Source organism: Callorhinus ursinus, unplaced genomic scaffold (assembly GCF_003265705.2).
Source record: "Callorhinus ursinus isolate GAN/ISIS: 27379988/994484 unplaced genomic scaffold, GSC_fseal_2.0 scaffold9, whole genome shotgun sequence".
NCBI classification, from domain to species: Eukaryota; Metazoa; Chordata; class Mammalia; order Carnivora; family Otariidae; genus Callorhinus; species Callorhinus ursinus.
The window spans coordinates 45,398,504-45,470,592 of record NW_027397071.1 but is presented as its reverse complement, the minus strand read 5'-3'; positions in this window follow the sequence as shown (position 1 = coordinate 45,470,592).

Below are 72,089 nucleotides of genomic sequence, written 5' to 3'. Positions count from 1 at the left end.
TGTGTACATTTTTCAGGCTTTGATATTTATAGTCCAATTTTCTTATAAATATTTAAGTAATTTATTGCTCCATGCACTGTGTCTAACTGAGCTTGTTTCTCTATACATTATCAGTGCAGCTAGTCTATCCCTCTTCCTCCATTATGTATCAGCTGCATGACTTGAAGAGAATTTTCCTCACCTTGAATACCAAGAACGGACCGTGAATGCTTTAAGTTAATTATCAAATTGTTGTTTCTCTTGCCACAGTGATTGGTTCAGGCATGGACATTTAACACAGGCCTCATCGAATTAGAATTTCCCTGACCATGATGATTGGTCAAGGATTGAAAACATGACCTAAACTTATCCAATCAGAATGCATGTCAGGACTGAGGTGACTGATAGAAGAGATACTCTCTCTATTTTTTGAATGATGTGGTACAAAGCCAACTCCTGGAATTACTGTAGCTGTTTTGCCTTCATGAGGGTAGCCAGCTTTAGCACAATGCTGATAAATAGACCAGATCCAAAATATTTCAGAGAATTGAAGCTTGATTACTGATTAAACCATGCCTAATGGCAAACCTATCTCTGGAGTTAGAAAATTTCGAGGGTCCACTAATTTTTCACTGTCTAAATTACTTTGAATTTGTTTTCTGTTATTCATAACCAAAAACATTTGAACTAATATATCTGTGTACTATCTTTTAAATAAAAATTTTTGCTTTTATACAGGCACAAAATAAGGTAGTTTTTATATTTTGACTGAATTTTTTCATATATTTTTTCACATATTTATTGGTCATTTTTATTCCTTCTTTATGCATATCCTCATACTCTGTGCTCATTTTTTAAAATCATGTTTTCATGTGTTTCTTCTTGTAGAAAAAAGAATGAAACTTCTAGTCATAGCCCTTAAAACATTTTCCTTGTTGGTTTTTAAATTTTGAATCTTCTGTTTTAAATATATCTAGAAGTCTTAAGTTTTTATATATTGAAATCTATCAGTTTGTCTTTCAGATTCTGCTTTTACTCTTATTTTTAAAGAATCTTTCTCCATTGTAAAATCAGAAATGTTTACTTATATTTTCCTCTACTTCTATATTTTTATGCTTGTCTTCACACTTAAATATTATTAATTTGAAAAATATTTGGTGTATGATGTATGGTAGACTACACTTTACTTTCTTCTAAGTAATGACAGCAACTAAATATTTGAGGTAAATAATCTTCAAATATAAAAGTACCGATATATCATTTGTAGTTTCACTTTTCTTAAATTTATCCCATGGAAAGTAGGAAAAGTTTTCCTGATTGATTTGTTATTCAAGGTGTGATGTTTAAAAATCCATTTTTATAAGCAACTTTTAATCTAAATTATGTTTTTTTTTGCCCATCTGGGGGTGTTGGTGCTATGACTAGGATTAGATGTTTCTATGGCTGCAGATTGCCTTTTTTTTTTTTTTAGGAAAGGAGCCTACCTTTATCTTTTAAGTCCTGATACAAAAGACCTAGCAACTGGCTCACTGTGTCCTATAAATGCATTTCACTGACACTTTGTAGTGTATATTCAAACAGGAAGTGGAGAACCAGGAACTAAAAAAAAAAAGTCACCCTAAATCTACTTTTCAGAGATTAATACCAACAAAAAGGACTATGACAGTTCTTTACTTTTTCTTTGAAATGCAATCTTTTATGTTCCAAACACATAGAGAAGGGAAAAGAAATTTCAGGCCTTATGGGGACTTTTCAGATGAAAAGTTTTTAGAGGACTCTGGTGCAGAGCAGCTTAATTAGGTGAAAAGCATTTAGGCCATCTCTGAAGACCAGAATGTGGCAATGATTTAGAGGTTGGGAGTCTTTTAGAAGATTTACATAAGAGACCTCGGGACTGATACTGTCCCATTACTGCAGCACTAGCTTAGTCTAAGTGGACCAAACAGGTTGATGCTTCTGTTTTGGATCTGTAGGCCTGATGGTAAATGGACTACCCTATGTGTTCTTCAGAGTGTAAGGAACTTTATGGAAATGATAGTTCAATTTAAATTTGACAAATAGGAATTGTCAAAAGATGTGTTGGTACACTTGCAAGCTTTTTATACATATTTATAATGTGAGTGTCTAATGTGTACATAATATCAAGAAATAGAACTAGGAGCAATGAGTCGTGGCTACTCCAATTGATTTTTTTTCTCCTAAATATCATTTCCATCCATCCCACCTATTCATTTATATAACTACTGTTTCAGTTTAGTCCAGAGGTCAGCAAACCTTTTCTGTAAAGGGCTAGATACTATTTTAGGTGTGTAGGCCCATCCCTCATCTGGGTTGTTGTAATGATTTCTCTCCCTTATGATCACTTCCTTTCAGTTCCATAAACATTTATTGTTTTAGGCACTTAGGTTTCTGTCCTTGAAGAGCTGATAGTCCAGAGGAAACAGATGAGAAAGCTCATAAAGTTAATATAATGAGGTAGGATTGCTCTCTGCATTGCTGCCAGGATGGGTTTTACACAGGAGATGATCATTTCCCTTTTCTGCAAAAATATATTTAGTGGTATCTTATATCATAAGTCCTTGATGAGGCATGTAGGTCTTTCATTATCTGGCTATCTGGCCTATAACCATCTTCCTAGTCCATCTTTTTCGCTTTATACTTTCACATCTTAAGTTTAACTACAATAAATCTTACTAATAGGTATGGCAACAATACACACCATTATGCTCTTTTATACTCTGGCCCTTCGCATATTCTGTCCTGGAATGACCTCCCTTTATTCCCCCACATCCAACAAGAGGAAGACTTTTCTATCCAAGCTATCCAAGGATTGTAATGGGCTGCCTTGTTAGGTGGAGAAGGGGGTATGATGAGTTCTTTCTTACTGTAAGTATCCAAGCATGAGTTGGCTAAACACTTGAAGGATATATCAGATGTTATTGGAGCTTTGCCCAGATTCCCTTTAGCAGGCTTTGTATTCATATGCTGGCTACTATAGGTCTTGGCTGTTAACAGCATATATCTGGATCCTTTTTCTGAGGATTTTGAGGGAGAGCCACCTTGCCTGGAGATGCCAGAAAATACCCTTCCTTTCTTCCCTTTTTCCCCTCATCCTCAGCTTACGGCCAGTGACTAAACTGATGTGGGGGTGTAATAGCCCAGTCCCCTTGCCTCTGGGTGGAACAAACTCTGTGGTGTGATTCCTGTACCAGGGATCCCCAGGGGATCAGGCTGAGACTAGAATTCTGAAACCACATCTATATTAATTGAGAATCTCTTCAATAAGTTACTTGCAAAAGAATACTTAGAAGGATAGTGAGATTGAATAATTTTTAAGATCTCTTATTAGTCTGCATGATTTTGAATATGAAAGAAAATCATACCCCAATTCTCTATCACTGATTGTGTTACCTTAGGCAACTTTTGTGTTTCTCAATTTCCTCATCATAAATTTGGGATAATAATAGTATCTACCTTAAAGAGTTACAAAAATTAAAAGAGATAATGAATATAAATTTTTAGTACAATGTCTGGTGCATAAAATATACTCAGTAACATTAGATAGTTTTATTATCTTTACCATCATTATTATATTTCCCCAAAAGAGAAAATATGAAGGCAGTGTTTTTATGTATTTTAATGCAATAAAAAATTTTCCCTAATAAAATAATGGGAACCATGAAAAATCCATATACTTGATGAACATATTTGATTTCTCCATTGAGAATGGCTTTGTCTGTGTATTTTTAGCCTAGCACATAGCTGATGTCTATTAAATATTTGTTGATGAATATAAAGACATTGTATTAAAAAGAGATTTGAATTTTCAGTGGTTAATAAGTCTTAAATAAAAGATTAAACAAAAAGTAATTGAATTTAAGAAGTTAGAAAGAGTTTCCATTATTTGTATAAAGAAGAGTCCATTCTAATATTTCTATTCTAGTTATGTTACACATATGACCTATAAGTTATAGATTTTGCCATTGTCTAAATCACATTTCCCTTGAATGCCCAAATGACAACAGTCTGATGCTCAAACCCACTTGAAATCAGAAGTCCTGTCATTTTACCAGATTCCCAACCATAGTTATTTGTTGGAATCTTTGAAGAACTTGCTCACGTGTTACACAAAGCTGTTCTGGATATTGTTTGTGATTTCATCTAGTTACTTGTGAGCCTTTGCTCCAGTTTTTTTGCAAATTACTTACTGGGATCTTGAGAATGGTTCTTCCAATGCCACTATTCTCCTCTCACCTGCTGTGTTCAGCTCAGGTTTTTGAAGGTTTAGGGATGAGAAAAGAATGAACAATTGTGGTAGATTGTATTTTCCTAAGAAGGCACACTATCCCCACAGATGGCCAAATCATCCCACATGCTCTTCTTACAAAGTGATTGTATTGGTTTTCTGTTTCTGTGTAATAATTTCCCGGGAATTTAGTGGTTTAAACAACACTAATGTATTCTCTCCATTTCTGTTGGTCAAAAAGCCCAGGCTCAGGCATAGCTTAGCTGGGTTTTCTGAGGGTCTCAGTAAGTTACAATCACGGTGTTGACTGGGCTGCATGCTCATCTGGAGGTTTTTCCACAAGTGGAAAGGATCCACTTCCAAACTTGTTCAGGTTTTTTCACACTGCCTAACAACTGAGGCCTTCAGCCCCTACCAGGTGACTGCAGTTACTTGCCATGTAGACCTACCCATAGGCAGTTTACATCATAGCAGTTTGTTTCTTCAAGGCCAGCAGGATAATCTCTTTCCAGCTTGCCAAGATCAACTCTCATGTAGCATAACATAATCCTGGGAATTAGATCCAATCACCTTTGCTATGAAACATATTAGTCTGCTCAAGCTGTCATAACAAAATATCATAGACTGGGTAGCTTAGATAATAGAAACTTATTTTCTCACAGTTCTGGAGTCTGGGAGTCCAAGATCAGGGTGCCTGCATGGTCATGTCTGGTAAGGATTCTCTTCCTGGCTGTGTCCTCACATGGCTGAGAAGGAAAGAGCAAGTTCCCTGGTGTTTCTTCTTATGAGGGTACTAATCCCATCATGAGGGCCCCACCCTAGTGCCTACTTACTTCCCAAATGCCCATCTCCAAATACTATCACATTGCAGATTAGGGCTTCAACATATGAATTTGCGGGAGCAGGGCACAAACAATTGCCCATAACATATTTAAGCAGTACTTTCTGTGGAGCAACATAACACTGCCTTTGCCCTATACAATAATCTAATCAAAGGAGTGACATTCTGCCACCTTTGCCATATCCTGTTGGTTAGAAGCAAGTCACAAGGTTTGCACTCAAGGGGAGGGAATCATACAAGCACATGTCTCATTGGGGCCACGTTATCCACTATGGTGATATTGACACATTCTTACCTCAAGAGGCAAGGTCCATTATGTATGTTCCCCTTGAATATGAGTCCTCTTCTTTTTGACTTGCTTTTATCACATTAGAACATAGTAAAACTGATGCTATGTGACTTCTGAAGTTAAGTCATAGAGGATGACTAGCCTCTCTCTTTCTCTCTCTCTGTCCCACCCCATCTTTATCTCTCAGGACATGTGCTTTTGGAGGGACTTAATGAAGAGAACTATTTGGAGACGAGAGGCTACCAGCCAATAGTAGTCATCAAATGCCTGACATGTAAGTGCACCAGCCTTTAGATGATTCTAGTTTCCTGGCCTTGAGTCTTCCATCTGAGACCAAAGACATCATAAAGCATAGACAAGTCATCTCTACTGTGGTCTATTTGACTTCCTGATGTATAAAAGCATGAACAAAATAAATGGCTGTTTCTTGCCACTAAGCATGGAATAATTTGTGGTAATAGTAACTGGAATAACAATGAAGAAAATAATTAAAAACTAGCTAATCTATAATAATATATGTGATATATCAGACTCATATAGCAAGACTTTCCATGAGAAGACTCATGGCTGGCTATTTGTCTCCTTAGTTTCTGGCTTTCTACCATGTTGTAGAGACAGTTGGAATCCCTTGAGGAGGACCTTGCACTTCCTCCTTGAAGTTCGGGCCCAACTTTTCAGGCTTTCAAAAGGCAAAACAACATTCTGAAGAAGATACATATTCTGGATATTTGTAGTGTCACCAGCAATGAATACATAGGCTACAGACATTTCATGAGGAGCACTCAAGCACCTTAATATCTCACACTTTTCCATGCCTTTATGGGTTCTTTTCTTATTTTTGCCTAGCCAAATTATGTGTTAAGTTGTTTTATCCTAAAACAAAGACCCAATCTTCTCTTAGAGATAAATCAAATCCTTACTATCTAGGGAATGGGAAAAACTACTGCTTTAAAAATGGCATTTTTTCTCATGTCTCAAGATTTGAAGGTCAAAGCCCCAACTAAAGAACTGATAATTTAATTTCTATTGTATCCAAGAGGATGGATTTGGAAGATATCAATAAATCATTTCCCTTTCATATAAAGAAACTAAACTTTCTTTTTTTGCTATCAATTCCTGGTAACAGGGAGAAGTAGGATATGTTCAGAAAGCTTATCTTAGTCTATATTAAGAAAATAAATTCCTTGAAACTTCTGAAGGTAATACTACTCCCAAATTAAGAGGAAGTTATATCCCTTGTAATAAGAATAATGAAATTCAGCAAACATTCCATATTTCTCTATTAAATTACTCCTGAAAAGCATTTGCTATTGGCAAAGCCTTAAATATAAAATGTAGTTTCCTGGGAATTTTTCTTTATTTTTTTAGTAGTGGCTTGTCACCTCATCATGTGTCTCTCAGACCATATTTCTTGAGTAGTTTCTGAAACCACAGAAAGTATTGTTTAAATTGTGTGCCCTTGTTTATTGTACTCTCAAAAACAGGAACTCAGGGGCAGCTGGAGGGAAAGAAAAGAGAAAACAGCCCATGTATCTTCTATTCTGTTAAAGCCCTGGGTCATCTCTTTTTGGCAACAATAATGCTATCTGGTCAGTGAGAAAGATGAGGTGGTACACACACACACACACACACGCACACACACACACACACACACACACACAGTGGAATATTATTCAGTCGTCAAAAAGAATGAAATCTTGCCATTTGCAATGATGTGAATGAAACTAGTGTATTATGCTAAGTGAAATGAGTCATAGAAAGAAAAATACCATATGATATCACTCATATGTGGAATTTAAGAAAGAAAACAGATAGACATTGCGGAGGGTATGTGCTATGGTGAGCGCTGTGAATTGTATAAGACTGTTGAGTCACAGACCTGTACCTCTGAAACAAATAATACATTATATGTTAAAAAAAAAAGAAGAAGATAGTAGGAAGGAGAAAATGAAGGGGGGGAATCGGAGGGGGGAGACGAGCCATGAGAGACTATGGACTCTGAGAAACAAACTGAGGGTTCTAGAGGGGAGGTGGGTGGGGGGATAAGTTCGCCTGGTGATGGGTATTAAAGAGGGCATGTAGAGCACTGGGTGTTATACGCAAACAATGAATCATGGAACACTACATCAAAAACTAATGGTGTAGGGGCGCCTGGGTGGCTCAGTTGGTTAAGCGACTGCCTTCAGCTCAGGTCATGATCCTGGAGTCCCGGGATCGAGTCCCGCATTGGGCTCCCTGCTCGGCAGGGAGTCTGTTTCTCCCTCTGACCCTCTTCCCTCTCATGCTCTCTATCTCTCATTCTCTCTCTCAAAAAAAAAAAAAAAAAAAAAAAACTAATGGTGTAGTGTATGGTGATTAACATAACATAATAAAAAAGTAAAAAGAAAAAAAAGAAAACAGATGAACATATGGGAAGGGGGAAAAGAAAAAAAAGAAAGAGGGAAACAAGCCATAAGTGACTCTTCACAATAGAGAATAAACTGAGGGTTGATGGAGGGAGGTGGGGGATTGATGGGCTAGATGATGGCACTTGTTCTGATAAGCACTGGGTGTTGTATGTAAGTGATGAATCACTGAATTGTATTCCAGAAACCAATATTGCACTGTATGTTAACTAACAAAATTTAAATTAAAAAAAAAGAAAAAAATAAATGGGTTTAATAAATATCCTATGTGACACTAGTGCCTAGCCAGATTTTCTCAAGGGACTAATGCTCAGAGCTTGAGAACCTTTGCAGGACTCATTAATACACATTTGATGGAGGGATGCCCGGTGACTTCATGATGCACATAGGGAATTTGCATATTATGGAGTTAAAATGCTGTCCTCAAGGAATTACAGCTTTGTCCTGTTCTTCAATATTGGCTTCCCCAGAGCGTCACTGCTGAAGAGGACTTTCTAGGCTTGCCATCCTCTTTTGCTTTTGTGGAGTGTGAGCCATTTTGATTAAGTATGCAGCAATCTTGTTTCCAAGAGACTTCTGCATTTGCTTATTAGGAAAACTACAATCCTTTTCTGAGTATTAGCCCTATCATTTATCCAAAAAAAAAAAAAAAAAAAGAGATTCTGACCAGTCCAAACACAGTAGTCCTTACATAGGGTGGAATTGTGACGTGCATCACAATAAAGAATAGCATTGAGTATGCTTGCTGCAGATGATGTCTCACAAAGAATCTGTACTTTTAAATCTTAAATTTCCATTTTATCAATCTATCTGTAAATTTTACCTATAGAGCCTTTTTACCAGTGGAGTACGGTGGTGGCAGTGGTGGTCAGGAGGATAGCATCCTTTCCATTTTTTAATGCATTTGATTTTTAACTAATCTGAAGATTGTTGAGAGACAGGTTTTAAGATTTTTGCAAATGCAGAGCTATTTTAACAGATTAGCCAAAATTAGTCTTCTACAGAAAATTTTTGTTATTAGGAAGAAAATCTCACTCATTTTCATCACTTGGAAATAAACTTTGTCCTTTGTAGGAGAAAAGGCTGTGTAATTCCAGGATTTTATTTTTCCTGCTTTCCTCCTTCCCATGTAGTCATTTTTTACTCAAGCTTCAATATGCCATGTATAGTCAACCCTTCATTTATACTTTCTCTCATTTCTCTAGAGGGTTAATTGCTTCTTCTTAAATTCTTACATATTCTGTTTGGAGGGACCAATCTCCATTATAGTGCTTATAATGTTTTTCTCAATAAATTTGAACCTAAATATCAAAGACTATGTCTTTTTTCCACATTTTTATAGCTAGCACCTAGCATAATGGTAAGTGCTTTTTAAAAGTTTCTTATATAAAAAAAGTCCTTCAGTGTAAAAGACTGACAGATTATTACCCCCCTGACACAGAAGTTTCTCCTATAACATCTACCCTTTTATAGTGGATTTCCATGCCCAAGTATGATTCATTTCAATTTTTTCTCAGTATGGTTAGAATTTTTTTTCTGTGTACATTGTTGTTTTCTTATCTATGTATAATTTACTGGGAGCACAATTAATATCAAAATGAGTAATTAGGATGATGTTCACTAATGATGTTCAATGATCCCATTTCCACCCCGCCTTTATTTTTGTTCTGAATGGACCTTGTCTTTATCACGTAAATACTGTAAAATCCCTCTAGAAGAGGATATTGGAAGAGAAGGCAGGTATTCCTATATTTCTTGACCTAGAAGGGAAGGAATAGGCTAAAGTTGAATGTTTTCTTTGGACATTGCATAGTGTACTGTATTATCATCAATATTGCAGACATAAAGTGATCATCTCTTCAAGAAATAATGCAGCATATTGTGTTATCTAGCAACTAAGCATTTCATTAAACTTTGTAGACAACTCTTTAGTAATCAGATGTTTAAAAGAATTTAGGTCCATGTAAAAGATGTCAGACATTTATCATCTCTTACTCTCTCTGTTGCTCCAAATATTGATCTAAAATACAAAGTAATATAATTTTTAAAAAAGGATTGAGGTTTAGGGTAAATCTATTGCTAAATTTTGTATTTCTCTATGAAAAGAATGCTATTTTCATAAGAATCCACCTTAATTTTTGTTTTGGTTTAAGCTGTAGTAAGACTTCCCTGTTCATGATTTATTTTGCTTAGGTTTTACATTCCATGTCTTAGTGGTTTTCTATAGCATTTATTATCTGTATTACACACTTGGTATTTATATTGTATCTAAATCAATAAACAATGATTGTCCCATTTTATTGAAGTTTACTTTACATATGTAGTCCTCCCCAACTAGACTGTAAACTCCTTTTTTTAAAATATTTTTTTATTATGTTATGTTAATCACCATACATTACATCATTTGTTTTTGATGTAGTGTTCCATGATTCATTGTTTGCGTATAACACCCAGTGCTCCATGCAGAACGTGCCCTCTTTAATATCCATCACCAGGCTAACCCATCCCCCCACCTCCCTCCCTTCTAGAACCCTCAGTTTGTTTCTCAGAGTCCATAGTCTCTCATGGTTCATCTCCCCCTCCGATTTCCCCCCCTTCATTCTTCCCCTCCTGCTATCCTCTCAAAAAAAAAAAAAAAAAGAAGATAGTAGACCATAAACTCCTTTTGAGAACAGGGATACAGATTCCATTTGTTTATATTCTCAGCAGTGCTTAATATAATGTCTGTGCAAAGCAAAAATTCAATAAATATTTATTGATTTATTCACCTCACCTTCTAAACAGTGTTTTAAGTCAGACATGCTATCTTAAATGTTATTCTTTATTTCTTTTTAAAAAGAATCATTTAGGATTTAGTTTTTTTTTTTTTCTGCTAGAACATATAATGTAATGGTATATGGGAATGGGGCCACATGATGGTTAAAGCTGTCTTTGGAGTTCAGCTACTTGGGTTTGCATCCTAGCTCTACCATTTGCCAGCTGTGCAAATATTTTGCTGAACAAATTATTTACTTCTTGTTTCCTTAGTTTTCTCACCTATAAATTGGGTTAGTAATAGTACCTATCCATGGAATTGTGAGGATTAAATGAGTTAAAATATATATGACATACTCAGAAAAAGCCTTGATAATAGAAATAAGTGCTATGTAAGCTATGTCTATATTTATATAAGAAAAGAGTTTTGCAGTTTCATAGGATTATAGAACATTGGGATTCAAAGGACCTTTTGAAACCAGAGTGGAAAGAATGAGAACATGGTTCAGAAGACCTGGCTTGAGTTCTAGTTCTGAAACTTCTGAAGTTCATTTGTGAAACAGGCTAATAACTTCATTATTGATCTTAAGAGTTTTTTTGAGGATTAGAGAGAAAAATATACTCAGGTTGACATTGTAAATGGTAAAAAACAAACAAACCCTGTTATTAGTATGTTTGTTATTATTACTACTTACAAATGAGGAAACTGACGTTCACTCTATAGCCTTGGTCAAGTTACTTATTCTTGCAACAGTTGTTTCATATCTGTAAAGTGTGGATAATAATGGAACCCAGCTCATATGATTTTAAGAATTAAATGAGTTAATGCATATGAAATGAGGAGCAAAGTGACCCTAGATAATATGTTGGTAATAACAGTTAGCTATTTATTATCTTTATACTTATCCAATAAGTATCTGTGATCCAGTTCTAGTTTGTGTTTGTCTATAATAATATGTGGGGGTATTGTTAAAAATACTGACTCCTCTGCTAAAGTTTTTGATTGAGAGGGTGGATAAGAAAAATGTCTGCAGGGGGTGCTTGAGCGGCTCAGTCGGTTAATCATACTCTTGATTTCTGCTCAGGCCCTGATCTCAGGTTGTGATATTGAGCCCCGCTTAGAGCTTTGTGCTCAGCAGAGAGTCTCCTTGAGATTCTTTCCCTCTGCCCACCCCCTGCCACCCCCTACCCTGCCACCCCTGCTTGTGCGCTCTCTGTTTCTCAAATAAATCAGTCTTGGAAAAAAAAAAAAGAAGAAGAAAACTGTCTGTCAGAAAATTCTCAGCTCAGTTTTCCTGTATTGACATACTTCTTTGAATTCCTTATCTCTGCCCTGAGACCTATTATGTGTTATGTTAGTTTTCTCATCTTATATGAGCTTTTCTAGTGATTCTATGTAAATGAAAACAAACAACAACAACAAAATTCCCTATATAGACAAAAGCATATAAAATATAGGGTTATCATATATCATACTCAGGTTTTATTTTATTTTATTCCACTAAAGAGAGTATCTTTCAGTTTTGCATGTTTTAATTTGCTTCTACAGGGAAGAACTGTATAGCATGTAAGCACTTAAGGCAATTGTTTTTCTGATTCAAGATGATTTTCTGTTTTATGATCAAATATATCTTTATAGGGACTAGACTTGCTTGAATAATCTAAAATTTTATTTATTGTTTTGGATTTTTAAAAATTTTAGTTAATTAACATATAATGTATTATTTGTTTCAGTGGTACAAGTCTGTGATTCATCAGTCTTATATAATACCCAGTGCTCATTACAACACATAACCTCTCCAATGTCCATCACCCAATTACCACATTCTTCTACCCCCCTCCCCTCCAGCAACCTTCAGTTTGTTTCCTATGATTAGGAGTCTCTTATGGTTTGTCTCCCTCTCTGGTTTCATCTTGTTTCATTTTTTCCTTTCTTCCCCTATGATCCTCTGCCTTGTTTCTTAAATTCCACATATGGGTGAGATCATATGATAATTGTCTTTCTTTAATAATCTCAATTTTAAACTAATAATTTTGAGGTGCTAGGAGGTACTGGTTTTGAGAGATTTCTTTATGACTAGCATAAGAGTTTGCTTTATATTTTTAATAAGAACAATGGGGCAATTCTTCTCCTTGAAAAGGTCTAATTTAAGGATGTTCTTTCACTTGTCCTCTCACCATTGAATCATTCTTATTCTTAACAATTTCAAATTCTCAAGAATTTGGCAGAATTTATGATTTGCTTACGAGTCATAGAAACCTGAATACAGAAGTTATCTGCTTTAAACATTTCCTAGATAGAATTATTTACAGGTAATTTAGCAGTCCAGTGTTCTTTGATTCATCTTTGTATCCTTGGTATAATGTGAGTGTCTGGTACCTATGAAATCCCCCAATAAATATTTGATGAAGAATAATAGTGACTAACATTGTGCCACATATCATGCTAAGTATTTTATATGCATTATCTTTTAATCTTCACTTGATGTAGTAGACATTGTTATCAACTGTATTTTACAAAGGAGGAAACTAAGGTACAGAGAACTTGTGGAACTTGCTCAACTTCTAAAAGCAAGTGAATGACAGAGACCCTGGGTCTTTTTTTATTCTAGAGATTAGCCCTAAAAATCTACCTTTCATTAACCTATAAATGAAAGATGAATGGATAAATGTTACCAAGTCAAGTTTTTTTTTTTAAGATTTTATTTATTTATTTGACAGAGAGAGACACAGTGAGAGAGGGAACACAAGCAGGGGGAGTGGGAGAGGGAGAAGCAGGCTTCCCGCAGAGCAGAGAGCCCAATGTGGGGCTCGATGCCAGGACCCTGGGATCATGACCCCAGCGGAAGGCAGACGCCTAATGACTGAGCCACCGGGGTGCCCCCAAATCAAGTTTTGATGGTTTGGTGATATTGTTCCACTTGAATCTGCTGAATCTATAATTTGAATATGTCTGGTCTAATTGTTGATTCTATTTACTTTGTTTATTCTCTCTCCTTCACTAAATTATAAATGATTCTAGTGCAGGTACAATGACTTTATTTTATACCCTTACTGCTCCTAATGTGGTGGATTCACCATAGGTGTTTGCTAAAAATTATTGACTACACAGCTAAGTGACTAGAACATACTAAAAATAAGCAGCAGATAAACAGCAGGTAACAGGCCTCAGTGTTCTCAGTTTAAAAGATTATAGGGATGACTAATCATTCCTTAACTTCTTTGGTAAAACCTAATACAATTTAAAATTTTCTTTCCAGTTTTAGTTGTAATGGACAAATAAAACTGTATACATTTAAAGTGTACAATGTGATGATTTGATATACTTCGTGAAATGATTACCACAACATGGTTAATTAACCCATGCAGCACCACACCGTTACCTTTTGTATGTGTGTGGTGAGAACTCTTAAGATCTATCTACTCACTTATCATGATAATTTCAAATATACATTATTATCAGCCATAGTCATTATGCAGTACATTAGATCCCCAACTTATTCATCTTATAACTAAAAGCTTGTATCCTTTGACCAGCATTTTTCCCATCTCCCCCATGCCTCAGCCCCTGGTAACAACCATTCTACACTCTACTCTGTTTCTATGAGTTAGGCTTTTTTTTTTTTTTTTAATTTCACATGTAAGTGAGGTCATATAGTATCTGTCTTTTTCTGTTTCTCTCATTTCATCCATGTTTTTGCAAATGTCAGAATTTCTTTCATTTTCATGGCTAAATAATAGTCATATAGTATTCTGTATCACATCTTTCTCCATTCCTCAGATGATGGACACCTATCTCATTTCAGTATCTTGGCTATTGTGACTAATGCTGCAATGACAATGGGTGTGCAGGTATCTTCTCCAGATATTGATTTCATTTTCTTTGGATATATATCCAGAAGTGGGATTATTGGATTGTATCGTATTTCTATTTTTAATTTTTTGAGGAAACTCCATACTGTTTTCCATAGTGGCTGTACCAGTTTGCATTCCCACCAACAGTGCACAAGGGTTCCCTTTACTTCATTTTTGTCAACACTTGTTATTTCTCATCTTTTTGGTAATAGCCATTCTAACAGGTATGAGGTGATGTCTTATTGTGATTTTGATTTGCATTTTTCTGATGATTAGTGATGTCCAGTACCTTTTCATATACTTATTGGCCATCTGTATATCTTCTTCGGAAAAAATTTTAATCAATTCTTTTGCCCATTTTTTAATTGGACTATTTTTTTTTTTTTTTTTTACTATTGAATTGTATGAGAGGCTCAGTGACTGGTGTTGCAAGGATTAAATGGGAAAGTGCACTGTAAGTGATAAAGATCTAAGCAAATCCTGGTTGTCATTAGGGCACAACATAGACCAACTACTCTAGGACTCTTTCATTCTATATGCTTCACTGCTGTTCTGCATGGCTCCAAGCCTGTTTGTGGGGTTAGAGCATGGACTTTGGAGGTGAACTGCTCTGGAATTATCACATATTAGATACACTTGGACAAGTTACTTGTCACTTCACATCCATCTGTCTTTCCTCTCACATTATATTATTTCCTTTACCTGAAAAACTGTTTACATCTAGGGCAAGTTGTACCTCAACCTTAACTCCTGTGAACCTGTCATGACTTGTCCTTTGCCCTCAAGCAGTTTATCATTTTCTCTTCTGGGCCACTACTGTGCACTCCTCTCTCATGGCTCTGCCCTTAAATTCCACACTCCTGTGAAAATGTTTCATGTAATTCCTTAAATCTGAGATTTCCTCTCTTGTCCATGGGCCCTCTTACATGCTGCTTCTCTGAATAGAACATTATTTTCTGCCTCTTATTGTTTCTTCATTTTTTAGTCTCTTAGTTATAATGTTTCTTCCTTGCCTTAACCCTATCATACACGTGATTACTTGTTTAATTTTCTGATTTTCTTTTATAGACTGTAAGCTCCATAAAGGAAAGTATACATTTTTCTAGTTTATGTTATATCCTCTGTGCCTGGCAAAGTGTTTGGCACATTATGATCACTTAAATATTTGTTTGAGGAATTACTGTATTTGACTTAATATGGAGTCTTTAGAAAAATTATGAGTTTTATGTTTTTGGGGCTATAAGAAAGTAATAAGGTTTATTTCATATATATAGACCTCATATATAAATATATTTTATATGTTATATAAAAGTATATATATTCATAAATCCCATATCTATAAACATACATGTTTATATATGTATGGTGTGTGTGTGTGTGTGTGTGTGCACATATCTGTCTGTTAATGATTGCACAAGGATGGATCTTAGCTAAACACAAAATGCTTTTGGTTTGGAATCTCTCTGTTAACCCATGAATAGCTAGTGTGAAGCTAGGGAGACATTCCTGAAATGTGCTCCATAGAACATGTAGGAAAGGTTTTGGAGTGGACAACTACTACGTGCTAAAGAAAGTTTTTTCCTGAATGAACCAGTCAGGTAGATAAAGAAAAGAATTAAGATTATATTTCATAGTCAGTTTCACTTTTTTTATTAGGATAGTTGTAAAAACAGAAAAAAAAAACCCAACTGCTGTCCCTTTCTCAGAGAATAGTTGAGAAGAAATTGAGGATTAAGCATTAGTTTGCTAATGGCCATCGCCAGTCACTAAAATATCTGTAGAAGGACAGACAATAAACTCAGCAATGATGCAATGGGGAGAGAAACTAGATGGCTAGAGGAAGGTTTTTTTCTCACTGTACATTCTCATAGCTTTGGAATTTGGCATAATGGGAATGTACTTTATTAAAAAATGTATTTTTTCAATAAAATAAAAAAGTAAGTCACTTGAAAAAATGGCTTGAGAAAACTTCACCAAAACTTAGCAAGACAGAAGCACAGAGCAGTGAGAGACAAACTTTTAGACTCACCAAACCAAACACAGGGTTTCTTTTCTGGTATATGCTCTACTGAAATAAATACTATAGAATTATATTTTTTGAAGATTAGAAAATTTCATAGAAATTATTTTAAGAAAAGTTTGAGCAGAGGTATTTGAGTATGTTGATCACCATGTCTCTGAGTGGTTATGTAAACATTATGTTAATCACCATATATTACATCATTAGTTTTTGGTGCAGTGTTCCATGATTCATTGTTTGTTCATAACACCCAGTGCTCCATGCAGAACGTGCCCTCCTCAATACCCATCACCAGGCTAACCCATCCCCCTACCCCCCTCCCCTCTAGAACCCTCAGTTTGTTTTTCAGAGTCCATCATCTCTCATGGTTCGTCTCCCCCTTTTCTTCCTCTCCTGTTATCTTCTTTTTCTTTTTTCTTAAAATATGTTATGTTATTTGTTTCAGAAGTACAGATCTGTGATTCAACAGTCTTGCACAATTCACAGCGCTCACCGTAGCACATACCCTCCCCAATGTCTATCACCCAGCCACCCCATCCCTCCCACCCCCAACCACTCCAGTAACACTCAGTTTGTTTCCTGAGATTAAGAATTCCTCATATCAGTGAGGTCATGTGATACGTGTCTTTCTCTGATTGACTTATTTCACTCAGCATAACACCCTCCAGTTCTACCCACGTCGTTGCAAATGGCAAGATCTCATTCCTTTTGATGGCTGCATAATATTCCATTGTGTATATATACCACATCTTCTTTATCCATTCATCTGTCGATGGGCATCTTGGCTCTTTCCACAGTTTGGCTATTGTGGACATTGCTGCTATAAACATTGGGGTACACGTACCCCTTCGGGTCCCTACCTTTGTATCTTTGTGGCAAATACCCAGTAGTGCAATTGCTGGATCGAACGGTAGCTCTAATTTCAACTGTTTGAGGAACCTCCATACTGTTTTCCAGAGTGGTTGCACCAGCTTGCATTCCCACCAACAGTGTAGGAGGGTTCCCCTTTCTCCACATCCCCGCCAACATCTGTCGTTCCCTGACTTGTTAATTTTAGCCATTCTGACGGGTGTGAGGTGGTATCTCACTGAGGTTTTGATTTGGATTTCCCTGATGCCGAGCGATGTTGAGCACTTTTTCATGTGTCTGTTAGCCATTTGGATGTCTTCTTTGGAGAAATGTCTGTTCATGTCTTCTGCCCATTTCTTGATTGGATTATTTGTTCTTTGGGTGTTGAGTTTGATAAGTTCTTTATAGATTTTGGATACTAGCCCTTTATCTGAAATGTCATTTGCAAATATTTTCTCCCATTCCGTCGGTTGTCTTTTGGTTTTGTGGACTGTTTCTTTTGCTATGCAAAAGCTTTTTATCTTGATGAAATCCCAATAGTTCATTTTTGCCCTGGCTTCCTGTGCCTTTGGCGATGTTTCTAGGAAGAAGTTGCTGCGGCAAAGGTCAAAAAGGTTGCTACCTGTGTTCTCCTTTAGGATTTGGATGGACTCCTGTCTCACGTTTAGGTCTTTCAACCATTTGGAGTCTATTTTTGTGTGTGGTGTAAGGAAATGGTCCAGTTTCATTCTTCTGCATGTGGCTGTCCAATTTTCCCGACACCATTTGTTGAAGAGACTGTCTTTTTGCCATTGGACATTCTTTCCTGCTTTGTCAAAAATAAGTTGACCATAGAGTTGAGGGTCCATTTCTGGGCTCTCGATTCTGTTCCATTGATCAATGTGTCTGTTTTTGTGCCAGTACCATACTGTCTTGATGATGACAGCTTTGTAATAGAGCTGGAAGTCCGGAATTGTGATGCCGCCAGCTTTGCTTTTCTTTTTCAGTATTCCTCTGGCTATTCGGGGTCTCTTCTGGTTCCATACAAATTTTAGGATTATTTGTTCCATTTCTTTGAAAAAAGTGGATGGTATTTTGATGGGGATTGCATTGAATGTGTAGATTGCTCTAGGTAGCATTGACATCTTCACAATGTTGATTCTCCCAATCCATGAGCATGGAACGTTTTTCCATTTCTTTGTGTCTTCTTCAATTTCTTTCATGAGTATTTTATAGTTTTCTGAGTACAGATCCTTTGCCTCTTTGGTTAGATTTATTCCTAGGTATCTAATGGTTTTGGGTGCAATTGTAACTGGGATCGACTCCTTGATTTGTCTCTCTTCTGTCTTGTTGTTGGTGTATAGGAATGCCACTGATTTCTGTGCATTGATTTTATATCCTGCTACTTGACTGAATTCCTGGATGAGTTCTAGCAGTTTTGGGGTGGAGTCTTTTGGGTTTTCCACATACAGTATCATATCATCTGCAAAGAGTGAGAGTTTGACTTCCTCTTTGCCGATTTGGATGCCTTTGATTTCTTTTTGTTGTCTGATTGCTGTGGCTAGGACTTCTAATACTATGTTGAATAGCAGTGGTGAGAGTGGACATCCCTGCCGCGTTCCTGACCTTAGGGGAAAAGCTCTCAGCCTTTCCCCATTGAGAATGATATTCGCTGTAGGTTTTTCATAGATGGCTTTTATGATATTGAGGTATGTACCCTCTATCCCTACACTCTGAAGAGTTTTGATCAAGAAAGGATGTTGTACTTTGTCAAATGCTTTTTCTGCATCTATTGAGAGGATCATATGATTCTTGCTCTTTCTTTTGTTAATGTATTGTATCACGTTGATTGATTTGCGGATGTTGAACCAGCCTTGCAGCCCAGGAATAAATCCCACTTGGTCATGGTGAATAATCCTTTTAATGTACTGTTGGATCCTATTGGCTAGTATTTTGGTGAGAATTTTTGCATCCATGTTCATCAAGGATATTGGTCTGTAATTGTCCTTTTTGATGGGGTCTTTGTCTGGTTTGGGGATCAAGGTAATGCTGGCCTCATAAAATGAGTTTGGAAGTTTCCCTTCCATTTCTATTTTTTGGAACACTTTCAGGAGAATAGGTATTAATTCTTCTTGAAATGTTTGGTAGAATTCCCCTGGGAAGCTGTCTGGCCCTGGGCTTTTGTTGGGAGATTTTTGATGACTGCTTCAATTCCCTTCGTGGGTATAGGTCTGTTCAGGTTTTCTATTTCTTCCTGGTTCAATTTTGGTAGTTGATACATCTCTAGGAATGCACCCATTTCTTCCAGGTTCTCTAATTTGCTGGCATAGAGTTGCTCATAATATGTTCTTATAATTGTTTGTATTTCTTTGGTGTTGGTTGTGATCTCTCCTCTTTCATTCATGATTTTGTTGATTTGGGTCATTTCTCTTTTCTTTTTGATCAGTCTGGCCAGGGGTTTATCAATCTTGTTAATTCTTTCAAAGAACCAGCTCCTAGTTTCGTTGATCTGTTCTACTGTTCTTTTGGTTTCTAGTTCATTGATTTCTGCTCTGATCTTTATGATTTCTCTTCTCCTGCTGGGTTTAGGCTTTATTTGCTGTTCTTTCTCCAGCTCCTTTAGGTGTAGGGTTAGGTTGTGTATTTGAGACCTTTCTTGTTTCTTTAGAAAGGCTTGTATTGCTATATACTTTCCTCTCAGGACTGCCTTTGCTGTATCCCAATGATTTTGAACAGTTGTGTTTTCATTTTCATTGGTTTCCTTGAATTTTTTTAATTCTTCTTTAATTTCTTGGTTGACCCATTCATTCTTTAGTAGGATGCTCTTTAGCCTCCATGTATTTGAGTTCTTTCCGACTTTCCTCTTGTAGTTGAGTTCTAGTTTCAAAGCATTGTGGTCTGAAAATATGCAGGGAATGATCCCAATCTTTTGGTACCGATTGAGACCTGATTTGTGACCTAGGATGTGATCAATTCTGGAGAATGTTCCATGGGCACTAGAGAAGAATGTGTATTCCGTTGCTTTGGGATGGAATGTTCTGAATATGTCTGTGAAGTCCATTTGGTCCAGTGTGTCATTTAAAGTCTTTATTTCCTTGTTGATCTTTTGCTTAGATGATCTGTCCATTTCAGTCAGGGGGCTGTTAAAGTCCCCCACTATTATTGTATTGTTGTCAATGTGTTTCTTTTTTTTTTGTTATTAATTGCCTTATATAATTGGCTGCTCCCATGTTCGGGGCATAGATATTTACAATTGTTAGATCTTCTTGTTTGATAGACCCTTTAAGTAGGATATAGTGTCCTTCCTCATCTCTTATTACAGTCTTTGTTTTAAAATCTAGTTTGTCTGATATAAGGATTGCCACCCCAGCTTTCTTTTGGTGTCCATTAGCATGGTAAATGGTTTTCCACCCCCTCACTTTCAATCTGGGGGTGTCTTTGGGTCTAAAATGAGTCTCTTGCAGACAGCATATTGATGGGTCTTGTTTTTTAATCCAATCTGATAGCCTGTGTCTTTTGATTGGGGCATTTAGCCCATTTACATTCAGGGTAACTATTGAAAGGTATGAATTTAGTGTCATTGTATTACCTGTAAGGTGACTGTTAACTGTCTGTTGTCTGTGTTCGTTTCTGCTCTTTGCTGCTTTTAGGTTCTCTCTTTGCTTAGAGGACCCCTCTCAATATTTCTTGGAGGGCTGGTTTCGTGTTTGTAAATTCCTTTAGTTTTTGTTTGTTCTGGAAGCTTTTTATCTCTCCTTCTATTTTCAATGATAGCCTAGCTGGATATAGTATTCTTGGCTGCATATTTTTCTCCTTTAGTGCTCTGAAGATATCTTGCCAGTCCTTTCTGGCCTGCCAGGTCTCTGTGTATAGGTCTGTTGCCAATCTAATGTTTCTACCATTGTAGGTTACATATCTCTTCTCCCGAGCTGCTTTCAGGATTTTCTCTTTGTCTCTGAGACTCGTAAGTTTTACTACTAGATGTCGGGGTGTTGACCTATTTTTATTGATTTTGAGAGGGGTTCTCTGTGCCTCCTGGATTTTGATGCCTGTTTCCTTCCTCACATTAGGGAAGTTCTCTGCTATAATTTGCTCCAATATACCTTCTGCCCCCCTCTCTCTCTCTTCTTCTTCTGGGATCCCAATTATTCTAATGTTGTTTTGTCTTATGGTATCACTTATCTCTCGAATTCTGCCCTCGTGATCCTGTAGTTGTTTCTCTCTCTTTTTCTCAGCCTCTTTATTTTCCATCATTTGGTCTTCTATATCGCTGATTCTCTCTTCTGCCTCATTTATCCTAGCATTTAGTGCCCCCATTTTTGATTGCACCTCATCAATAGCCTTTTTGATTTTGACTTGGTTAGATTTTAGTTCTTTTATTTCTCCAGAAAAGGTTTCTCTAATAACTTCCACGCTTTTTTCAAGCCCAGCTAGTATCTTTAAAGTCATGATTCTGAACTCTAGGTCCGACATCGTACTAATGTCCGTATTGAGTAGGTCCCTGGCTGACGGTACTACCTCTTGTTCTTTTTGCTGAGGTGATTTCTTTTGTCTTGTCATTTTGTCCAGAGGAGAATAGATGAATGAGAGAACAAAATGCTAACAGGTTTACAACGTCCCCAGCAAATATACTGTATACAAATCAGAAAAGACCTGAAACCAGGGGAAGAGAAAGGGAAAGAAAGAAAAAAGAAAGAGAAAAAAAAAGATAAAAAAAAAAACAGAACAATACAAAAAAAGCAGAATATGATCAAATATGATCAGGCTAGTGCATAGATCAGTGCCACACACTAGATTTTGGGCGTATTTTGGTCTGTTAGAAAAAAGTGCCTCCTAAAATTTTAAAGGAAGAAAGACATATATGTACAAAATAAGGGTTGATACAATGAAGGGATGCAAGATGACTGTAAAGATGAAAATTATAAAAGATTTTATAAAAGGACTTGGTAAGATAAGTTGTTTGAAAAAAGAAAGAAGATTTAAGAAAAAAAAAAAAGGAAAAAGGGAGAGAATGTGATCAGGCAGGAGACTAGAACAAAGCCATACACTAGTGATTTAGGGTATATTTTGATCTGTTAGAAGAAACTGTACCTCAAAATTTTAAAGAGAGAACAACTTATATATATATGCCAAAAATAAGGGTAACTACTATGAAGGGATAAAATATCACTCTAAAAATGAAAAATAAAAAAAATTTTTTTTTTTTAAAAAAGGGATTGATAAAATATTGGTTGAAAAAGGGAAAAAGAAAAATAAAAAAAAAGTCAACAAAAATTAACTTTGATGAAATAATGGATCATGGTAAAAAAAAATAAAAAAGCCATGAATCTATGTGCAGTATTCCCCTAGCGCTGGTGTTCTCCCATTCTCCTTGATCGATCAACTTGGTCTTGGCTTGCTGGCTGTTTGTGCTGATCTTCTGGGGGAGGGGCCTGTTGCTGTGGTTTCCAAATGTCTTTGCCGGAGGCGGAATTGCCCCGCCCTTGTGGGTCCGGGCTAAGGAAGCTGCTCCGGTTTGCTCTCAGGAGCTTTTGTTCCCTGCAAGCTCTCGGTACAGCTTTGGAGGACCAGGGCAGAAATGGTGGCCTCCCAATCTCCACCCGGAGGAGCTGAGAACTCGGGGCCCCGCTCCTCAGTGTGCCCCCAGAGAAAAGCAGTCACTTCCGTGTCCCCGGTCTCCGGCCGCACTCCGTGCTCACCCGGCCTGTGATCGAGCGTTGCTATCTCTGGCACCCGACCCCGCACGGAGTCTCCAAACCCAGCAGATCCCTGCAGTGCGTTCCCGCACCACTCCTCCCTGGGAAGGAAGGGGAGTCTCCCTGGATCTGCTGCTTCCTGGGTCCCTGCTGGGGGAGCCGTGCCCCGACTGGGCCGCAGATCACAGTTTATGGCAACCCCGAGCTGAGAGCCCGCTACTCGGCTCCGTCTCTGCAGCTGGCTTCCCCGCTCTGATACCTGGGAGCTCTGGCGCACTCAGGCACCCCCGGTCTCTCTGTGACCCCAAGGGTCCTGAGACCACACTGTCCCGGGAGGATTCCACCCCCCGCTTAGCCACTGCAGCGACGTCCCTCCGCCGAGCCAATTTCTAAAAGGTCCGATTTTGTGGTCCGCGGCTCTATCACTTGCCAGAAGCGGCCGGCGGAGGCCCCTCCCCCGCCGTCTATCCTCCCAAATATCGCCTCGGATTCACTTCTCCGCACGCCCTACCTTCCAGTAAGTGGTCGCTTCTCTGTTCAGAGAGTTGTTGCTACTCTCCTGTTCGATCTCCTGTTGAGTTCGTAGGTGTTCAGAATGGTTTGATCCCTATTCAGCTGAATTCCTGAGACCAGACGAAATCTAGGTCTCCTACTCCTCCGCCATCTTGCTCCGCCCCCCTTGGTTATGTAAACATTAATATCAGGCATTTCCCTCCCATGAATCCACAAAATCACAAACTGAAGATTATTGCATTTGTTCCCTTACTACCAGACATAGATGCTATAGAGAACTGACATAGGTCACAGCACAATCCTCTCATTAGCATTCTTAATACAAGATTTTTGGTGAAAATTTACAAGTTTTAAAAAAATTTACTAGCTTTGAAGCAACCATATGAAATATTTTATACATTTATGAAATAATAAGTCAAGTCTGGTATTACATATAAGTAGCAAAAGTTTCACAGAATCCTTGTTCTAATTAAGTATTAAGTAATGTAGTAAACTTCACCAATCAGTTTTGGAAGGAAAATTTAAGGGAGAGAAGAACAATAATTTCAAAGCCAGAGCTGTGAGTCCTTATGTCTGGGTTTCCTGTGTCCCTGAGTCATTATCCACCTTTGGTGGGTGACTTTTTTATTTTTACTTTAATGATTAGTTTTATGTCCACTTACAATGGCTCTCTCATTATGATCTCTGTTCTGTTTGTTTCCTCTTCTGTAATGCAACATCTTGGGCCCTGTCCAAAGTTTTTTTTTTTTCCTTGTTTTATAGAAAGAAATTCACTTTCAGATGTGAGGCAGGATGATGAATGAGGAATTACAGTACTCACAATTATTTGTATTCTACCCTTCTTCCTGGATCCCCTACTTTTCTAGCTCCCTTGCACCTAGGTGATAGTTCTGGCTAATGGAATACAAAAAGAGTGATGAATGCCATCTCTAGGTTGGTCCCTAAAATTTCTGGTGAAGTCTCTCCACTATTATTTTACTTCCTTGGTCTGTTGGCTGGTCCTAGAGTAGTGCTGTCCAGTAAAAACATAAAGTGATACATACATAATTAAACATTTTCCAGGAACCACATTAAAAACCATAAAAATAAATAGGTGAAATTAATTCACTAATAAATTTAATTAACACAATATATTGAATAAATTATCATTTAAATATGTAATTAATTTAGGGGTGCCTGGGTGGCTCAGTCAGTTAAGCATCCAACTCTTGGTTTTGGCTCAGGTCATGATCTCAGAGTCCTGAGGTCAAGCCCCATGTTGGGCTCCTGCTCCTCCCTCTGGCCCTCTCCCTGTCTTGTGCACTCTCTCAAATAAATGAATAAATCTTTAAAAAATGTAATTAATTTAAAATTAATTAAAAGTTTATTTTTTAATACCATTCCTTCAAAATCCAGTTTGTTTTATACTTATAGCTGATCTCAATCCAGACTAAATACCTGTTTCAAGTACTCAATGGCCACCTATGGATAGTGGCTATTCTGTTGGATAGAACAGGACATTTCTGGAGGATGACATGGAATGTCATAGCTATTATATGGAAAAACTCTGAGTCAATAAATGACTGTGGAAAATGGTTATACATCACTGATCTACACTGAGCTATAATGTAAGAAATAAATCATTAAGTCATTAAATTTCTGGGTTTATTATCAGCTAGTGTGTTGTGGAAGATTAGGTTATTGTACAGCAAATATTTCCTATTTTTCCATTGTCTTCTCTTGAACCACCATGAGAGGAGTATTGCTCATTGCTACTGGGCTTGGCCATGTGTTTTTCTTTGGCCAATGAAATGTTGACAGGAAGAGCAGTGTGCTGGTCCTAAGTCTAGGCCTTACAACTTTTGTATGATTCTAATTAATATTCTTTGAGCTTTTTTTGCCCTCCTATTAAAAAAAAATATAACCCAGATTATCTACTGTTCCCAAAAGAATGAAAAACACGCTGAGCTGTCATGAACTGAATCTGTGGTTGAAGTTAAGCTCAGCTGAGTCTTGTCTAGATCAAGAGAACATTAGCCGATGTGCAGATGCATGAGCAAATAATAAATGCTTATTGTTGTATGCAACTGTATTTTGGGGTGGATTGTTGTATAGCATTATTGTGACAATGGCTGACTAATAAGAAATACCCTAATGGAATTTCATTTCCCATGGAAGAATCTCTATTACCAATTCACAGTCCTCCCTTCTTGTGGTACTTCCCCATGTTGCATCTCCTCTTCATCCTCTTTCTTTCCTTTCATAATCTCCTGATCCATATCCTTCTATGTTAGTACACAGTGTTGGTCTGCTATTTGTTTTATAATTATTTACATGTTCAACTCAGAGGTTAGCCAGTACCTTCTTAAAACTTAAGATCTAGATATACAATCATTCATTCAGTCATCCAACACTTATTTTGAACTTTTGGTATGTTCCAGGCATAGTTATAGTCTACAAGGACTCAATAGTAAACAAGAAATGTTTTCATGGTACTTGCAGTTTTGGGGGGGCATAGACAATACACAAATAAAAACACAAAAGAATATAGTGTGGACACCTGGGTGGCTCAGTTGGTTAAGCGACTGCCTTTGGCTCAGGTCATGATCCTGGAGTCCCGGGATCGAGTCCCACATTGGGCTCCCTGCTCAGCAGGGGGTCTGCTTCTCCCTCTGACCCTCTCCCCTCTCATGCTCTCTCTCTATCTCATTCTCTCTCTCAAATAAATAAATAAAATCTTTAAAAAAATATAGTGTTGCTCTAAGTAAAAGTTAAGAGGAATTAGAGGTTGAAGATGGGTACAGGGAAATTAGTGGTATAGAAATGATCTTCTAAACTTCTTATATATTCTGCATAAATATAAAATAAACTCTCTAGGATCTTTGCCTTTTGCTAGGGGCTTATGTTCTTATACTTCTCTGTGGCTTTGAATTGCTTCCACTGAATTAATTGAGTTTAAGGATTGTTTCTATGATTTTGTTTGTCTTTGCTCTACCTTACATTAACTGAATTAATTAAATTAGTATCACACAAACCATTCACAAAAAGGTATTTGTGTATAAGACTTTACTCAAAAAGCATCAAGTTGTACAATTTAAATATATAGAGTTTTTATTTAGCAAGTGTATGTCAATAAAGCAGGAAGAAAAGAAACCCCAAAACAACCCCAAGGGACTACTCAAGGTGTTGGAAAGATGGAAGTATTTTCATCATGGTACCACAATTTAAAATTCAGTAGCTATTTAAAGTTCAGTTAGCTATTTCTGATCCTAAAAGTCTCAAAGCTAGACCCTAGCCTCCTGCCATGATGTTTCTTTGCTTATATTTTTCTGTATTTATTCTTTTGTTCTAATCTGATATTAATTCAGTAGAGCAATTTAGCATTTTCCTTTTCTTTGTTAGAACAACCCAGGCCCCTACAACAACCCAAGCCCCTACAGTCTCAATTTTCTGTTAAATAGTTTACAAAGTTATTATATTACATATGAAAACATTGAGGTTTAGAGGCATTGCATTTTATGTTCAATGTCACACAGCTACAACATGGTGGAGCTAAGATTTTATTTATTTATTCTAGTCTATCTGACTTTAGAACTAATGTTTGCAAAGTGAAAACAAATTTCCTAATCACATGTTAACTTATGTATTTATTTTTTTGGTAAACTTATTTGCTGCCTGGAATCTCCCTAATAAATGTAACTTAATGTAGTCACCTCCATGTAAGCGCAGTTATTCCATGACATGAATACAATGAAGTAAAAATTTACATAGGCATGTCAATAAAGTCTTAATTCCAGGGGATTATGCATTATTGGACATCATGGGGAGTGATGCCTTGTCTGTGGCTATTCTCTGGCCATTGCAGGCATTCATTGAGTTATGAGTAATTTATCCTGGTTATTAGGCAATGGCCTCTTTCTTTGACATAGCTATTGTTTATATCCCTTGTCTTTCCATGATCGTTGACAGAATATGCCACATTATACACTCTGACCTGGCTTTTCATCATATTCTTGAATGTGTTCCAGTGAGTCTGCTCTCTCTCAGAAACTTTTGTGCCTTCTGGAAAGAAAGTAAATATATGCTTTTTCTCAACTAATGTGTGGGGTACTTAAAGATGCCATTCTAGCCCATCTACTTATATATCTTTTTCAGCATTACCTGGAAAGTAGGATAGTGCCTCTGCCCACACCGCCCCCTCCCAAACTTGTCTATATTCTATTTTTTTAAAAGATTTTATTTATTTATTTGAGAGAGAGAGAATGAGAGAGAGCACATGAGAGGGGTTAGGGTTGGAGGGAGAAGCAGACTACCCCCCAAGCAGGGAGCCCGATGCGGGACTCGATCCAGGGACTCCAGGATCATGACCTGAGCTGAAGGCAGTCGCTTAACCAACTGAGCCACCCAGGCGCCCAAACTTGTCTATATTCTAATCCCCAGAACCTGTAAGTTACCTTACATGGCACAAAGAATTTTGCATATGTGATTAAATTAAGGATCTACTGGATTATCTGGGTGGGTCAAACATAACCATACAGGTCCTTAAAAATGGAACTTTTCCGAGCTGAGGTCAGACTATGAAAGAATGGTTGTAGAGATGAAACATGCTGGTTTTGAAGATGGAGGGAAGGAATCATGAGCCAAAGAATGAAGCTGGCCTATAGACTCTGGAAAAGGGAAGGAAATAGATTCTCCCGTAGAGCCTCCAGAAAGGAACACAACCTTGCCAAGACCTTGATTTTTATCCCAATGAGACCCATATTGGACTTCTACCGAACTGAAAGACAGTAAAGGCACCAAATCTGTAGTAATTTATTATAGCAGTGTTAAAAAACTAATACCTGGCCAAGACTAATAACGAACCAAGATTTATCTGGGAGGCATGCCAATTCTCAGAGTTCTAAGATTCTCCTGACCTTTTCCGAGGATTCTAAGATATCTTATCTTACCCAGGGAATCATCCTGAAAGGGCAGGATCCCAACAAGTTCCCAACTCACAACCAAATTCCCTTATATTTTTCACTAATGAAAAAATATCTCCCTGTTTCCCCAGTTAACTGAACTTTTTCTATGGTTCTTATAGTATGGTGCAGTTTTCCCAACAGTGTATAATATTTATGCTCTATGTTCTTCATGCTTTCAACATGTTTTTAAGTCAAATACTGCCTTCTATAAAGAAATCTACTTACAATGTAAAGCCCTGGCTTTCAAGACTATTGATTCTATACTGAGTTTCAAGAACATATTTTATAAATTGAGAAGTTCAATAATTATTTTGCTGTGCAATTTTGCAAAATGATTCAACTTACTACTTATGGAGAAAATTGAACTGTTGCCTAAATGGAGGCAAGGATGAGATATAGTGTTCATAGGATTCTTTTTAATTTTCATTAGAACAATAGTAATGACTCTTTAATTTCTGATATTGGTAACCTGTGTTCCGTGTCTATCTCTCTAAATCAGTCTCCAGTTAGTCTGACTAGAAGTTATAAATATTTTTTTGCTATTTTTAAAAACCATCTTTGAAATTCCTTGTTTTTTTATTATTTTTGTATTTTCAATTTCATTGCTTTCTGTTCTAATTTTTATGATATCTTCTTCTTGCTTTAGGCTTAAATAGCTATTCTCGCTCTAATTTCCTAATGTTCAAGCTTAGGTTATTGATTTTAGATCTTTATTGTTTTCTAAGATATGTATTTAATACTACAAAGTTCCTTCTGAACTATCGCTTTCACTTCCAGAAGTCTAGATAAGTCGCATTTTTTAAAAAAGATTTTATTTATTTATTAGAGTGAGCATGGGCATGGTGGGGAGGGGCAGAGGGAGAAGCAGTCTCCCCTCTGAGCAGAGAGCTTGATGTGGGGCTCCATCTCAGGATCCTGAATCATGACCTGAGCCAAAGGCAGACACTTAACCACCTGAGCCACCCAGGTACCCCAGTAAGTTGCATTTTTATTTTCATTTAGTTCAAAGTATTTTAAAATTTTCCTTAAGACTTCTTCCTTCACCCATGTGTTATTTAGAAGTATGTTCTTTAATTTTCAAATATTTGGAGATTGTCTTGATATCTTTCTCATATTGACTTTTAGTTCAATTCTGTTGTGGTTTAAGAACATACTTTGTATGATTTTTATACTTTTACTTTTTTTTATTAACATATAATATATTATTTGTTTCAGGGGTACAGGTCTGTGATTCATCAATCTTACACAATTCACAGTGCTCACCATAGCACATACCCTCCCCAATGTCCATTACCCAGCCACACCATCCCCTTCACCCCCCTCCCCTCCAACAACCCTCAGTTTATTTCCTGAGATTAAGAGTGACTTATAGTTTTTCTCCCTCTCTGGTTTCATCTTGTTTCATTTTTCCCTCTCTTCCCCTATGATCCTCTGTCTTGTTTCTTAAATTCCTCATATCAGTGAGATTATATGATACTTGTCTTTCTCTGTTTGACTTATTTCACTTAGCATAAATACCCTCTACTTCCATACACATCATTGCAAATGGCACGATTTCATTTTTGATGGCTGCATAATATTCCTGTGTGTGTGTGTGTGTGTGTGTGTGTGTGTGTGTGTGTGTGTGTACACCACATCTTCTTTATCCATTCATCTGTTGATGGGCATCTAGGCTCTTTCCATAGTTTGGCTATTGTGGACATTGCTGCTATAAACATTGGGGTGTATGTGCCCCTTCGGATCAGTACGTTTGTATCTTTGGGGTAAAAATCCAGGAGTACACTTGCTGGGTCATAGGGTAGCTCTATTTTCAACTTTTTGAGGAACTTCCATACTGTTTTCCAGAGTGGCTGCACCAACTTGCATTCCCACCAACAGTGTAGGAGGGTTCCCCTTTCTCTGCATCCTTGCCAACATCTGTCGTTTCCTGAGTTGTTAATTTTAGCCATTCTGACTGGTGTGAGGTGATATCTCATTGAGGTTTTGATTTGGATTTCCCTGATGCCGAGCGATGTTGAGCACTTTTTCATGTGTCTCTTGGCCATTTGAATGTCTTCTTTGGAAAAATGTCTGTTCATGTCCTCTGCGCATTTCTTGATTGGATTATTTGTTCTTTGGGTGTTGAGTGTGATAAGTTCTTTATAGATTTTGGATACTAGCCCTTTATCTGATATGTCATTTGCAAATATCTTCTCCCATTCTGTTGGTTGTCTTTTGGTTTTGTTGACTGTTTCCTTTGCTGTGCAAAAGCTTTTTATCTTGATGACGTCCCAGTAGTTTATTTTTGCCCTTGCTTCCCTTGTCTTTGGTGATGTGTCTTGGAAGAAGTTGCTGCAGCTGAGGTCAAAGAGGTTGCTGCCTGTGTTCTTCTCAAGGATTTTGATAGATTCCTGTCTCACATTTAGGTCTTTCATCCATTTGGAGTCTATTTTTGAGTGTGGTGTAAGGAAATGGTCCAGTTTCATTCTTCTGCATGTGGCTGTCCAATTTTCCCAACACCATTTGTTGAAAAGACTGTCTTTTTTCCATTGGACATTCTTTCCTGCTTTGTTGAAGATTAGTTGACCATAGAGTTGAGGGTCCATTTCTGGGCTCTCTATTCTGTTACATTGATCTATATGTCTGTTTTTGTGCCAGTACCATACTGTCTTGATGATTACAGCTTTGTAATAGAGCTTGAAGTCCGGAATTGTGATGCCACTGGCTTTGCTCTTCTTTACTACTTCGAATTTCCAAACCCTACAGACTCCTGTGGCACACAAATGTTTAGATAGTCCTAATGCTACATAAATTGTTCCAAAGTACAGAAATCAAGGAAAATATTCATATTCTTTTAATGAAGCAAATATATTAGTTGCTAAATCTACTAAAGATAGTACAAAAAATGATTGACCAATGTGACATATAAACATCAATATAAAATATGCTAAGGAAAATATTAGCAATCAGAATCCAGCACTATAATAAGAAAATATAATAGCCATGTCCCAGTAGGATTTATTCCATACATGCATGGTTGGTTTAATATTTGAAAGTATATACAATATACTGTATTAATAGGTCTAAGGAGAAAAATAGAATTGGTGAATACTTTTTTTTAAACAATTTTCTATCTATATCTATGCCTATATTTATATCCATCCTATTCCTAAACCAGCATCCATATTTAATGGGGAAGCACTAGAAGCATGTGTACCTCATGATCATCAAGTTATGATGCCTACCACATTCATTAATATTTATAATGCTAATTTCATTTAGCAAATGAAATTAGACAAATCATTTAGAGTTATAACAATTGGAAAAGAAGTAAAACTATTTCAATTTGCAGATGATATAATGGTATAATTGGGCAATACTAGAGAGTCTGTGATAAAATCTAAACAATAAAATAATTCAGTAAGATCGCAGGTGTAGAATTAACACACAGAAATCAATAATCTCACATGCACAATTACCATGTAGGGAATAAAATGGTAGAGAAACCCCATTTACAAGTAAAATAAAGTATTAGAAGTAAACTTAAAAAGAAATATGCCAAAATTATGTGAAAAAAAGCTTTATAACATCCCAAGAAAATACAAAATGAAAAGATAGTTTTTATTCCAAAACAGGATAACTATAATGCAGATGTTTCTCCCTAATTTATACATTTAAAGCAATGCCAATAAAAGTCATTGTATCTGTGGAAACTTGATGTGTTGATAATAAAGGTAATATTGAAAAAGAATAGCTAGGAAAGCTGAAAAAGAAAAACTGTAGGAGATGACTAGCCCTGCCAGATATTAAATTATGCTATAAGCCTAATTCGTTAAAACATTATGCTCCTGGTACATCAGTGAGTAGACAGGCCAGTTTTTATATTCTATTTCAGAAAGTCCAAAGTCCAAAAAGAAACCAAAATGCACATGGAAATTTTTTTTTTTATGATGAGGGTGAGATCTCAAATTAGTAGGCAAAGGTGGTCTTTTTAATAAATGCTTCTGGAATAATTGGATAGACATTTGAACAAAAAAAGTAGACCAATGAAACAAAATGGCTATCTCTAGTTTACATAAGAATTAATTCCAAATGAATAAGAGATGTAAATGTAAAATAATAAAACGATAGAATACTAGGAGAAAACATGGATAAATCCCTGTATGATCCTGGTGTAGTCAAAGACTTCTGGAATAATTATGCCTCAAAATTCAGATTCAGTAAAAACAATTAATATATTTACCTAACAAATAGAAAATATTTGTATGACAAGTTAAAGTCAAATGCAAAAAAAAAATAGTGTGTTTGCAACATATAGCTCAGGTAAAAGAGAATGATACCTAATTTATAAAGAACTCTAAAAATTAGAGAAAAAAAAAGACCTTGTAGAAAGTTGACAGAAGACATAAACAGCAAAGATATTGAAATGGTCCTTAAATGTAAGAAAAGATACATATCCTCACTCATAATAGGAAATTGAAATTAAAATATTTCTCACTTCTCATGTTGGCAACAATTTATAAGATCAGATGTGGTTACCACTTTCTGGGCTACAGTAACTCTTCAATGCCGTAAAATGTATTTGTTCCACCTCTCTTTGCAATTACCGTTCTTTGTTGCCTGGTGTCCAATGTCTTGAAAGTCATTTCTTATATTTACTGTTTATTTTAGGTAAGGTAAGTCTAGTTCCTGTTATTCCATCTTCCAGAAGTGGAATTCTCTGATTTGAGCCACTGCCTATTGCTTGGAATGTAGATATGTACAAATCAGCAAATGTCTCTAGGGGAAAAAATCAGCTGGAGAATATCAAGCTCACTTTTAATGAGATTTCTCTTCTCTCTAGGATCTTGACTCTTAATGTCCTAGCTGCCTTAGTTGTTTGTTGATGGTTTTAAATAGTTATTTGTTTTATTTATCTAGTATTATAGTTCTTCTTAGCAGGATGGTTGGTCTGATAAAAGTTTTTTCATTATAGCCAGAGGCAAAAGACTCAACCAATATCTATTTCTAATATGACTCCTCTCCCATCCTTTCTAGTTTCTTCCATCTGGAACTCTGATTAGTTATCAGTGGACCTTCTCAATCCTTCCTCTACATATCTTCACATCTTTTTCATATATACCATCTTGTGCACTCCCTGTGTTGAATTCTTAATATTTTTTAAGTTTCGTTATTTAATTTATGAATCTGTCCTTAGCTGTTGACCTGTCTATTAAGATTTAAATTTCAATTAATGTAGATTTGTTATTTTCAGGGTGTTTAGATTTTTTTTCAAATCTGCCTGGGTCATGTTTGATTTTCAGACATGAAAATTTTGTCATTTCTTCGGTCATGCTTTAGTTCCTTTTATTTCTTGAAACATATATTTTGTGTCTGATATTTCTAATATTTTTAGATTTTTGTAGCTCTCACTCTTCAGTATTTTTTTGCTATAGAATTCTCATTCTTAATGATGTGTTTCTTTGATGTTCTGTGATTTTCACATATTATTAGATAATATCCTTGGAACTCCATCTGTGGGAATTACTTGAGCCTGATTTTGAAGTGCATTATGTCACATGGCATTTGCATTTCCTTTTGCCTAGTGCTGGTTTCCTGACCAACCAGGGCTACTTCAACACTATGAGGTTGACTTCTTGGGAGAAGGGATGGTTCATAGGTAGTGGGCATTCAAGCTGTAGAACTCTGAGTGCTGGTTAAGAATTTTAGAGATTTCTCCCTCACCTATACCCAAACTTTCCTTACTTTCTAACGCTTTTTTCTTTCTTTTTCTTTTGTTGTTTTTGTTGTTGTTGTTTTTGGATTTGCCACTTGGTGATGTCTCTTCTCTGGGGATTTTGCTTCATTGATGGTTTCTGCTCTGATTTCCCACAGTGATTGGGCACCAAGCCATTTCTCTTGTTCCTAATCGGTATGGGTGTTTGGCCTGTTAAACAGGTTCCCAAGTACTCAGGATTAGAAAATGCCCCCAACCCCCTGAGAAAATGAAGACCACAGAGCTCACCTGTATTTAAGAATCATTCTCAGGATGGCTGGGTGGCTTAGTCGGTCAAGCATTCCACTCTTGATTTCTGCTCAGATCATGATCTCAGGATCCTGAGATACAGTCTTGCAGTGGGCTGTGTGCTGGGTGTGTAGCCTGCTTAAGATTCTCTCGTCCTCTCTTCTGCCCCTTCTCCTCTTGCTTATGAATGTGGGCATGCACTCACTTGCTCTCTCTCTCTCTCAAAAAAAAAAAAATCATTCTGTTTTGACATCTTGGGCCTCATATGGTTTCCCTTTTTTTCCAAATCACTCACTTTTAAAAATGTAACTTAAATTCCAGCAATCATTGTTTAAAATGTAACTGAGGGGTGCCTGGGTGGCTCAGTTGGTTAAGCGACTGCCTTCGGCTCTGGTCATGATCCCAGGGTCCTGGGATCGAGCCCCGCATCGGGCTCCCTGTTCTGAGGGAAGCCTGCTTCTCCCCCTCCCACTCCCCCTGCTTGTGTTACCTCTCTCGCTGTCTCTCTCTCTCTCAATTAAACAAATAAAATCTTTAAAAAAATAATAAAATAAAAAAATAAAATGTAAAAATGTTTTTGTACTGAAAGGATTTGTGCTGCACATCTGATCTACCCTCTAGTCTTCAATATTGCTAGAAACAGAGTCTCTCCAACCTATGTGTTATACTGAAATCCAGGTTGTATACTTAACTGAAAATATTATCAGATATCTTACATGCTCAAAACATTTGATTCTTCCTGAATGTCTCTCAAGTTGAAGGACACATTCCTTATGAAGGAGCCTGACTTGATTTTCTTCATGATTTGATCTTTGCTTAACATTTTAGCTTGAACTTATATATAACTCTTCCTTTCTATACTTTGTTTTATTAAAATACTTACATTTCTCTCCATAGAACATCCTTTATCTTAACTTTGCCTTTGCCTGTTTAACTCTCAGCCAGAAATTTAGTTTTAGTTTTCCTTTGCCTAATCCATGTCTCAGGACAGAAGGGATGCTTTGACATAATGTCTTATGGGAAGCATCCTTGGACCTGCCACTCCCTTACTTCATATTTACCATGTTCCAGCTGCCCTCTGTCTGTATCCTGTCTTTATCTAAGTTGTAGCACTTATCATACTGAGAACAAATTGAGGTCAAAGACTTTCTTATTTATCTAATCATCCCCAATGCCTGTTATGTTACCTTCCACATAACAAGTCTGATAAATGTTGAATGAATTTAAACACTTGTTAAAAATCTCATTGCATGGCACAGCACCTTTAATGGTTATTTTTTTAAAAAGATTTATTTATTTATTCATTTGACGGAGACAGAGATAGTGAGAGCAGGAACACAAGCAGGGGGAGTGGGAGAGGAAGAAGTAGGCTTCCCACTGAGCAGAGAGCCTGACGTGGGCCTTGATCCCAGGACCCTGGGACCATGACCCAAGCCGAAGGCAGACACTTAACGACTGAGCCACCCAGGGGCCCCTAATTGTTATTTTTTATCACCAGTATGTAAAGAATGTTACTTTATACTTTTTAAGGGTTTTTGGTTTTGTTTTTGTTTTTTGTTTTTTGGTATTTCACAAAATATTTTCTTATACATGATCACAATTTATTCTTGAAGGAATTCTCTGAAAATTAAATAACTTCTTCAAAGTTAAAAAAAAAACAAACAAACCAAAAAGGTAACATAGCCTGGATTTCAAATGGATTTTTTTTTTTTTAATTCTAAGGATAGATTTAGTCCTGTTCCACACCTGCCAGTCTATGAGAATCATATAATTCTCAGTGACTGTTAATGTCAAGATGGCAACAATGGTGTGCTGCTGCTGTTTGCTAATGTGATGAATATTTCCAAAGTGTTCCAGTTTTCCTTATTGTACCTTTTGTCTAATTTTATAGTCGCAAAAACTTTTGGTCAAATCAAAATAGGTTTCCTTAGTTTTTCTGTGGTGCAGTTTGAATGCTAACAAAATCAATTTGATATTGATGTTTTTCTTTTGGAGGATAGTCATTTTTTCAGTACTCTGATGAAATCAAAAAGATTTGTTTATCAAACATTTTCTCATGATATTTATGAAGAAAGGTTCAAAAATTTTAAAAATATGTCAGATGAAAAGACTGAGGATATAAGGACATTTTATTTATAAAGATGTATATTTTGGTCATTAAACATACAGAAGATAAATGAAGTCAGGTGTTGGATCTCCTTGAAATCTGCCTATAGTGGTGTAAAAGGAGATACATGAAAGCAAGGAATTCAGGTAGGGAATATGATAATAAACACAGAGATCATAATCTACTTTAGTATAACCCAGAAGTAAAGTAGCTGAGATGTTTGATCATGACTAAGCTTTTTATTGAGGTGAAATTCATACAACATACAATTAACTTTTTAAAAGTGTACAGTCCAGTGTCATTCACTGCATTCACAGTATTGTGGAATTACCATCTCTTTCTAGTTTCAAAAAACTTTTTTATCACATGAGAACATCCCTACCACATAGTCAATAAATAATCACTCTCTATTTCTCCCTATCCCCATCCTCTGGTACCACTAATTGCTTTCTGTCTTTATGGATTTGTTGTTTTGATAGTTCACATAAAAAGAATCATACCCATGACCTTTTATTTCTTGCTGTTTTCACTCAGCATGTTTCAAGTTTCATCCAAATTGTAGCATATATCATTATTACATTCATTTTTATTATGCAGTATTACATTATATATTTATTATATATACATATACATATACATATACATATATATACACACATACATACACACACACACATAGACATACATACCACTTGGTTTATCCATTCATCTGTTGACAGGCATTAGGGTTGTTTCCATCTTTTGTCTATTGTAAATAATGCTGCTCTGAACACTCAGGAGCAAGTATTTGAGTTCCTGTTTTTAATTCTTTGGGGTATATACCTAGGAGTGGAATTGTTGGGTCTTATTTTAATTCTGTTTAACTGTTTGAGGAAACATAAAAACATTTTCCAAAGTGGCTGTACCATTTTACATTCACATTGGGAATGTATGAAGTTTCCTGTTTCTCCACATCATCACAAACACCTGTTATTTTTCTGGATTCTTTCCCTTTTTTTTTTTTTAAACTATAGCCATCCTAGCGGGTGTGAAGTGGTTTATCATTGTGGTTTTGATTCAAATTTCTTTAATGGCCAATTATATTGAACACCTTTTCATATGCTTGTTATGAGAAATGTATCTTCTTTAGAGAAATGTCTATTCAAGTCATTCGCCTATTATTTAATTGGATTATATGCCTTTTTGTTCAGTTTGCATTCTTTATATATTCTGGGCACTAAACCCTTATCAGATAAATGATTTACAAATATTTTCTTTCTTTCTGTATGTTGTCTTTTCACTTTTTTGATGTCTATCAATGGACTTAAGTTTTTACTTTTAAGAAGCCCAATTTGTCTACTTTTCCTTTTGCTGCTTGTGCTTCAGTGTCAAATATCAGAATCCATTGCTAAATCCAAGGTCATGAAGATTAATCCCTGTGGTTTTTTTTTTTGATAGTTTTATAGTTTTGGCTCTTACATTTAAGTCTTTGATCCATTTTGAATTAATTTTGTATATGGTATGAAGTTGGGGTCCAGATTCATTATTTTGGATGTTGTTATCCAGCTCTACTGGTGTAATTTGTTGAAAAGACTATTCTTTCACTACTGGGTGGTCTTGACAGCCTTGTCAAAATTGTTTGGCTATATATGTATCGTTTATTTCTAGACTCTCAATTCTATTCCATTGGCCTCTAAGTCTATCCCTGTGACGTACTACACTGTACTGATGATGCTTTATTTACTTTTGGCACATGAGTACCTCCCTAAAGCAAGAGCACTTTTCCGTCCTTCTTACTATCAAATGACAGAAAAGGGGCATAACAGAGTATCCAATTTTTCTTAACTCTGATACCTGCCAAATATCTGTGACAAGAGATAGGAAAGGATGGGTGATCACATCTGTGAAATGAAATTGAGGTATGATGGTATAATAAAAAGAAAGTAGACTTGAAGCACCTGGGTTCCTCAGTCAGTTAAGTGTCAGATTCTTGATTTTGGCTCAGATCATGATCTCAGGGTCATGAGATTAAGCCCTGAGTTGGGCTCTGGGCTGAGCATGGAGCCTGCTTAAGATTCTCTCCTTCTCACTTTGCCCCTCCCCCACTTGCACTCACATGCACACATATACACACTCTCTCTCTCTAAAAAAACAAAACAAAACTAGACTCTATAGTCTGACATACTTAGGCTGAAGTCCCAGCTATAAGTTATAATATCTTGGGAATGTAATTTTAATCTCTTTGAACCATAGTCTATATTTCTGGTAAATATGGATAGAGATGCCTACTCTGTGATATTTTTGCAATAAGTAGGCATAGTATATGTAAATTTTCCCTAGTTCAGTGCCAGATACAAAATAGTTATAGAAAAAAGAGCTATTAATAGTAGTTTATTGTTTTTAAAAACAGAACTTCATATGGAAAATGATCCTAAACCTTGAAAAATGGTCTCCTGCAGTCCTTGAAAAAGCAACCTATCTTAGCTATTTCAAAAATTGCTTTCTAGGAAAGTGGCTTCTTACTTACTAACCATTACATTTGGCTTTGAGTGTCAGGAGTTAGCTTCTTCTTATTCAGATGCCAGCAGGTGTGTATATGTATAGATCTCTGTGAGTACAGATCCACTCTGTTTGCTTTTATTTTACATGCTGAGTCTGTAATCCTTGGTTCAGGCCCTGCCTTTATTAATACGCTGTGTAAATGTGCCTCAGGTCTGTAAAAGAGTATGCTGCATATAAAAAAAAATGAAGAGAATTAATGTCTTCACTGGCAATTGAGTGTGGGGGGCAGTCTTCTGACTATCATCCCCAAACTATCAAATTCTCAGATTTATAATCAAGTCACTTTTTAAAATGTAACTGGGTTATAGGAAAAAGAACTTAGAGCCAATTTTGTTTCTTTGAAAAAATTATTTGTTTTCTATTGCTCCTCTGGTACCACATACTTTGTTACTAGGATATGGTGTTGTCAGAGAGCTAGAGATTTACACATTGTGAGACCAGGGTTCAAGTCCATATGCCACTACTCATTGACTATATAATCTTCTAGAGTCACTTTACCTCTTTAGACCTCATTTTCTCATTTGTAAAAGAGAAAAAATAATTAGCTCATAGGGCTGATTATAAGAATCAAATGAATCATTGAAATCAATGATTTTTCAGCCATAAAGCATATACATGTGAGCTCTCATTATTAACATTTAGTGACATTTATGAAAGTGTCGAGTCTTAAATTAGGAAGGCACCTAACCAGCCACTTTGCCAATTACCCACCACTGTATTTGCCTTGCTAGCAGGGATTGTAAACTACTTTGTTTAGTAGTAATTCTTATTCCTTGCACTGGATGCTTGAACATGGTACCATTGTAGTGTGAAGTGGCATATCCAATTAAAAATATGAGCCATTGAAAACATGCCACACACTCTTCTCACTGGTCTGTAAAATGACTGTTTGTTTGTTTTTTTTTAACTTGTAGAGGTAGTTAAAAAGCCTTTGGTAAATCCAGGAAATACCTGCTTCCTTGAGCTCTGCTTTTTCAATAGTCCAGGCTCTCTATGAGTGTACAGAGAATGCTGATTGATTCTAATGGTAACTTGGCCAATTTCCCATTCCCTGTGTTTTCATTCTCATGTTTAGCAGAGACAGACTTCTGCAGTTTGAACACAGGGAATATAGAGGCAGGGCACTTCAAAAAAGAACATTAAATACTGTAATGATAACTACTAACAGCTCATTAAGCTAGTTACTCTGTAACAATGGTTTGAATTTAGATATTTTGTACAAATGTCTAATTTATAAAATATTTGAGGTCAAGGGAAAGATGTTTGTAAATTTATTTATTTCATTCTTCCGTCTAAGAAGTGTTACCATCTTCAATGTTGTAGTAGGGTATTTGTGTACTTTTCCAAAATATAATTAAGGACTATATCAGGAAGTGAGCAGTTTCATGATTACCATTGGTAGAGGAAAACAAATCATATTTGTTTTTCCAAGTCTTTGATGATAAGCAATGTAAATATGAAGTAACAGCATCACATAACAGGAATGAATACAGTTTGATGATGCCCTTCTGTGTTGGAGAGCTGTGTGTTTGCATATATAGCACTCATTCTCCAATTTCTTTGGAGAATCATTCCTCTTTTGATTTGGAGGCGTTGGCTTCTTTACTTATTTTAACAATAATTTATTTATTTTTTTTTTATTTTGAGATAATGATAGATTTACATGCATTCTAAGAATAATGCAGAGAGATCCCATAACTACTTTAACCAGTTTTTCCCAGTGATAACATTTTGCTAAATTATGATGCAATATTACAACATGGATCTTGCCACTGATGTAGTCAAGATACAGAAGCTTTCGGTCCCTACGAGGATTCCCTTATGTTGCCCTTTCCTAGTCACATCCATGTCCTTCCTGTCCCCATTCCCTCTTTAACTCATGGCAACCACTAATCTGCTCGCCACATCTATAATTTTGTCATTTTAAAAACTATATAAATCAGCTCATACAGTATATAACCTTTTGAGATTGGCCTTTTTCACACAGCATTATTCTCTGGAGATTCATCCAGATTGTTGTGTGTATCAATAGTTTGTTCCTTTTTATTTCTGGATAGTATTCCATGACATGGATATGCCCCAGTTTGTTTAACCATTTACCGACAGAAGGACATTTGGGTTGTTTTCAGTTTGGGGCTATTACAAGTAAAGCTTTTACAAATGTTTGTGTACAGGTTTTTGGTGAACATAAGTTTTTGTTTCTTTGGGATATAAGCCTAGGGATGTAATTTCTGGTTAATACTGTTACATGCTTAGTATATTGCATAGAATTCTCCAATGAAACCATTTGGGCCTGGTCACTTCTTTTGTTGGAATTTTTAAATTACAAACATTTTCTATTAATAACTATAGGACTATTTGAATAATCTATTTCATATTGGATGAATTGTGGTAGTCTGTGTTTTTTGAGGAATTAACCTGTTTGTTTCATCTAAGTTATAAAACTTATGGTTGATTGCAATATTCTCTATTATTTTTTATAATATCTATAGGATCATTAGTGATCTTCCCTGTTTCATTCCTAATATTGGTAATTTATGTCTTCCTTTTTCTTTACTTTGTCAGTCTTCCAAGAGGTTTGCCAATTTTGTTGACCTTTTCAAAGAACCAGTTTTTTGTTTCATTGATTTTATTGATTTCCTCTTTTTATTATTTTTTTCCTTTTTGGTTGCTTTGGATTTATTTTGCTGTTTTCCTAAGTTCTTGAGATGGGAGCTTAGATTATTGATTTGCTACCTTTTCTTTTTTTCTAAAATAAACATTTAGTGCTATAAATTTTCCACTCCAAAATAGCATTTATAACATTGCATCATAATTAAGTGTGTCTTTAGTTGTGTCTCACAAATTTGTTATGATATACTTCATGTTAATTCATTTAAATTCATGGATTATTTAGAATTATCTGGTGTTTGGAAATTTTCTGTATCTTTTTGTTATTGATTTCTCATTTCATTTCACTGTGGTCAGAGAACACATTCTGTAGGATTTCAGTTCTTTTAAATTTGCCGAGATTTTGTTTTATGATCTGGAATATAGCCTGTCATAGTATATGTTTTCTTGGTGCTTGAAAAGAATGTATAGTCTGCTGTTTTTAATGGAATATTTTATAAATATCAATTATATCAAGTGATGGGAGTGACAACTTCTAAACTTTTTGTCAGAGAGGAAATTGACTAGAGTTTTAAATTCTTATTTTTTTTTCCATTTTAGATTTATCTTAAGGTGTACCTATTCAGGAATATTAACTGTAAGCCTGGGATGTTTACTGAGTTTCTTCACCCCAGTAGAATCTGAACTCCAGTGTTTGTCTTTTCAGTTGACTTCTGAAAGTTTACCTTAATTTCTCATCCTCTTAGCTTCTACTTGTGAATTGGCAAATAAGATAAATGGTGTCAAGTATAGGTCTTACCACTTTGCCCTTTTCTTCTCTATGAGATCTTTGCCCCTGAAGTCTCTTGGGAACTTTCTAGTGTGATTTGTGTGAAAATGTTTATATTTTTAATCAAATTTTCTCCAGTTTTCCTAGTTTTATTAGTGGTGGGATTGGTTTGATATAGGATAATTTGCCATAGCCAGAACTGGAAACGTCAACAATTTTTTACTGAGTACCTATTATCTGCCAGGTACTATTTAGAATCTTTATTCTAGATTCTCTCCCCTAATGGAGTTTACATTCAAGTGGGTCAGTCAGTGCAAGGGGGCATATCATTAAAGCCCAGTCAGTGAGAATAGTGTCTCCTTGGTAAGTGGTTGTTCCAGTGATAGGCTTTATGAAAACAGCCAAGCCAGTTACATCTGATGAGGCTCAATTAGAGAGTGTTTGAAGGAACTATTGTTAAAAATAAACGTTATTTCTTTTGGACTTGGAGTTAAGAGAATATAAGCCTGAAGATGCTGGGATGCAAGAGAAGAGAGAGACTTTGTTGTTGTTGTTTGTTAATGTTTTGTTTTGTTTTCTTCCCAGTAGGCAAAGGCATGAAATCAACATAAAGAAATGTAGGGCCAAGAGATGAAGAGAGTCACAACATTGATTAATTGTTTAAATTTCTAGCACTATTTCTGGATGTATCAACTATGTGAATTATACTGGTTTTTGCTTAAGCTCATCTGATAGGAGTTTTTGTCACTTAAAACCTCATTAATGCCCATTTTTAACTAGCAAATTCAATAGATACTTTTTGGTATTGATTTTGCTGGTCTCTTTGCATTTGACTTTGTATGACTTTTTTAAAATATATATTTCTTTTCCTTTGGCTTCTATTATACCACTATTTATTGGTATTTCTTCTTAGGTTCACACTAGTTTTCCTTGGACTCCTCAGTTTTTTTTCTCACCTTCTCTCTTAACTCTCGTGTCCTTCATGATAATATCCTTGGTCCTTGGTTCTCTGGTATCTAAATGAATGTCTTTGCATGTCTTAACTAAATGAATATCAACTAGAATTTATCCAGAAATCTGAGTTGTTTTTGACTCATTGATTCTACCTCATAAACATTTTTTATTTCCATCCCTTGATTATAGTTAACTACTAATTCAGGCCTTCACCAGTTCTCACTAGTACAAATTAATAGTGACCTTCTAACTTAACTGTCTCCTCTCATCATTTTCTAAATAGTTATCAGAGTAGTAGAGCTTCGTGGCAACACTGACCATGTCATTTCCTTATATTAGACATAAGATAAAATCAGTAGTGCCAGGATATGGTGCTAGCTGACTTCTCTGTCCTCGGCATTTGTTGATCTTCCTTTTCATTATTTGCTCTTGTCGGAAAGAAAAGCTTAGACTCCCATGATAAAGTTATGCTTTCTTATATTTTGGTTCCTATGTACCTGCTCTTCCCTATAAAATGTATTTTTCTGTGTGTCAGTCTGCTGAACACATGGTTGTACTTCAAATCACAGCTCAAACTATTATCTCCTCTTTGAAACATTCCCCAAATTCAGGTAGTTCACTCCATTTATATTGTAGACCTTCTATTAGTACATTACAGCATTTATCATATTAAAATTGACTGTAGCTCTGTCTCTTTCCAAAAGAGAAAATTTAATTCATCTAAGGAGAAATTTCAATTCATCTTTGAATTTTGAGAATCTTGAACAGTATCTAACAGACAGTAGGCACTCAAAAATCTAAGTGAATACATTAGATAATTGGACAAACATTATGTTTATATAGTTAGGTAGGCTGTGATATAATTTCACTTACTTTTTTCACTATAACTTTACTTGTGGACCATTTTACATTTGTCATTTTTTAATCCTGGAAATATCTTCAAGAACATTAAGGAAATGTAAAACTATATGCATTATATACATCTACTTAATATCATATAAAACTAATTACAATCCCAATCAATGAAAGGGATTTATTACACTCACTTTTTTTGTTGTTGTTGTTTTGTTCTGTTTTTACAGGTGGGTAAATTAAATTGGAGAGAATTAAGAAACTTGTGTAGGGACATGGGACTAGTAAATTTTGGAGTTGAGACAAGAACTTAGGGTTTTATATATCTGAAGTATTTACTTTTTCACTACAACACAATTCGTTCTTTAGGACCAAGGGTACAAGCATACATTATGCTTATTCTTCTAAAATGTTTGAACATTTTAAATGTCACGATAAGCATGATGATGAACATGAAGTTTTATCATATGACTGATTTTCACCACCTTTGTCAAATGCCAAAAAATATCATTACACATTCCCTTACCTGCTTAAAATCTTTCCTCAAGTATCTTACTCAGGCAAACTTGTTCAATCCCTTTATAAACTTAAGTACTACCCAGCTTTCCAACCCTTTTACCATGCTGTCCTTCTCCCCCCAGCATTTAATCATCTTTAAACTTAATATAGAATCAATTTACTGCTTATATTGTTATTTTCTGTTTCCTATCTACTTGGATTTAAATTCCAGAAGAGAAAAAATATTGTCTATTTTGCATACTAAAGAAATAACATAGAATCAATAAGAAAGTTTAGTAAATATTAGGTGATGATTTAGAAATAAGAGCTAGAGATAGAGCTAGACATATATAATGTGAATTGAGAATGAATGAGTAAATGAATGAATAAAAAGACACAATGCCAACAGTAAATACAATTTGACAGGATGTTTCTGCAACTTTTCTTTAAAAACCTCAGTTAATGGAGCTTTTGAGAAGTTTGAATATTCAGAACTGATTGACAGTAATTCTTGCCAAGTAGAAATAGGTTCATACAAATTTAGAATTTTTGTGAACAAACAAAATTTTTACCTTATCCCTTAACCACGATTACCAATTGAGGAAAGAAAAAGAGCCAAAACAAAATTCCCAATTGAATTACATGGTGGTGGATTGTGAGATTGGCAGTAGTTTTTTATGTAGGCTTGATCATTTCCTTCCCAATAAATGAGAGAAAATAAGGAAGGTAGGGCCACAGCTCAATTTTTCTTTCTATTGCAGTGACATAGGGAAATTAAGGGTGATGGTATTTGAATTGTTTGAATTAAATAGGGTTCAGGTGAGGACTCAAAGTGGCTAGCCTAAAGATAATTGGCAGTCAAAGAGCAAGAAAATTAACAGAGAGAGAAGACAAAATTGATTATATTCTCATCAGGGATTTTGTTTTGTTTGTTGTTTGCAGTTTATTTGGGAGAAACAGAAAAAAATGTTTATGAATAGAGGTAAATCACAAAGCTTTTCTAGAAGTTTAATCTATCTGGAATTGATATTTCTGTATGGTGTGAGGTAGGGTCTAATTTCATTTCTTCCTCATGTGATTAGCCCATATGTTTTCTATGTACTTAATATACACTTACACATGTGTATGTATATATACATACATATATATATTCTGTTTTTAATATATACATGTATATTTGTGTGTATATGTGTATCCCTTAAATTTATGTTACATTGGTCAATTTATCTATGCCTGTGCCTATACCACACTGCATATATTATAAGTTTCACTTTTTTTGGAGGTTTTGAAAATACACATATTGAATTTTATTGAATGGTTTTTCTTCTTCAATTGAGATAACCATCTGATTTTTCTCCTGATGTGATGAATTGTTAGCTTATTTTTTAAATGATAAACTAATGCATTCCAAATATAAGCCCTACTTATTAGATATTATATTTTTTATTCATTACTGAATTCCATTTGCTAATATTCAGTTTAGCATATTTGCATCTATTTTTTAGGGTGAGTAATACTTCTCTTACACTGTCTTTTTAAGTTTTGGTGTTAAATTTAGTATAGGGTGTTTGCATCTATGTCCATAAGTAAGGTTCACCTTTATTTATTTTTAAAAGATTTTATTTATTGGGTTGCCTGGGTGGCTCAGTCAGCTGGGCGTCTGCCTTCCACATGGGTCATGGTCCCTGGGGTCCTAGGATCAGGCTCCCTGCCTCTGCATGGTTTGACTCTAATTTCTTCCCCTTCAGTTTTCCCTCCCTTCCCCTGTGGTCCTCTGTGCTATTCCTTTTGTTCCACATACAAGTGAAACCATATGATAATTGTCTTTCTCTGCTTGACTTATTTCACTTAGCATAATCCCGTCCAGGTCCATCCATGTCGATGCAAATGGTAGGTATTCATCCTTTCTGATGGCTGAATAATATTCCGTTGTATATATGTACCACATCTTCTTTATCCATTCATCTGTTGAAGGACATCTCAGCTCCTTCCACAGTTTGGCTATTGTAGACATTGTTGTATGAATGTTGGGGTGCATGTGCCCCTTTGTTTCATTACATCTGTATCTTTGGGGTAAATATACAGTAGTGCAATTGATGGGTTGAAAGGTAGCTCTATTTTTAAAGTCTTGAGGAATCTCCATTCCGTTTTCCAGACTGGCTGTATCAGCTTGCATTCTCACCAACAGTGTAAGAGGGTTCCCCTTTCTCTGCATCCTCGCTAACATTTGTTGTTTCCTGTCTTGTTAATTTTTGCCATTCTAACTGCTGTAAGGTGGTATCTCGTTGTGGTTTTGATTTATATTTCCCTGATGCCGAGTGATGTTGATATTTTTTCATGTGTCTGTTAGCCATTTGTATGTCTCCTTTGGAGAAATGTCTGTTCATGTCTTCTGCCCATTTCTTGACTGGATTATTTGTTTTTTGGGTGTTGAGTTTGAGAAGTTCTTTATAGATCTGGATACCAGCCCTTTATCTGTAATGTCATTTGCAAATATCTTCTCCCATTCCGTGGGTTGCCTCTTAGTTTTGTTGACTGTTTCCTTTGCTGTGCAGAAGCTTTTTATCTTGATGAAGTCTCAAAAGTTCATTTTTGCTTTTGTTTCCCTTGCCTTTGAGGACATGCTATGAAGAAATTGCTGTGGCTGATGCAGAAGAGCTTACTGCCTGTGTTCTCCTCTAGGATTTTGATGGATTCCTGTCTCACATTGAGGTCTTTCATCTATTTTGTGTATGGTGTAAGAGAATGGTCGAGTTTCATTCTTCTGTATATAGCTGTCTAATTTTCCCAGCACCATTTATTGAAGAGACTGTCTTTTTTCTATTGCATATTTTTTCCTGATTTGTTGAAGGTTAGTTGACCATAGAGTTGAGGGTTCACTTCTGGATTCTCTCTTCTGTTCCATTGATCTATGTGTCCATTTTTGTGCCAGTACCATGCTGTCTTGGTGACCACAGCTTTCTATTATAGCATGAAATTAGGCAACATGATGCGAACAGCTTTGTTTTTCTTTTTCAACATTTCCTTGGAGATTTGGGGTCTTTTCTGGTTCCATACAAATTTTAGGATTTTTGTTCCAGCTCTTTGAAAAATGCCAATGGTATTTTAGTATGGATGGTGTTGAAAGTGTAGATTGCTCTGGGCAGCATAAACATTTTAACAATGTTTATTCTTCCAATCCATGGCCATGGAATGTTTTTTCATTTCTTTGTGTCTTCCTCAATTTCTTTCATGAGTGTTCTGTAGTTCCTAGAGTATAGAAACTTTACCTCTTTGGTTAGGTTTATTCCTAGGTATCTTATGGTTTTTGGTACTACTGTAAATGGAATCAATTCCCTAATTTCTCTTTCTACAGTTACATTGTTAGTGGATAGAAAAGCAACTGATTTTTGTGCATTGATTTTGTATCCTGCCACACTACTGAATTGCTGTATGAGTTCTAGTAATTTGGAAGTAGAGTCTTTTTGGTTTTCCACATAAAGTATCATGCCATCTGTGAAGAGAGAGAATTTGACTTCTTCTTTGCCAACTTGAATACATTTTATTTCTTTTTATTGTCTGATTGCTGAGGCTAGGACTTCTACTACTATGTTGAACAATAGTGGTGGGAGTGGGGATCCCTGTCATGTTCCTGATCTTAAGGGAAAAGCTCTCAGCTTTTCCCCATTGAAAATGATAATTGCCGTGGGCTTTTCATAGATGGTTTCTATGAAATTGAGGAATGTTCCCTCTATTCCTACACTCTGAAGAATTTTAATCAGGAAAGGATGCTGTATTTTGTCAAATGCTTTTTCTGCATCAATTGAGAGGATCATATGGTTCTTGTCTTTTCTTTTATTAATGTGTTCTATCACATTGATTGATTTGCAAATGTTGAACCATCCTTGCATCGCATGAATAAATCCCACCTGGTTGTGATGGATAATCCTTTTACTGTACTGTTGGATCCTATTGACTAAGATCTTGTTGAGTATTTTGGCATCCATGTTCATCAGAGATATTGGTCTGTAATTCTCTGTTTGATGGGGTCTTTGCCTGGTTTGGGGATTAAGGTAATGCTGGCCTCATAGACCGAGTTTGGAAGTTTTCCTTCTGTTTCTATTTTTTGAAACACATTCAGGAGAATAGGTATAATTTCTTCTTTAAATGTTTGGTAAAATTCCCCTGGGAATCCATCAGGCCCTGGACTCTTGTTTTTTGGGATGTTTTTGATTACTGTTTCAATTTTGTTACTGGTTATTGGTCTATTCAGATTGTCAATTTCTTCCTGTTTCAGTCTTGGGAGTTTATAAGTTTCCCAGAAGGCATCTATTTCTTCCAGGTTGCTTAATTTATTGGCATTTAGTTGCTGATAATAATTTCTAATCATTGTTTCTATTACCTTGGTGTTAGTTGTGATCTCTCCCCTTTCATTCATAATTTTATTAATTTGAGTCCTTTCTCTTTTCTTTTGGATAAGTCTGGCCAGAGGCTTATCAATCTTATTAATTCTTTCAAAGAACCAGCTTCTACCTTCGTTGATCTGCTCTACTGTTTTTCTGGTTTCTATTTCATTGGTCTCTGTTCTTTATTATTTCTCTTCTCCTGCTTGGTTTAGATTTTATTTGCTGTTCTTTCTCCAGCTCCTTTAGGTGTAAGATTAGCTTCTGCCTTTGGGATTTTTCTACTTTTTTGAGTGAGGCTTGGATGGGTATGTATTTCCCCCTTAAGACTGCCTTTGCAGTATCCCATAGGTTTTAGACTGATGTGTTTTCACTCTCATCGGTTTCCATGAATTGTTTAAATTCTTCTTTAATTTCCTGGTTGACCCAAACATTTTTTAGCAGGATGGTCTTTAACTTCCAAGTGTTTGAATTCCTTCCAAATTTTTTTCTTATGATTAAGTTCCAGTTTCAAAGCATTGTGGTCTGAGAATACACAGGGAATAATCTCAGTCTTTGGTATTGGTGAGACCTGATTTGTGGCCCAGTATGTGGTCTATTCTGGAGAAAGTTCCATGTGCATTTGAGAAGAATGAGTATTCTGTTCTTTTAGGTGGAATGTTCTGTATATATCTGTGAAATCCATCTGGTCCAGTGTGTCCTTCAAAGGTCTTGTTTCTTTGTTGATCTTTTGCTTAGATGATCTGTCCATTACAGTAAGGGGGGGTGTTGAAGTTGCCTACTATTATTGTATTCTTGTCGATGTGTTTGATTTTGTTATTAATTGGCTTATATAGTTGGCTGCTCCCATGTTAGGGGCATAGATATTTATAATTCTTAGATCTTCTTGTTGGATAGACCCTTTAAGTATGTTTTAGTGTCCTTCCTCATCTCTTATTATAGTCTTTGGTTTAAAACTTAATTTGTCTGATATAAGGATTACCACCCCAGCTTTCTTTTGGTGTCCATTAGCATGGTAAATGGTTTTCTACCCCCTCACTTTCAATCTGGAGGTGTTTTGGGGTCTAAAATGAGTCTCTTACAGAGAGCATATTGATGCTTCTTGTTTTTTTATCCAATCTGATACTGTGTGTCTTTTGATTGGGGCATTTAGCCCATTTACATTCAGGGTAACTAATGAAATATATGAATTTAGTGCCATTGTATTGCCTGTAAGGTGACTGTTACTGTATATTGTCTCTGTTCCTTTCTGGTCTATGTTACTTTTAGGCTCTCTCTTTGCTTAGAGGACCCCTTTCAATATTTCTCGTAGGGCTGGTTTCGTGTTTGCAATTTCTTTAGTTTTTGTTTGTCCTGGAAGCTTTTTATCTCTCCTATTTTCAGTGACAGCCTAGCTGGATATAGTATTCTTGGCTGCATATTTTTTTCATTTAGTGCCCAGAATATATCATGTCAGTCCTTTCTGGCCTGCCAGGTCTCTGTGGATAGGTCTGCTGCCAGTCTAAAGTTTCTACCATTGTAGGTTACAGACCTCTTGTCCTGAGCTACTTTCAGGATTTTCTTTTTGTCTCTGAGACTTGTAAGTTTTACTATTAGGTGTTGGGGTGTTGACCTATTTTTATTGATTTTGAGGGGGGTTCTCTGTGCCTCCTGGATTAGATGCCTGTTTCCTTCTCCAAATTAGGGAAGTTCTTTGCTATAATTTGTTCCAATATACCTTCTGCCCTCTCTCTCTTTCTTCTTCTTCTGGGATCCCAATTATTGTAATCTTGTTTCATCTTATGTTATCATTTATCTCTCAGATTCTGCCCTCGTGATGCAGTAGTTGTTTATCTCTCTTTTTCTCAGCTTCATTATTCTCCATCATTGGTCTTCTATATCACTGATTCTCTCTTCTGCCTCATTTATCCTAGCAGTTAGAGCCTCCATTTTTGATTGCAGCTCATTAATAGCCTTTTTTGATTTCGACTTGGTTAGATTTTAGTTCTTTTATTTCTCCAGAAAGGGATTCTCTAGTATCTTCCATTCTTTTTCAAGCCCAGCTAGAATCTTTATAATCGTCATTCTGAACTCTAGTTCTGACACCTTACTAATGTCCGTATTGATTAGGTCCCTGGCAGTCAGTACTTCCTCTTGTTCTTTTTTTTTTTGAGGTGAGTTTTTCTGTCTTGTCATTTTGTCCAGAGAAGAATATATGAATAAGAGAACAAAATGCTAAAAGGATAACAATGACCCCAAAAAATATACACTAAACAAATCAGAAGAGACCTGAAACCGGGGAGGGAAAGAAAAAAAAAAAAAGAATATGATCAGGCTGGTGAATAGAACAGAGCCAACACTTGATTTTGGGTGTATTTTGGTTTGTTAGAAGAAACTGCCTCTGCAAATTTAAAAAAAAAACTTATATATACAAAAATAAGAGTAAATATGATGAAAGGATGGAATATGACTCTAAAGATGAAAATTAAAAAAGATTTTAAAAAAGGAATTGATAAGATATTGGTTGGAAAAAAGAAAGAAAAAAAAAAAAGGAGAGAATGTGATCAGGTGGGAGAGTAGAACAAAGCCATACAGTAGATTCAGGGTATATTTTGGTCTGTTAGAAGAAACTGTATCCCAAAATTTTAAAGAAAGACAAACTTGTACATATACAAAAAATAAGGTTAACTACAATGAAGAGATAGAAGATGACTGTAAAAATGCAAATTAAAAAATATTTTAAAAAAGGAATTGATAAGATGTTGGTTGAAAAAGGAAAGAAGAAAAATTAAAAAAATAAATAGAAAAAGAAAAAAATAAAGAAAACTTAAAAAATTAACTTTGAAAGACTTAAGAATCATGGGAAAAAAGCCATGATTTCTATGTGCTGTATTCCCCTAGCACTGGAAATTTGCAGTTCTCTTTGATGAGTAAACTTGGTCTTGGCTGGCTGTTCTTGCTGATCTTCTGGGGGAGGGGCCTGTTGCAGAGATTCTCAGATGTCTGCCCAAGGCAAAATTGCATGAGCCTTGTCAGGGACCAGGCTAGGTAATCTGCTCGGGTTTGCTCTTGGTAACTTTTGTTCCCTGAAAGCTTTCTGTACAGCTTTGGAGGATGAGAATGAAAATGGTGGTCTCCCAATCTTTGGCTGTGGAGGAGCCGAGAGCTCTGGGCCCCACTCCTCAGTGAGCCCCCAGAGAAAAGCAATCAATCACTCCTGTCTCCCTGGTCTCCGGCTACACTCCGTGCTCACCTGGACTGTGACCGAGCATTTCTATCTCTGGCACCCGACCCCGTGTGGAGTCTCCAAACCCAGCAGATCCCTGCAGTGCGCTCCCACACTGCTTCTCCCAGGGGAGGAAGGGGAGTCTTCCTGGATCTGCCACTTGGTGGGCCCTGCTGGAAGAGTAGTGGCCTGACTGTGCCGTGCATCACAGTTTATGGCATCCCCGAGCTGAGAGCCCACTTCTCTGCTCTGTCTTTGCAGCTGGCTTCCCCGCTCTGATACCTGGGAGCTCTGCCACACCCAGGCACCCCTGGTCTTTCTGTGACCCCAAGGGTCCTGAGAATACACTGTCCCAGTGAGGGTTCTACCTCCCGCTTAACCACTGGAGCGACGTCCCTCAGCAGAGCGGACTCTTAAAAGTTCCGATTTTGGGCTCTGCTGCTCTATCACTTGTCAGTAGCTGGCTGATGGAGGCTCCCTACCCCCGCAGTCTATCTTCCTGAATATTGCTTCGGATTCACTTCTTCACATGTCCTACCTTCCAGAAAGTGGTCACTTTTCTGTTCATAGAATTGCTGCTATTCTTTTCTTTGATCTCCTGTTGAGTTTATAGGTTTTCAAAATAGTCTGATACCTTTCTAGCTGAATTCCTGGGACCAGACGAAATTTAGGTCTCCTACTCCTCTGCCATCTTGCTCCTCCTCTCTGATTAGATCTCATTTCTGCCCTTAGAGATTCTATATTGTTGCTAATATTTTTCTCAAGCCTAGATATAGACTTCATAATTGCTACTCTGAAGTTTATCTCTGACATCTTGCTTATATCCATATCCATTAGGTCTGTGTCAGAGGCCATTGTCTCTGGTTCTTTTCTTTGTTGGGGTTTTCTCCTCTTAGTCATTCTGTTGAGGGGTGGTTGAAGGAATGTACAGAGTCCAATGTATTAACCACAACCCAAGCAAGATGCACCTGTTTTATGGGGACCTTAGGGTTGTTGTCCTCTTGTTCTTCCAGCCTGTGTTCTGGGGGAGGTACCTACTGCTCTGTTACTCATGCAACCCTACTTGGGCAGAGTTACCCTGCCCCCTGTCAGGGGAGTGGGCTCATTGGAGACCAGTTTTTGAGCTTTTGTCTTTTGGTGGCGTTCTTTGTCTCTTCTGAGAGTCAGAGCAGAAATGGCCACACCCAAACCTCTGACCCGGAGCAGTGAAATCTGTAGTCTGCTCTTCACTGAGCCCTCCAGGATATATGGTCTCCGTTTCTGTCTGCATTGCTAAAAACTGCAGCCTCCTCACAGCAACTCTCCCAGAGGTCGATTCCAGGGCTGGGGTGTGTCTCTACCCTTTGTGCTTCTAAAACCGTGAGCGGCTCCCAGTTCTTGTGCATGCACCCACAGCTCCTGGACCCTGTCTAGGGGCTCGACTAAAGTCCTTTCCCTGCCACTACCAGTCTCCAAGTCTGTGCCAGGTCTCCAGCACAAGAGGCTTTTGTGCTCTGGTGTTATATCACCTTCCTGGGGCTAGCTTATGATGGCTCCCTCCCCTTTCTGTTTATCTTCCAATATATGCCCACAGAATCATGACTCCACCCTTCATACCTCGTGACTGTCAGAGATTTTCTGCTTGTAGAGATCCAGATATATATTCTTATATCTCAGGCTGATTTCATGGGTGTTCAGAATGATTTGGTAGATATCCAGCTAAATTCAGGGAACTGGTTGAAATAGGGTCCCCTACTCCTCCACCATCTTGCCTCCCTCTTATAAATACTCTTTCACAAAAACTATTTTAAGTAGTCATCTTACCTCCCTAGATTCCAGGTTTCTTGTTTTTGCCCCCCAGTTATTCCTTATGTTTTTTTTTGTTTTGTTTTGTTTATGGATAAGTTTAAGATGAGTTAAAAAGACTTTTTATTTTTCATTATAAATTGATTCAAATAAGATGGTCTGTCCAGGTCCCTAGTATACCATAGTCCTAAAAATGGAAATCCAATATGTTTTCTTTTCAATCATTTTATAAGCCTCTGTTTGCCACTTCTTATGTGCCAGTCATTATGGAAATAGCTTTAAATACAGAGTTCAATAAGTTGCAGGCTCTAACTTCAAGTTAATTAGAGTTTGGAGGGGGAAGAATTCACATAAGCACAACATTATAACATATGAAAAACAGTGAGAATTTTACATAGGATATTATGATGTTAGAGAGCGGATACACCAATCTTGTTTTGTGATAAAGCAGGTGGTATTAGGGAATATATTTTGAAGAAGTTAGTGTTTGAGGAATATAAGCAGGATATAAGCTTCAGGAGGGAAAGTACCTAATTTGGCGTGGTTAATATTGTATTCTTTATGTCTAGATCAGGTCCTTAATAAGTATTTGTTAAATAGCAAACGTTTGAATAGGATAGAATTAAAATCTGGCTACTTTATTGTCTTTGTCTGAAAGAATCATGACTATTGGTGAATTACACCATGTCTTTATTTTTCCAAATTATCTCTAATCTGTCCTTTCCCATGTTAAACATCATGTGTCTACCTACTTCATGTCTTTCTCAAATATATAAGAATAGAAGAATAATGGAAAGTGGCTCTGGAATTCATAGGGTCTGACATAACAAGTTATCTGTCTAATCCATATTTTTCTTTATTTAATATTTCCACTTATCCTTGGTTTTCTTTGAAAATACAAGGGGAGAGTTTACTCTGACTCTTTAATTTACATTTAAATAGTTATGTCATAATGGAAATAGACCTTGATTTGAATTTTAGCTGTACAACTTCTTAGCTATATAAATTCTCTAAACCTCATTTTCCCTATTTATAAAATAGTTAATAAAACTTTGCAGTGTTTTAACTTTTAGAAAAAAATAATTATAATATATAAATAAATATAAATATATGATATATAAATATATAAATAAATGTCGATAATATGCATGAATAAATTCCATATATTAATAATACCAACTTTAAAAAAAAGATTTATTTATTTATTTGAGAGAGAGAGTGAGCATGCAGTGGAATGGTAGAGGGAGAGAGAGTCTCAAGCAGACTCTGTGCTGAGTTCAGAGCCCAATGCCAGGGCTGGATCTCAAGACCCTGAGATCACAACCTGAGTTGAAACCAAGAGTCCCACTCTTAACCAACTGCTCCACTCAGGTGCCCCTCAACTTTCCTTTTAATTGAACGCCTAGATTGTTTTTTTTTTTTTTCTGGAGTTCCAAAATTATGAGTATTGGAGGACTAGAGAACTGTGGAAATATAAATTCTGATTTTGTACAATTTTGAGGTCGTTTTTTTGGTTGGCTATTCTAACAGTTTTGCTTTTTCTTTTAAGTGCCTTCTTCAGTTTGGAACATAGTCTCAAGTTTTGAAATTCACAGAGGCATATTGAAAGATTAATAAGTCAGCATGGCATGGTGCTGTGGTGGTTTATGTTCTCATTTCATATCAGGGTAATTATCCAGATAACTTTTGGCTGGCTTCACATAAAGTTTAATAATCTTTCTTTGTATTGTGTTGGTATTTTTTTTTCAAGATTAGTTAGGTCAAAATTCAAGTACTCACAAAGGAAAAATAAAAAGAAAGAAAACAGGGAAATTTTTTTTCTTTTACCGAACATTATCTTAGGACTACATGTTACAATTTAACTTCAACTGTTGTGACATTTAGAATAGGTGTCTCCAGAAACTTGAGGGAAAAATTACCATATTTAAGATAACAGATATTTACTGGGTGTCTATTTTATGTTAAACATTTTACTACATCTGCAGGACATATAAAAATAAGAGACTTTTTTATTCTTGACATTAGCTTCTAATCTATTTGGTAACTGGACAAATCTGTAATGATATCAAACAAGGTACAAAACTAAGTCTGAAGGCATTCAGATGAGGGAAAATTTGTATCTCCTTATAGATAGAACAGTAAAGGAAGAGATCACAAACCTGTAGGCTCTAGAGTTAAGCTTTAAGGACAAATAGAATTTTGGTAGCTGAGGATATGAGATGCTTTATGAATAGCATTTGTACTAACAGCATTAGATGATAAGAGACATGGAATTCAGGGCATATTTAAAGAACAGTGTGTATCATTGGTTTAGCAAGTTGGGGGATATTGAGAAGCTGAATGAGAGAGCTTCAGCTGGTAGATCAAGAAATTTAGTCTATAATTTAAGCTATATAATAATACTGTATTGCACATTTGAGAGTTGTTAAGAGAGTAGATCCTAAAAGTTCTCATCACAAGAAAAAAATTTGTAACTATATAGAGTGATGGATGTGAACTAAACTTATTGTGGTGATCATTTCACAATAGATACAAATATTAAATCATTACAGTGTACACCCGAAACTAATATGTCAATTGTACCTCAATTTAAAAAGGAAGACAAAGAAAAAAAACTTAGTTTATATTAAATGCCCATGGGAAAAACTGAAGTATAATGAAATCATCAAAGCTATTCTATAGGAATAATTCTTTAGCATCATGTTCAAAGACCTAGAGAATGTAATAGCATGATGCATTCAGAACTGCAAAGACTTTGACACAATAGGAGTACAGGAGGCACTTGGGGGGAATACAGAATGCTGAGAGGGGGCAAGAACCTTAGGTTCTAAGGAGCATTAAATTGACCTTAATAGTGAAAAGGAATCAAGGAAAATTTTTACTAGAGGTGTAGCAATAAGTGCTTTCTAGAAATCTGGGAGTAGATGCACTATATCCAATCTCCCTCATCTTGTGCTTCTGCCTAGAGACTATTCTTTCTTCCTTCTTTCTTGTCTTTTGACTCATTTTTCTCAATCTTTTTTGAGAGAGAGGGGAATGGGTAGAGGGGGGAGAGAGAGAGAGAGAGAGAGAAGGAGAGAGAATCTGAAGGAGGCTCCATGTCCACTGTAGAGCCCCCGTTTGGGTGAGCCCAAAGTCTTACAACCCTGAGATCATGACCTGAGCTGAAATCAAGAGAGTCAGATGCTTAACCTACTGAGCTGCCCAAGTGCCCTCGATTTCTTTCTTTCTTTCTCTTTTTAATTCCAAGAAGATCTACTGTCAGGGAATCTGTCCTTTCCCATTTCACTGTGCCTAAAACATTTGAAAACCTCACATTTGAGGGCAAGAAGCCACAATAAGGAAATATCCCCAGCTGGTTCTAACCTTTACAAATGAAATTTCATGGTATAAAGAGAGAATTGAAACTATTTCAGTGGGTGAGGCTGTCATGGGAGAGAATAAAAACAGAAGAGAAAAGTCAAGGAGAGAGCCTTTGGGAATGCTTGGGCACATTGGAAAAGTAGGAGCAGAACCAGGGACAGAGTGTAATGGAATAGAAGAGACAGGAGACTTGCCAAAGGAGTTGTAGTGAACAGAACTGATGGCATAGACACAGTGATAAAGAGGACCACTTAGTAAAGCAAGAGAATTAAGAGTATATTTAGTAAAGCCATGAAGTTGCTAGATTGTAACAAGTTAAGGCTGGGAGGAGATTGAGATTGAGGATGGAAAGGATCAAAGATGGATGGATAGAGGAAAGGCAGAAATGAGACGTCATTAAGAATGCAGTGGGAGGATGGGGTCTTGGGTGGCTCAGTCAGTTAAGCATCCAACTCTTGATTTCGACTCAGGTCATGATCTCAGGGTCCTGAGATCAAGCCCTGTGGCTCTGTGCTCAGCAGGAAGTCTGCTTGAGATTCTCTCTCTCCCTCTGCCCATCCCCTGTGCTCTCTCTCAAATAAATAAATAAATACATCTTTAAAAAAAAAAAAGAACACAATGGGAGGAGATAGCCTTGAGACAGAGAACAGAGAGCAGAAAGAAAGAAGAGGTGGACAACCAAGACAGATTTGAGGTGGAAAAGGGGAGGTTGAAGGCACTGGATGACATAATGTAGCATAGTGGTTTACCAGTGCTGGCCCTGGGAGCAGACCCTGGTTCTACCACTAACTTTGAGACCTTTCATATGGCATTTGACCACCCTGAGCCTCAGTTTCTTTCTCTCCTCTCAAATGGGGATAATGACCAAACTTATAGTGTAGCAGGGAGGACTAAATGGTTAAAACTTAGAGCAGTACTTGGCTCATAATCATTACTCACTATCATATATAGAGTATTTACTATCTCTGTTGCGTTTGTGGTAAGAATATCATGGAAGAGTGAATGTGTGGAAGTTGAGCCAGGGAATGAGCACCTTTTCAAATGGTTGTTCATGTACTCTAAGTGAGTAAGGGGGCCAGATGGACCTGGAGTATCAGTGAGATAGACTTTGAGAATACTGTAAGAGGTGGAAAGGGACTAGAGACCAAATGAGGAAAAAAAAGCTGCCTTAAACCTTATACAATTATATATATGTGAAAGAAATGTAAAAATGGGGAACACATCTCTGGAATTTTATGTTAGGTAGGTAAAATACTGCCATCCAATTACAGGTGTTGCTGGGCTTGTTCAGGGAAAGCTTCTAAGATTTCTTGCATTCTGGCTATTTTTTTCTGAGGGGATTTAAAAAAAATTGACAGAGAAAACCAAGTAATGGCTAGCCTAACATGTAGTATAACATTAGAATTCTTTTTCTAAAGTATAGAAGAAAGGATCTTTGATTATCAGGATTGGAGAGTGCCTGAAAAGATGTTCAACAGAACCAACTAGCAGATACTCAAATCCTTTAACACTGGAGCAGGTGATTGGTTGGGTGTTTGTTTCTTAATCTCTGTTTTAAACTACCAGCAATAGAGAACTAATTGCTCTGATCATTAGAAGGAAAGGCCTAAAACTTTCTTTTTTAAGTCAAATTGTTTTTCTGTAACATATACCCATGGTCATAGCTCTATCATCTGGCATTTAATGGAATATGTGTGTCATGTGTTTTCTATTGCCAATTTGTTTAATATTTGAAAGTACCTATTTTGTTTTTTCTGAATCTTTACAAGGGGAAGGAGATGGTATGGTAAAACAGATTTAGCTTACTCCATCACTTCTCCCCTGAGATGTTTTTGAGTTCCTGTGTTGCTTTGGCCTCTTTGGACCTCAGTTTGTTTCAGTGTCTTAGGAAGGTCATACCCAGGAACAAGAGAATAAAGGCAATACACAGGTCAGGTTTGATCAATGTGAAAGGAGTATAAGCTAAATTTTTATTATTTTATATAAAACTTTCCTGCTTATGAAGCAGAAACAGAGGGTGAACAGAAAGTCCATATGAGAGTCTGAGTTAATTTACGTGTGAAATGGGGGTGACAGTACCTACCTCTTCAGGTTATTGTAAGGATTAAGTGATCCCATAACCAGAGACTGAATCTTAGAGCACTCATTAAAGAGCACCTATTGTGGCTATTATCATTCTTATTGAGTGGTGTCACCAATAACAGTAATGAAATCTATGCTTTTGTATGTGCATTAGGTAAATTTTAATTCTTTTCTAAATTATCAGTATGAAGAACATGTGCATATAAATCTTTTATACCTTTTATGGAGCTACTTAATTGGAACTGTAATAGTTTTCATTTAAATGGAGATCATTTAAAAAGTGACTATGATGGATCACCTGGCTTTGTTGATCTTTGTGTTCAGAATTTAAATCCATGGGATAGATCATGTTACAGTTTACACTGGTATGCAGAAGGAAATGGCAATTTTGTATTCATGACAGCCTATTTAAAATGGCCATAGAAGAGTCTCTCATAACAAGGTTATATTGTATTGATTTGCCTTTCAAGTATTTATTTATTTATTATATATGCCATTTCTGAAAAATGGAAAGTACAACAAAAATTCATGGCTATCTCCAGCTTCCAGGGAGCTGGATAGATACAAGAGTGTATTTATGGGGTAAATATTTCCTAATATATACAATGGAGTTGATTCTAAATGATTGACTTAGAAGCACAATATAAATCTCTATAGGCACAAGTAGAGTTAAGGTTTGCACTAAATCTTTGCCTAAAATACCCCAAAGCAGGTTATGAAAAATTCCTTTCCTTGTATCAAATTAAATCTTACCTTACTGGGAAGCCAGTGATGAAACAGGACCCCCGGACCTCTGTGTTTTTATCACAGCAACCATCATTAACTTATATTTGATTTATGGAGGAAATATCTTATTTCTGCTATGGTAATATACATTCTTTAAAGACAATATCTTTGGTCTTTAGTGCCTTGCATGTAAGTGAAGCTATGGGGGAGGGAACTGCTATTTATATAGCCCCTCCTATGTGCCAAGCACTGTTCTGGGCATTTTGATAATGTTTAACATTTATGTAGTGCTTACTGTGGGCTAGGTATTTTGTCCCAAATGCCTTATATGAATTACTCATTTAATTCTCACAATAACCATGTGATTAGATATCATTTCTCCATTTTCCAGGTGAGAAAAATTCAGATTCTGAGAGACTAAGTAACTTGCCCAGAGTTAGTTCATAATTGGTGAATTCAGGCCAAGAACTCAAGTTTGATTAATTGAAAAACCCATCTTTTTTCCATCATTCCCCAAATAGTTTTTAAATACTGTTTGATCTGGGAATGAATGCATAAATGAGAATTTGGGGAATATTTCCTTCTTCTGGACCTAAGACCATTGCTAAAACATAAAAATTCTCATTTACCTCAGAGAGAGATCAAATAAAGAACATAATGCTCATTCACTCATTCAGTAAATACTTAACGCTAGTTTACTTTGTGCCAAGCATTTCACTAGGACGTGAAGACATGGAGGTAAAAAAATTGTCCCCGATCCTCACTGGCTCATGGTCTTTAGAGGATTCAGACAATAAAAAACTTCTAATATGTAACTACTATAGAAGCTTTCACAGCTTGGGGGTGCAGGAAGTTATTAAAAACTTTCCAGAGTGGCTGACAGCCAAGCTGAGTCTTACAAACCAGGAGTACTGAACCAAGAAGAGAGAGAAAGTGGGAGAAAGAAAAACAAATAAAAATCTTTTTGTTTTTAACTTCTCATTTCAGTCAAAAACAGTTTTTCAACTCATTCAGTTGTAACCCATGGCAGCCGCTTGATGTGAGAAAATTCTTGGCAGGAGAGAGAGGGACAGGGAGGGAGGGAAAGAGAGAAGGAGAGAGATGGGAGGGGGGGAGAGAGTGAGCGTCAGCTTGCGCCTCCTGAGATTTCACTGCAGTTTGCAGTTTGGCATTGTCTTCTTATCTGGTTTGGGAAATTATACCCTTTCTCAGGAATTGGTTGTCATTTTTGATTTTCTGTAAAGGAGGTTGACAGCTGAAAGACTGCTGAACTTTTCTGAGATTCTGCACTGTCACTTGCTTCCCTTCTGCACCCTTTTCCTTTCTTAGACTGACGCCATCAGCCACTGCAAAGGGTGATGCTGATTTCCTTAATAGCAACATTGAGATTTGAACACAAGGGCTGCACTGGACCAAGTAGGGTGGGAAGAAACAGCAACCATAATTGCATTTATTCCTGGACTCTAGGTCAAACCAGAGTAGTTAGGGAGTGAAATACAGGGGTTGCTGGAAGTGTTCCAAGAATGAATTACAAGTGGCAGACTCTAAATTTTGGGCAGACTTCAAAGCTGACAATTGCCAGTCATTTCAGGCATATTGCAGTCAGCAAGGAGGCCCTTTCTTTTGGAATGTTGTATTCTCCCTGCTCCTACACACACACAGTCACTAGTATGGAATTTAACATACAATGTAAGCTCAAGAAATGCATGCTCTAATCACTTTTACACTTAAGGGAAGAATAGTAATGCTTCTGGAAAAATGAGAGCATTATTTTCCACCTCCTTTCTCTGGTCCATTCCCCTCTTAGTCCAAGACTGCCACAGATTTTCTTGTTTTTACTTTTTCTGTGCCTGGGCTTTTTTTAGTACTCTCATGACAGACTAAGTATTGTTTTCCCTTGGTTCTCTTCTTGTTGACTTGCATATTGTCTAAGGCAAACCTTATTCTCTTGGGACACCACAGTCCCTCTTCTCACCCCTTCAGCAGTCTTCCCTTTCTATATATACACCTTCAATTTCAAGCAGTTTTCCTACCTTGTCACAGTCCCACGTAGAGACTCAACTGCAGCATCTGTGTGGATTCCTTTCTCTATTGTGAGGTTTTGAATTGCTTGTAATTCTCTCTTTGTGACTTAATGATTTCCCTGTTTAAGATTTTAGAATCAACAACATTTTTCTTCCTCTCTGTTATTTGATTTATTCCCACTCCCCTGCCTCGAATCGATCCTAATGGGTGTTTACTGATGGTTTTATGAAACTGTAAGAGAATGAGAAAGTTGGTTGAATCATTCTTCCTGTTAGATCCTTCTGTCACCCAAATACTTTCTTCCTAGAAAAATATTGGGTTAAAAAAGGAGAAAGAAATACCACTAGAGAACTATCTTAGTCCTGGGATATTGTTCATTTGAAGATAACTAATTTTAGGCAAATGTGGAAATGTCTGTATTTTTCATACCTTAATCACAGCTCATATCAGATTATGTATCAGTGATTAGTTTAAATTATCATTCTTATTAAAATGTGTGTACTTCAAGGACAGAGGTTTCATCTTATTTATCTTTGTGTTCTTAGCACTTCGCATAATGCCTGGCATATAGCAGGCCCTTCAGAAAGATTCTTGAATGTATCTTTTATCACTATTATCTCCTAGGAGTACCAGAGTTTTAATTTTCCCAGTGAATATTATGTAAAATTCATACAATTCAGATTCAAATCATACTTGTTGATTTGCACTGTTGTGTCAGAATTTAAGCAACTGTTCTACACATCTAAATGCCCTTTTAAATTGTGAATGTTTTGCACAAACACATATTAGAACATTAAATTATGCAATGAACTTGAAAGAATGCTTTTGAAAATATGAACATGTGCTTTAAAAACAGAAAGGTAAAAATTTAGCATCTCAAAACAAGAAACAGGAAGGATTTAAGAGATGGGCTGTGTCTATATGATATCATACATAATGTTAAGAAGAAAGTCAATCTGTCATTCATGTGCTTAATTGTTAAGTCAAATGTTTAGATGGCATACTGTCTTTACCCAGATTCCTGTTATTTAATGAAAGCCAAAGCCTTCTAAGCTGGTACAGATGGATTGACTAGCTATTCTGATTGTAATCAACCATAAAAGGAAACAAAATGCCAAATGTATTTCTGTCCATTGATTCATCTGGGGCAGAGTGGGAGATAAAAAAAATGTACAAAGTGCTGCATATCAAGCACAAATACAAAGCTACCATCCTTGAAACAGAGAAGTAAGAAGCCTGGATAAGAACTTCCAAACACCATTTTCATGAAAGAAAAAAAAAATGCTGCAGGCTGAGGGGGAGGAATTCAAATTGAAATGAGCTAGGAGAGAAACTGTGCCATGGAAACTCCTCAGCTGCTGCCTGTAAGAGATCTTCAAAAGCCCTAAAAAGGAAGAAAAAGCATCTTCTGTATGAATATGATGAAAAAAATAGGGAGAAAAATTTAGAAGATCGCTTGTAGATAGGCATGCATGTTTCCAAGCTGACTCCAACCAGGGAAAGAAGGATTGAAAAAGATGAATTCAGGATGTAGTGCTTTTTGGGAAAACTAAAAGATCTAGATGTTCACTGTATTCTTTTGTCTAGACTGGGATTCTATTGTCAGCTTCTTGATACATACTGTTTGAAATTGTTCTCTCTAGGGGTCTTTCAGTTTTACACCTTGTAGGAAAAGTTGGACACTATCTAGCCTCTTCATATGACATAGAAAAAATCAAATGAAAATTTGAAAGTAAATCTGAATAATTTTCTACACCTTGCTGCTAATAAAGATGCCCTAAGAATGTAATTGGATGGGTTATTTGGAATTCATGGTGGCAGAGATAGGTGATGAAGAATGGATTTAGAGGGGAAAAAGCAGGGATTATGGAGTCAGGATTTCATTCATTCATTCATTCATTCCATTCATTCATTCATTCATTCAGTGGACATTTATTGAAAGCCTACTACATAGAGGTCAGGCATTTTACTGGCTTCTAAGTAAATAGAGAATAAAAGAGAGAATGTCCCTTGTCCCCATGGCACCCATAGATTAGTAAGAGAGAAAATCATTAAGTAAATAGTCATATGATGAATCTATGACTGTATTATGGCAACAGATACAAAAGAAAAATGGGGCACCTGGGTGGCACAGTCAGTTAAGCATCCAACTCTTGATTTTGGCTCAGGTCTTAATTTTAGGTTATGAGATTGAGTCCCACATCCAGCTCAGTGCTCAATGCAGAGTCTGCTTGAGACTCTCTCCCTCTCCCTCCGCCCCTCCCAACCCTCCCCCAAATAAATAAATCTTTAAAAAAAAAAAAAAAAAGAAAAGAAATGAGGAGGAGGTTAGGATGTTTGAGGAAATAAAAGAAGTGTTCTAATTCCACTTTTGAAAATTCATTGTGTTTTGAATATGGAAAAGTTACTTATATGAGCCTCAGTTTTCTTATCTGTAAAACAGATTTAAAAAGAGCTACTAAATAATATTGTGTGAACCAAATGAAATGAGATGGGTAAAGTGTCTAACACAGGCCCATTTGGGATCTTTTGCATAACTGAAAATTAACTAGAAAACCCTTTTGTTGTAGTTATATAGTACCAATAACCTAAAATACGCTTTCTTCTCTTCCCTGTTTAAGTGTCAAAAAATCAGATCCCAGATCAATCAGATCAAATCAGATCCTAGGTCAATATAGATTACTGAAAGTTGAACTTCAAGGGCACATTCATTGCATTCCCTGTGCTCTTAGGCAAGGACCCTGTTCTGTCATGGCTAATTAGCCACAGATACAACTTCTATATCAAAATGCATTAAAATTTCCTTCCTAATTGCTCTGTTTTATTACCAGCAAATAATCCATCCCTTAGTTTTTTAAAGTGGTAAAAAGAACCTCAACTCTTCATTTTTGGACTAGTGTTCTGATTAATCTGTTGTTAGCCTATGCATTTCATCTTTTTTTAAGATTTTATTTATTTGTCAGAGAGAGAGAGCACAAGCAGAGAGAGAAGAGAGAGGCAGGCAGAGGGAGAAGCCGACTCCCCGCTGAGCAAGGAGCCCAATGAGGAACTTGATCCCAGAACCATGGGATCATGACCTGAGCTGAAGGCAGCCCTTTAACCGACTGAGCCACCCAGACATCCCTGTCCCTGCATTTCATCTTTTAAAACACCCTTCAGGGAATTGGGTATAGGAGGTTCTTCTTCGTATTTGGCATTTGGGAAGGCCTGAAGTCCAAGGTTGTCTGGCATAAAGAGGAATGTTAACATTTCAGGCTAACAGCACAGTGGAGTGAACATAATTGAACACTGCTTTGAAAAATCTAAGCCCTATAATGCCCTAGTGTCAGCATGCTAATGAATTGGTAATCTAGCTGCTAGGGGCTCAAAGTAAAGGTGAATGAGATACAAAATCTGGACCACACCTCAGAAGTTGATTTCTTAAAATGGAGTCCTTATATGTCCTTATTTTTAATGTTTTGCCTCTTTTTCTTAAAGGAATGAATTTTGGTTCATCAAGTGATCTGGAAAGATTTTATTTCAGATTTTAAAAATTGAATTTGGAAGGATCTTAGCATTTAAAGTGCAAAATAGTGATGTGTAAATACATTTCCTTCATTCATACTTCACCCACATATTTTAATGGCATCTACCTTGGATTCAGAGTGTATTTTTCCTACCTGGAAATTATTCCTAGTTCAGCCAGTATAATATATAACCTGATTAGGGAAGGAATGACTGCTAAATCTTATTATACATCATCCAAAAGAAGTTTTTAAAAATACTTCTTACTGGGCTCTATGTCAAATACAGAGAATGAGAAATTCTAGGGGTGGAGCCTCTGAATCTGTAATTTAAAAAAATCTCTCCCATTGATTCTGGTACATGGATATGCTTTTGAGTACTAGCTGAGGGAAAGTGGCAAGTGGCTGTGTGTGTTTTGTGCTAATGTGTATGACTTTTTGCCCACAGGCACATTTCTGACGGTCATTACAGGTATAATCAGTGATTCTGCTGATTGCAGTTGTTCCACTCTCTCTCTAGTTATGACCCAGATGTGTTGTAATTCAAAATGAAACTCCATTTCAACTACTGAGAGGGAAGGTAACGTTGCTCACAGAAAAGAATTCTTGCTCACTTACAAATATTTTCTCTCTGTTTTGGTAGTACTGAGAAAATATTGAAAATAAGGTATGTATATGTGTGTATTTGTGGGCATATACAAGTGTGTGTTTTTTCCTAGAATAATAATGGCCTTGATGAGAAGCCCTTTCATTAGGATTATAGTATAAGGGACTATAAAAACATTCTTAGGTAAATTGCCATTTTGTAAGCTCTTCAGTTTGAATTATTCAGTTGTGGTTACTATGGAACCACGAGCCTTGTTCACCTTGTAGAGGAAAATTCTAATGGTCCCCCGGTGTCCCCAGACTGCAGAAGAGCTCATTAAAGTAAAAGTACTGCTCTCCCTTTTAAAGACACATAAGCCAACCACAGAATGTCCACATCAGGGTTTTAGGTGTACCTTTCATTTGGCAGAGCTTGCACTTCCAGATAGGGTTTGTTCTTTGAAGTGTTAAGGATGTCTCTTTGCTGGAAACAATTATTACTGGTAGGTCAGCTCAATCCTAGGGATCTGACATTTTGAAATAATGAAAACTACCTTGGTCTTCTTTTTGGATATAATGAATGAAATAATAATTTATTCACCATGTATTTATTTAACACTTAATAATTTCTCCTTATTCTGCTAGTGGTTTATGTATATAATTTTATGTAATTCTCCTGTTGATTCTAAAGGAGGATTACTCCATTTTACAAAGGAGAAAACTGAGATTCAGAATGATTGGATAAATTACCCAACTAAGTAAAAAGAGCCTGGATTTGAACCAAGTTCTGACTCTGAATCCTGAACTTTATCACTAAATTAGGATATACAGTTTAGGCTCAGTGGTAGAGGAGCCTTTGATAGCTACCCTACTGTTCTCCAAGAGCCAGAGGTATAGTAACTACTCTTCCAGCTGAGGGGAGATTTTGAGCAGATTGGAGTCAACAAAACCCATTGCCTCATCTCAGTACTGTTGTCAGGAATTTGTATTCTACCAAGTAACCATAGCTCTGCCCTCCTTCATTTGGATTTATGAGGTCCTGTGATATTACAAGGGAAATGGATTTGTGGTCTCCCATCCCCCACCCCTATAAGGTAAGTTTTATACTGAGCAAGCAAAGTTTTGAGACATGGGTGGGCTAATGTTGTCCTTGGAAGCAGGCAATGATCAGAACTTGGTGAGGTAAAGGTGGGGCAGTCTGCTGTTACATTGTTTGCCCCTTCTTACTGATAAGAAATTAAGGTAAAATGATTTGAATTTTTCAGGTTTACAAAGTTAACAGGTGAAAAATTCATTCAGCAATAGATCCAAAACTTTTTATTCATTTGCAAAATTGAAGTTTTTTATTAGCTGAGGGGATCTTGGGAACTAATTGAGGAAACTGAGGGCCAGAGAGCTAACAGACTTGCCTGAAGAGTTCTAAGGCCTGGAGGGTGAAAGGGCAACGAGTAGAATCCCAGTTTCCTGACAAGATCAGCCTTTCCACACTAGATTCTGCCCTCTTTTTTGTCATGAGTCAATCCATTTAAGATTGTGTGCAGAGCAGCAGCCTCTGGCTGGGTGGAGGGAGAACTGGGTGTGGAAAGGTAAAATTTTGGAAAGAACAGGAAATAGTTGAAGATGAATATAAAAAAGCAAGGCAAGGGGATCCAGATGACAGGCAAATTGTACTTATTTACAGTTGTGTGCAGAATTGCCTTAGTGTCCAGAGGGTGATACCCTTGATTTTAAGTCTCCAGGAGGAGGTGGGAAGCCTCAGTTAATGAAGCAAATTACATTCCTTAGAAGGGAGCTAGAATAGAAGTATTATTTCATTTTTTTCCTTCTGGGTTTTATTGCCTCACCTTTCACCTTTCATATGTAAAAGCAGCTGCTTAAAAGCCTGGGAGGTTCTCTCCCAATTACTTTTGTGTCTGTGAACTGCTTTTAACTTCTGTTCTAAGTGTCAGTTCCTGTTGACGTTTCCTCCCAAATATTAGAGGCAATGTCTCTCCACAAGACTCACTAGGTCCTCAGCACATTCTAGCTTTCAAGGGGAAAAAATGACAAGGTGGCAGATAGGTAAGTGATTATCACATTTGCCTATGGTACTTGAAGATGATTTTGGGGAGTAAGCTTCAAATTTTGGTGTGTATAAAATTGCTTAGCAAGCTTGTTAAAAACATATCCCTGGGATTCACCTCCTGACATAAAGTTTTTAATTCAGAAATCTACCTACTTAATAAGGGCCACAGGCAATTTGGTTGTAAAGGAGTTCCTGGATTGCTCTTTGGGAAACACTCATTTAGATTCTCGCTATTCAAAGTATGATCCTGACCATTAGCATGGGCATCACCTGGGAGCTGATACAAATATAGAATTCTCACTCCCAATTTTACAAATCAGAGTCTCATTTTTTTTTTTTTTAATGAGATTCCTTGGTGATTGCTACACATTAGAGTTTGAGAAGCACTGGTTTAGAGGATACATTAGTTTGCTATTTTACACACGTTCTGCTATAATGAAGTAACATAGACTGGTTGGCTTAAACAACAGAATTTTTTTTCTCTCACAACTCTGGAGGCTGGAAGCCCAAGATCAAAGTGTTAGCAGGTTTGGTGTCTTCTGAGGCCCTTTCCTTGGCTTGCACATGGCCACCTCCTTGCTGTGTATTCCATGGTCTTTCCTTTGTTATGCACATCTCTGGTATCTTTGTATATCCAAATTTCCTCTTCTTATGAGGACACCAGTCAGATTAGATTTAGGGCCAGCCCACCCTAAGGATTTCATTTTAACTCAGTCACCTCTTTAAAGCTTCTCTCTCCAAAAACAGTTCTACCTTAGGTACTGGGGGTTAGAGCTTCAGCATAAGAATTTTGGGGGAAAACAAGTTAGCCCATAATAGTATGGTGATCGTAAATAGGCCTGCTAATATGTCCCTCTGTCATTGAGAAGAACTCTGAGAAGTTTAGAAACTCATATCTAATGGGGGCCTGAACCCCCAAATCCACTCTTTATCCTGTGTTCTCCATCTTGGTGAATGATGCTATCTTTGACTTAATTTGTCCAAGCCAGACAATTTGGAACTTAGTGCTCCTTCACTCTTAACATCACATTTAATTAGTAACTATATCCTACTATATTTACCTCAGTTACCTTTCCAATACAATTTTTCCCCACTCTAGTTCCCACTACTCTGGTCCCTGCCTCCTCAACCTTCATACTAGGCATACCCTTCACTACATACTGGAAATACTAGCTCACTTTTCATACTGGTATCTTGATCTCTAATTTTCTGGGTCTAGTTCATCATTTATATTAGCCTGAATGTTTGTGATAAAATAAAAATCTTATAATGTCATTCTCTTGCTTAAAATCATTCATGGCTTGCATTGCCCTAAAAAGAAAATGCAGTCTCCCCAGGATGGTCTACAAAACGACTTATGATCTAGCAAATGCTTCCCTTGTCAGCCCCATCTCTCCCTTCTCCTCACTCTAACTCTACACAATTCACTCTGTGTTCTAGCCATACTGGATTATTTTTCCTTCTAGTTTCTTTAATATGTCACATTGTGCCTCATGTCTAAGCCTTTGCAAAAGCCATGCCCTGTATCTGGAACTTTGTTTTTCTCTCCCCCCTCCCCCCGCCGAACAATTAACTTTTTTTTATCTTTCAAATCTCAACCCATATGTCATTTCCCCCCTAAAGCCTTATTTACCTTAGTTGTTTAGCATAGGTGGCTTTCTTTAGTGCCCCTAACGTGTCACTCATCCCATTATGTAGGGTATGCTGGTTTACCTGTTTCCTGCAATGGACTGAAAACTTCTTGAAGACGTGGATTGTGTTTCATATACAACTGTATTTCTGAAACCTGTCCAGTGTATGACATACATACTTGTTGAATGTACTAGTGAAGGAATCATTGTTTAAAATGAAGTCTAAAAGCTTGGGGAACGGAGCATTTGAATGCAAGTATAAATAATTACCATTAATATGGCTTTCTTAGGGAGTAACTTCTAATTGGAAACAGGTATTAGAGATAAGCATTTGGTTTTCCCCTGAAGAAGTTAAAAAATTTTAGCCCTCTAAGTATGTGGTTTTAGAGCCTTGGGTGTACTTATGAGAACAGAGGGACAGGCCCTCTGAAACAGAGATGGACACTGTGCCACCATAGCACTATGCTTTTCATCCAGTATCTCAGTCTTCAGTGCGTGTTGAAAGTCACCTGTCCCCAGAATCACTGTCAGTCCATTCTGGTCTTCCCTTCTGATGAGGTGGTACAGAAAAAAATTTTATCAGGCATCCTTTATCTGACCTTTACAGTAACTCAGGGAAAAGAGCATTCTAGTAGGAACCCTTGTTCTTTCCTAGACTCTCTTTTTTGAACTGTCATTGTAACTGGGTCTCAGAGAGTAGATACCAAGTCATACTTGTTATTTGTTATTGGTTCAATGTCCTATTTTCCCCTGAGAGCTGTAAATTCCATAAAGTCAGTGATCATATCTATCTCATTCAGCACTGGTTACTGTTAACAGAACTAGTTAAGCACATAGCAAGTACTACTTACTACTGACTAATTTTGGGCTTTTGCTTAGACAATTAGGGGATGATGACACCATTAACTAGGACCCAAAACAGAAGGAAGTGCCCATCTGACAAGGGAAGATAAAGCATGAAGGCAATCAAATCATAATGCAGATCTGGAGCCTAAGAAATACACTGGCACTAGAGATATGGAGGTTTATTGTCATGGAATATTGCTGATATTTAAAGCTTTGGAAAAGCATGACGGTATATAGGAAGAGCATATTTAGCCTGGGTATATAATGTTGTGATATTAACTAACACTTTTTAAACACCATATGCTATGTACTTTTTTAAAAAGTGCTTTGAAAATATCAGTGTGTTTAATTCTTACAAAAACTCTGTGCTGTATGCACTATTAGAGTCCCCTGTAACATATGAAGAAACTGAGCCAAAAGAAGGTTAAGGAACTTGTCCAAGTTCACATAGCTTTTTAATGGCAGAGACAAGTTTCAGACCCAGCCATCCTGGCTTATGAGCCAAGATGCCTATAGAGAAAGAGCAGGGGGGAGGATGGCTCCTCCTCTTTCTTCAATACTCTTTCAGTAAGTGTTGATTACAAAAAGGTCATTTTTCAGTGAGATAGGAAAATAGATTTCAGGATTTGGTATCTTGTCCTGACTGTTGTGCATTTATTCTTACTGAGCACAAATCCATGGACTGGCAAAGGCTTTGCCTAAGCTGGTCCAGGTATTGAAATGGCCCATAGATAGCATGATAGCAAAAGACTTTCTATTAAAGCACCTTGAATTGTTTTTGGCAGCTTATCCTTTAAAAGGAAGGAGTACCAGAAAAATGAACTGAAACATGCCTTGCATTGCTATGCCAGCTACTTGTCACAATCCAAAATAGCTGAGAATCTCCAGAAACTGTAGAATTGTCTTAAAGGTCCAGTTATACTTTTAACTTATCTGATTTTCTTAAAAAGAAAGTAGTTTAATTCATTCAGTATTACCTTTAAAAAAAATTGGTACTGTATTCTATATTGAATTAAGTTGGCACTAATGTAGGCAGGCTAAGGGGATTGTCTTCCAGCAGATCAGATCACGGAACTGCTTAAAGAGTACTTGTTATCATATGTAAGTAATAATTGACATGTGCTTTTATTTTATCACTTCTATATTTTTATGTTATATTTTGATATACTTCTTGAAATCATATTAGATGTTTCCTATTCCCAGAAGAA